The sequence below is a fragment of the Aedes albopictus genome, chromosome 1, assembly GCF_035046485.1.
Source record: "Aedes albopictus strain Foshan chromosome 1, AalbF5, whole genome shotgun sequence".
Lineage (NCBI taxonomy): Eukaryota > Metazoa > Arthropoda > Insecta > Diptera > Culicidae > Aedes > Aedes albopictus.
The window spans coordinates 77,385,873-77,457,452 of NC_085136.1; the positions used below are offsets into that span (position 1 = coordinate 77,385,873).

The window sequence follows — 71,580 nt, forward strand, 5'->3', positions numbered from 1 at the left end:
CTCATGCTCCTACTTGCTTCTGAAGCATGTTAGCCAATGAAGGTATACATCTACCGCTCTGGCTTGAGAAACGTCGGTCAAAGAGGAGTAAATTTTGATTCGTCCGGGGGAAAACGCTTCATTTTGCAAGCACTGATAAGAGGTAAAATACCTAAAATAATAACTGGTCCCTGATAAAAAATATCATAAAAATACGATAAATTGTATTGTTACAACACCATTTTTTCGAAAAATATTCACCATTAAACGTATTGTAATTTACACGGCACACATGGTGACATCACCCCTATTGTTCTATGCCATTCGGCGAATGGTAAACGGCACTTTTACAATAAAAAATGGTGGTCGTTAATATAGATAGTAGAGTAAACATAGATCCGCGGACATCGCTGAGTGTAATGTTTCAAGCGTGTGAATAGTATTTTTCAAGAGTGCGGCTGTTGAATATGACGTCATGCGCTCCATTGCTGTTGTTGGAATCATGACGTCATGCTCGTTTGGATACAGATTTTGACAGTTCGTTTGGATACAACAGATTCATCATCACGGATCTATGTTTACTATATATAGTCGTTAAGTATCTTAACCATAAAATTTTGTGAAAATTTTCATACACTTTTTCGCAAAAACCAATAGAATGTATTGTGTTTTTATGCAAGGGGAATGACATATCCTTTTCTAATCGGAATATCCGCATTTATCCGTTTCTAACCGTCGCTAACCGCGTCTAACTTCTGCTCACTTAGCAGCTTGCTTAGCAACGGTTAGCGACGGTTAGAAACGGATAAATGCGGATATTCCGGTTAGAAAAAGATATGTCATTCCCCTTGTTTTTATGAGACATTTTTAGGGCAATTTTCAAAAGAAAACAATATATCTTAATGTTTTTCATTGTTCTTACAATACAAATACAATAAATTGAATGGCGTTAAATGAATCGTTGTTACAATAAAAATACCTAGGGCAAGACACTGTGCAAACAAGAGTAACTCTGAGAAATTCTTAGTAACTCTTTTCACCAATGATCGACGAAATTTGTTGAAAAACACCCCTAAAACTGCAAGAAAGGCGAGATATCGGGCAATATTGTTTTGATTTTGCGATGAATCAGGCAACACCCAAGCAAAAACGGGAGCAATCCGGAGGAATTCTGAGCAACTCTGTGAAGGAAAATGTACTCTCCAGCACAGTGTCTTGCCCCAAGAAAAATACCGAGCTTTACACTTATGCATTAAAAGTTTTACATAAAAGTCAACGGTTTCGGCAAAAACAGGGGTGTCCATTTCGCCCCGGGTATCCATTGTGCCCCTATTCCCCCTACCCCTAAAGAACCCAATGGTCCATTGCACGAATTTATTCTGGCCTGCTTCCTCTCACACGAAATTTGACGTTTGAGAGGTGCCGACACCGCTCAAACGTCAAATTTCGTGCACGAAATTATTTGCGGACTTTAGTTTTATCATTATTTACCCGTTTTACCCAATTCGATTGGGTAATATTTGCATATGCAATCTGAATAGCCTTTCAATCGGCGTGCACTTTTGTGTGAGGAAAAATTTGCGCTAGTGTTCGTGTGTTGAAATGTCACTTATCTCTATTCAGATTGCATATGCAAATATTACCCAAACGAATTGGGCTAAACGGGTAAATAATGATAAAACCAACGTCCGGGGCAAGAGTGCAAATATTTTCCTCGCAGTTTCACAACTACATCTACAAAAAAGGCACGCATACATTTGAACGTGATTACCTCTATAGGACCATAGTGGTTTCGCAGCGTGGCGTCACGAACACCAACGCAAATCTACTGGTTGAAAATATGCCCATTTGATTTTGCCGGGAACAGCTGATTTTTGTTTACTATTTTCCACCAGTAACTAAAGTAATGTTCGTGTAATGCAACGTACGTACACGCAACACCACCAAAAGCAGAAACCACTATTATAGTCTATTTTATGAGGCTAGTCAAACGACAGAACCCCGCGCTCTGATGTTTACGTTTTCAATCATCATCCGGTTGATGATGGTTAATGACTGCGCGCAAGTCAAGCGTAGTTTTTGAAACTGGCCAAAACAATAATTAGAAATTTTTATTTTTATTCTTTTCGGCAAGTTAACGAGCCAATCGCAACAAAAAAATACCTGATTAATTTATGAGATTTGTATTGCTTCTGCGACTGCTTTTGAGCCTTTTTTGGTACCAATTTCTCATATCTCCAATTTGTCGAACAAGTACCTTTTCAAAAATTACACGAGATCCTAGCAAAACAATCGTGCGTGGACTTCTGTCAGTTGACGCCGCTGCTGCGATCAGCTGTTCTGAAACGTCTCGTGAAATGGCTTATTGCTGCAACAAAAAGCCTTTTCATTTTTTCTAAATTTTTTGAGCACCCCTCGCGTTTGACATTTTTAACCACAACGTGCACCGCATAGTATGTTTACCTTCGTCGTGCGTGTTCCAGGCGTGTTCGAAACATCGACTCGAATCAACATCGCGGAATTTCGATAAAAATCGGTTGAAAACCCATCGTCGTCGTCGGTTCAAGGCACACGATGGCCAACAAGCCTCGAAAAGGACAGCAACACCAGCATGGTGGTAAGAAAGGTCGCGGCGGCAAACCGCCGCTATCCGCGGCCATGAAGAAACAACGTCGCCGAGAGCAGGCCCAAAAGGCACCGGTTTCGCGCTTCCGCAAGAACCTGCGCCACATGGAGCGCAGCAAGGAAGCGATGGAGGCGTTGAAGCGCCAGCAGGACGCCGAACGGAAGTACAAACAGCGGATGAATTCGGCGGTGGAGGCACGGGAACGGGATTTGGACGGGGAAAGTGAGGAGGAAGAGGTGGACGAACGGGAGGATGACTTCGAGACGCTGGTGAAGACGTTGAACAGCGGTCGGAAGGGGGCGGGGAAGCGGGAGGAGGCTATCGAGAGTGAGGAAAGTGAGAGCGAAGAGGAGGAGGAGGAGGGTGAGGATAGTGATGTAGAGGAAGAGGAAGTTGAGGAACCAAGTAAGGAAGGAGACGATGAGATGGAGGTCGGTTCTGAAGATGATTCGGATGGGGATTCGGAGGAAGAAGTCGATGTTGAAGACTCAGAGGAAGGATCGGAAGACGAAGAAGGCATCGAGGGGGATCCGTATATGGCTCACATTAGCCATAACATCAGTCCACAGCTGTTGGAGTCGATATCGGTCAGTCCGGCTGTGGTCCAGAAGAGCACGATTAAGTTCAAGAAGCTGGGACAGCTGATGATCGAAATTCCCAAAGATCGTAATAAGGAAAGTAAGAAATCTGTACTACTGGAGGACGAGGAAACATATGCCCCCGAAGGAACGGTTCCAAAGGCTTTGAACCTGGCCGAGTTAGATCCCAAGAAGCTTTTCCTCAAGGAACGGATCCAACGCCATCTAGAGCAGCCGATCTTCACCGAACTACAAGCCGAATGTTTTTCAATCTTGAACAACTACCAGGACTTGTACTATCCGTCGAGGACCTTGGACAACGGGGAATCCCTGCGATTTGTCTACTGCCTGCACGCGTTGAATCACATCATAAAGTCCACATCGAAGATCCTCCATCACAATTTGAAGTTGGCCGAAGCGGCTAACAACAAAAAGCAGAAGAAAAAGATCAAGAACGCGATCAGTTCCGCTCAAGAATACCGCGATCAAGGCCTGGTTCGACCGAAAGTTCTCATTGTGGCGCCCTTCCGGAGTTCGGCATTGAAGATCGTTGAAACTCTGAAGAAGCAATTCGCCGGAGACGAAGCCAAGGCCGTTACGAACTACAGCCGTTTCCAGGCCGAGTACGGAGGGCAAACGCTCTACTTTCCGAAGCACAACCCAAAGCCGGAGGATTACGAACGGGTGTTCTCCGGTAACACGGATGATAACTTCCGGATCGGCATATCGTTCAGCAAGAGTTCCATGAAGCTGTACACCAAGTACTACAACTCGGACCTGATCCTGGCGTCCCCGCTGGGTCTCCGAATGACCATTGGTGCTGAAGGCGAAGCCGAGCGAGACTACGATTTCCTGTCGTCGATCGAGTTGCTAATCCTGGACCAGGCGGAGATCTGCATGGCTCAGAACTGGGATCACGTGATTCACCTGATGGATCACCTCCATCTCCAACCTCAGAGCACGGAACACACGGACTTTTCACGCGTTCGCTACTGGTGCCTTAACGGGTGGTCTCGCTTCTACCGCCAAACGCTGCTTCTGTCCTCGCACGATCTTCCGGAGTTTCGTTCCATCTTCAACAATAAATGTGCCAACTATCGGGGGAAAATCCGCGCCGCTAATCCAGTCAAAGCCGGTTCTATTCGACACGTTGTCGTCCAGGTTCCGCAGACCTTCCACCGCATCGAGGTGACCTCCCTGGACCAGTCCTTCGATTCCAAGTTTCAGCACTTCACAACGGTGCTTCTTCCCCAGCTGAGATCAATCACCATGGCTCGTTGCCTCATCTACGTTCCGTCCTACTTCGATTATGTCCGCCTACGGAACTACTTCAAAAAGGAGGAACTCAGCTTCGTCCAGATCTGCGAGTACTCCAAGGATGCCAAGATCGCCCGAGCCCGGGACATGTTCTTCCACGGCAGCAGCCACTTCTTGCTTTACTCCGAACGATCGCACTTTTTCCGCCGCCCACGCATCAAGGGAATCCGCCATCTGGTGTTCTACCAGCTTCCGGCCTATCCGCAGTTCTACGCCGAAATGATCAACCTGATGGCCAACGAGTACCAGAACCGGAAGGACGGGATCGATGCCAGCGCCATGACCGTCACCGTGCTCTACACCAAGTACGATTTGTTGCGGTTGTCGGCCGTGGTCGGCTCCGAACAGGCGGTTAAGATCGCCGCCAGTCCGAAGGCGGCGCACACGTTTACCACCCACAAGTAGATAATAAATGATTTCGTTGAAGTTGTAAGTGTACCAAATTTTGTCGAAAGAAGCTCCAGAGCTTATGAAGTGATTCAGGTGTAATCGAAACCCTACAACAGCAAATTTCCTGTCCGTTACCTACAAGCGATACTGTATCCTCCGTCCTTATTGTTCCAGGGACCCATGTGATACCAATAAATCCCACGACTCCAACTGTCCTAAATCAACATCCAACTCTTATTCGCCTTCCAATTCACTCGAACTTCTTCGACACATCCAGATACTCACCGTCGGGCATTTCGTACCCGTCAATCGGAGGCGTGGCCACCGGCCCTACCGCTTTGAACGGCACCAACCCCGCATCAACCTGGACCGCCTTCTGGTACAGCTCCTCCGACTCCAGCCGCAGCTCGTTCAATGCCTTAGTCTGCGCCGCCAGCACCCGATCGATCAGCTGGTAGTCCTGCAGCTTCTGTTCCATCCGATACTTAGCCCACTGCTTCTCCAGCAGCACCCGATCTTCGAGCACCTCCGGACTCACCTTCACCCCGGTTCGTTTGCGTTGCTTCTGCTCGTCGATCAGCTCCATCGGAACCTCCAGCTCTTCGACCGGTTTCAACTGGCGGGCATTCTTCTCCAGCCGGCGGATTTGCTTCTCCAGACGTTTGCGCTTACGCTCCTCGCGTTGCTTCAGGATTTGCGGGTCGATTTTCTTCTTTTTCTTTAGCGGTTCCGCGCACAGAATCGGCGTGAAGTGGAAGCTAGTGACTGGACCGGTGTGGAGGGCGCGCCACGCTAGGAAAGTTTTCGTCGGCTGCGAGTTTGTGGCCGTCCTGAAAAAAAAAGCACCAAATGAATAACGAAATTTGATTTTACTCGGGAAACAGTTGCTACCGTACCTTAAAATTGCCCCGAACATCGACATTCTGTATGTAAATTTCAATTTAAAGCACTATTTTTAAGTTTATTACAAATTCTTTCGTCTTTCATAATCAGCAAACACACGAATCCAGAAGAAACTGCAGCTCGCTCGCGGATCAAAACATTCCCGAACGTCAAAAAATCGAGCAGCCGCTCGAAAAGGCTTCATGAAAGGTGCATGTACTTCAATCTATAAAATGATTGCTGAATCTATAAAATTTATATGGCGATTACCCGCTCAGAAATTTTTACTACACTCAGCCAAATAATCTCAAGATTTCCATAAGACCCAACTTATGAAACGGTCTTAAAATAATTCATAATGATTCGGACGAATTTCATAAGCCTGGAACACATAGCGTCCGTTCCGTCGAGGTTTGCGTTTTTTTGACAGTTTTCCCATGGGAAATGTGTCAAACTACTGTCACGCACACGCAAACGTATACATTGTGTGGGCACTATGGTCCACTGCACGAATTTATTCTGGCATGCTTACTCCCACACGAAATTTGACGTTTGAGAGGTGCCAACACCGCCCAAACGTCAAATTTCGTGTGAGAGTAAGCAGGCCAGAATAAATTCGTGCAGTGGACCATAAGGTCACTCTATGACGTAAAATCGTCTCACAGCTTGGCTTTTATTCATGTTTAGCAACAAGGTAAATATTCTCAAGCGTCGGAAGCCGTGTGGATAAAATACGGGCTCGGTGATCCCGACGTTTATGGATCGAATCCAGTCTGCATCATTTTAAGATTTTTTTGTTCTTTTCATAAGTCTATATTATGAAATTTTTCATAGCAAGCACGATCAATTTCCATAAGGTATTCTTATATCATCCATAAGAATTAGTTATAGCAAATTTTCATAAGGTATTTCGATGAATTTCGCTAGTTTTTTTTTCGCTGAGTGTAGATATCTACACTGAAATGAAAACTCCATTAGTTTTTATGTGCACAAAGCAGATAAAAGCAAATCGGTGGCTCAAATTCTCATTTTATATGCGGCATTTAGATTTTAAAATGTTTGCATAAAATATAATTGTTTTGCACATACTTTCCATATGCAGAGCTATGAATTCTAAAAGTTCCGGTTTTAGATTTTGACGCTTCATGGGGGAAAGTCAAAACAGTTTCATTCTCCTTCTCACCCCTTCACTAGAGTCCCTATAATTAGAGTCTGGCGGACTGTCACTTTCAACCGGAGCCAATCGAGCATGACGTCATAGTGTTCTCACCGATAAATGCTACATCGTGACGTCATGCTCGATTGGCTCCGATCGAAAGTGACAGTCCGCCAGACTCTAACTAGACTGACTCTACCCTTCACCCACCGTTTAGTGACGCCAACCGATTGCGATCCCCAAGAAACGTCAAAATTCGAATCGGTTTATTGTGCCCGCCGCCGGATGCTCGCGGATAAGTGGATTGGGGAATATAGTTCCAATTAGCTCTGTAAACCATGTTCTACATTCGACTAAAGAACCGATTTAATGCCTGTGTTACGGCTTATCCACTTATCCGCGAGCGGTAATGGCGTCGGCGGACATGCCAACCGGTTCGGATTTTGACGTTTCTTGGGGGAAAGTCAAAACAGTTTCACACTCCTCCTCACCCATCCACCCTCCGTTTGATGGCGCCAACCGATTGCGATCCCCACGAAACGTCAAAATTCGAATCGGTTATTTGTGCCCGCCGCCGCCATTATTGCTCGCGGCTAGGGGCAAGACAGATACAGCGAGAGTAACTCTGTTATCGAAGTGTTGCTCAGTATTTCTCTGGATAGCTCTGGATCACTCAGATCTGTTTTTCCCGAAGTGTTGCCTGATACTATCGCAAAACCAAAACAATATTGCCCGATAGCCCGCTGTTCGAGCAGTTTTAGGGGTGTATTTCGACATATTTCTTCGAACTAAGGTAAAAAGAGTAACTCACAATTTCTCAGAGTTGCACTCGTTCGCACAGTGTCTTGCCCCTAGGGCACAACCAACCGATTCGAATTTTGACGTTTCGTGGGGATCGCAATCGGTTGGCGCCACCGATCGGTGGGTGAAGGGGTGAGGAAGAGAATGAAACTGTTTTGACTTTCCCCCAAAAAACGTCAAATTCCAAACCGGTTGGATATGCTCGCCGCCGCCATTACCGATCGCGGATAAGTGGATAGTGTTCATTTGCGTGGGCGGGCTGCTACGAAACATTAAATCACAGACAAATAGACGTATCACTTGGGACAAAATGCGATAAACATAATCGTCACGGAAACATAATCACCTTGATAATCACCCAATGCTAACTACGCTGTGATACGCACTCATTGAATACTAGGATCCTAGATTGAATAGATGGCGGTAGTGAGCAAACGTCAACAGGAGTAAAAACAATGCGAGCACCATGAGCGCGCAATTTGCGAACTATGGAATATTAGAATAATCCGTTAAAAAGGGATACGATGGGAAGTGAGTAGAGTGAGACGTCTGTTTGTCTGTGATTGAATGTTTTTAAATTTTTCGAAAAAGGCACAAGACCTCTTGAGCCGTTTTCAAATAATGATCCAGAAATGGGTGCACAATTTTCCTTTGCCGTGCATAAATTCAGCAATTCAGCATAACTGTCACACAGAGCAAGCCGTCATCGCGTCGCTCCGGCGGCGAACAACCGATTCAGCGCAGAACAGACAGACAGACACCAGACGAAAAAAAGATGGCTAGTGTAAGTGATGAAGACGTTCCCGTTCCGGAAGAAACAGGTAATTTTAGTTGCAAATGGCAGTTTAATCGCGGCAAAAATATCGTTAAATTGTAGATCAGTTACCAGTGAGTGGAAAAAGTATAAAATTGTCCGGCGAAAGATGTTTTTCTCCGCGAAAAACATCTTTTCAAGTTGTGGTTCTGCACGGTGCGGACGACGGCGGCTCTTCCGCCATTAATTTTTGTCGCGTATGCTGTTTTTTTTTTTCTGCTTCGATGTTCGTTTAGCCGCCTGATGCTTGTGTTGCTCTTGTTGCTGCGGTTACACGCTCGTTCAAAACTACTCTAAAATGAGTAGTTTTCGACTCACTTTGGTAGAAAGTGGAACAGCTCAAAAGAGAGTAATTCGGCTTTACTCACTTTAGAGTAAACTTGGATTTTGTCAGAACTGAGTAGAAACTGAGTAACTTTAAAATCGCGATTTTGTAAAGTGAGTAGAAATATTTTTTTTTAATTTTTCTTTTACTAGAATACAATAAGAACAAAATTATGGAAAACAAAAATTAATATTTATTAAAAATGATTGTAAATACAGAGTTGAATACATTGTATTCGCAACGATAATGCGCGGTATTCTCAAGCTTGTTTGCAACTACGGCAATCTGGCGTTGCGATGGGATACGGGGATACTCCGGTACTCTGATGCATTCTGGTCTTGATTCTGCGTAATTTAAGATTTTTTCATTACTTTCGACTTATTCAAATTATTTGACTTACTTACTTGACTGCGTGCTTAATTATTTGCACCGAGATTTGCTCTTAGGAGGAAGGCGCCATACAGGAACTTTGTAATTACTTTTAATGAAAATGCCGTCTACTTGTTTTCGCCTCTTTGCACGAATTCCTGGAATAATTAATTGCTACAAGCAAAACTATAGCTGTGGAGAATAATGGAACAAACAAAGAATAACTTACCAGCTAAGCAACAGGGGATATTTATTTTACAAAATTAATAGAAGTAACTCCGGGATTCTTAATTTCTTTCAGACCCAGGATTTAACTTAGCAAAAACATAAAAGATGACGGTTAGCGGCCCGAAATTTGAATGTTGCTACTCAAAAAACATGTTCTGTCCTGATTTCAAGCCGCTGAGTGAAAAACAACTCACTTTGGAAAAAAATAAGGTCACTCAGAAGAGAGTAAAGTCCCAATTTTAAAAGTGTGAGTGAAAAATAACTCTGTTTAGAAAAATACTGTCACTCACTTTTGGCAATTTTCAATGAAGTTCAAAACTGAGTCGAAAACTACTCACTTTAGAGTAGTTTTCAACGAGCGTGTTACCGCCGACAGCAGAAAGATTAGCGGGTTTCCCCCGTTTCCCCGCGTGTTTATCAACAACACTAGCTGCGGCGTGAAGTGCTGACTTTGGATTTTGTTTTGCGATTGTTTGTAGGTCGTAGAAGTACCCGTTCCAAACGAGGTAAAACTCCTCAACCGGTGGCTCCAACACCGACGCGGTCATCTCGACGGAACAAGAAACAGCCGGAACCGGAGGAAGTGCCGGAAGAGAAACCCGTCGTCGTGGAAGAGGTAAGTGTTTATAATGCGTCCTTGATTTATATCTCAAATTAATGATGATAAACCATGCGATTATAAGGGGAAACGCGGCGTTGTTCCGTTTCCTCCCGAGAGATGCAGATAGCCTTCGGGTGATTTGCGCTTCAAAGAAGACCTCGCAAGGGCCAACTGATCGAAGATTTGCTTTGATAATAATCCTTTGAATTGTACCTTCCAAATTTTGGATCTAATTGTGTTCTTCCTTTCCAGCCCGTTGTGGACTCGGACGAACCGGACACCAAACAGGTCATGGAACAGCTGCAGGATCTGATTGTCCCGGTGCTGGAGGGGCAGAACAAGGCAACCGATGAGAACAGCTCGACCAATCTCTTCGAGGAGTTCCAAGTGGACACGAAATCGTCTTCGGACAAAGAGGACCCCGGTGGCGCGCCGGAAGAAAGTGTCTTCATTGCCAACTTGGCTGCGGAGGAAAATGCTAACAGCCTTCCGTCGGTGGTTGATGAAAACTCAGCCTCCCGGCCGGCTGCTGTCTCGTCCGCTGATGAGGATGTCGTACTGAGCGTGCCGGAAGAGGTCCCAGAGGCACCGGAACCCCCTTCGCTAGACGTAAACGGTGACAACGTCGACGAGGTGACCGGAAGCAGCGATCATGCTCTGGCCGATAACGTTGCCAATGGTCTCTGCGAAGAGGACGATTCCAAGAACACCGATCTGGATGCGGAAATGGTCTCGGAGGATGAACTCCCACAGCCAGTCCAACCTCAGGTTCATGACGCAGAGGAAGTCTCAGACGACGAACTGCCGGGACCCAATCGGGCCGAACTGCCCCCAGACGCGGAAGTTGTGTCCGAAGACGAGCTGCCAAAATCAGAAGTAGAGCTCCCAACCGGCACGGACAACGTTTCCGACGAAGAACTGCCAGCTCCCGAAGAGGCAGCGCTACCTGAAGATGCCGACAACGTTTCCGATGAGGAATTACCAGCACCCGCAAAAGCAGAACTCCCAGAAGACGCCGACAATGTCTCAGACGAAGAGCTCCCAGCACCCAAAAAGGCAGAAATTCCAGCAGACGCCGATAATGTATCAGACGAAGAATTACCCGCGCCCAAGACGGCCGAGCTCCCGGTAGACGCCGACGTCGTTTCGGACGAAGAACTGCCCGCCCCAGAGCCAGCAGAACTCCCCGAAGACACCGAAAACGTTTCTGACTCAGAACTCCCCAACCCGAAGAAAGCCGAACTGCCAGCCGATACGGATAACGTGTCGGACGATGAGCTGCCGGAGGCGAAAAAGGCCGATCTACCGGCCGACACGGATAACGTATCCGACGAGGAGCTGCCCGATTCGGCCAAGGAGAAGCGAAAGGCGTCCGGTGGGGCAGAGAGCGAGGAGGTTCCTAGCAAGAAAAAAGATACTGATAGCAAGGGAGCAAGCGAGAAATCGTCCAAGACGGACGGTAAGGAGAAAAAGGAATCGGCCAAGCGAAAGCTGGAAAAGGACGACGAGAAGGCGGACAAGTCCGCCGAGGCCCCGGAGAAGAAGACCAAAGTGGACGCTCCAGTCGGTAAGTCTAATTTAGACCATTGTTTTTGGTTGTATCCGTACTTTGTTGACGTCTGGATGAAACTAAAAGTGTAAGTTAATCTGAAGGAAGTCCAAATCCTTCCTGGTACCTGGTGACGAGGGTTTCTTTTGTGATTGGTCGCAGAATCCTTAAAAAATTACAAGGTTTGCAAGGATTTCTCTCGAAACCTTGTGAAGATTCCTCCCGGAATGAGCATTTCTTCTTCGAATCCACTCAGGAATCCTTCTGGAATCCGTTCAGCATTCCTTCTGGAATCCGTTCAGGATTCCTTCTGGAATCCGTTCAGGATTCCTTCTGGAATCCGTTCAGGATTCCTTCTGGAATCCGTTCAGGATTCCTTCTGGAATCCGTTCAGGATTCCTTCTGGAATCCGTTCAGGATTCCTTCTGGAATCCGTTCAGGATTCCTTCTGGAATCCGTTCAGGATTCCTTCTGGAATCCGTTCAGGATTCCTTCTGGAATCCGTTCAGGATTCCTTCTGGAATCCGTTCAGGATTCCTTCTGGAATCCGTTCAGGATTCCTTCTGGAATCCGTTCAGGATTCCTTCTGGAATCCGTTCAGGATTCCTTCTGGAATCCGTTCAGGATTCCTTCTGGAATCCGTTCAGGATTCCTTCTGGAATCCGTTCAGGATTCCTTCTGGAATCCGTTCAGGATTCCTTCTGGAATCCGTTCAGGATTCCTTCTGGAATCCGTTCAGGATTCCTTCTGGAATCCGTTCAGGATTCCTTCTGGAATCCGTTCAGGATTCCTTCTGGAATCCGTTCAGGATTCCTTCTGGAATCCGTTCAGGATTCCTTCTGGAATCCGTTCAGGATTCCTTCTGGAATCCGTTCAGGATTCCTTCTGGAATCCGTTCAGGATTCCTTCTGGAATCCGTTCAGGATTCCTTCTGGAATCCGTTCAGGATTCCTTCTGGAATCCGTTCAGGATTCCTTCTGGAATCCGTTCAGGATTCCTTCTGGAATCCGTTCAGGATTCCTTCTGGAATCCGTTCAGGATTCCTTCTGGAATCCGTTCAGGATTCCTTCTGGAATCCGTTCAGGATTCCTTCTGGAATCCGTTCAGGATTCCTTCTGGAATCCGTTCAGGATTCCTTCTGGAATCCGTTCAGGATTCCTTCTGGAATCCGTTCAGGATTCCTTCTGGAATCCGTTCAGGATTCCTTCTGGAATCCGTTCAGGATTCCTTCTGGAATCCGTTCAGGATTCCTTCTGGAATCCGTTCAGGATTCCTTCTGGAATCCGTTCAGGATTCCTTCTGGAATCCGTTCAGGATTCCTTCTGGAATCCGTTCAGGATTCCTTCTGGAATCCGTTCAGGATTCCTTCTGGAATCCGTTCAGGATTCCTTCTGGAATCCGTTCAGGATTCCTTCTGGAATCCGTTCAGGATTCCTTCTGGAATCCGTTCAGGATTCCTTCTGGAATCCGTTCAGGATTCCTTCTGGAATCCGTTCAGGATTCCTTCTGGAATCCGTTCAGGATTCCTTCTGGAATCCGTTCAGGATTCCTTCTGGAATCCGTTCAGGATTCCTTCTGGAATCCGTTCAGGATTCCTTCTGGAATCCGTTCAGGATTCCTTCTGGAATCCGTTAAGGATTCCTTCTGGAATCCGTTAAGGATTCCTTCTGGAATCCGTTCAGGATTCCTTCTGGAATTCGTTCAGGATTCCTTCTGGAATCCGTTCAGGATTCCTTCTGGAATTCGTTCAGGATTCCTTCTGGAATCCGTTCAGGATTCCTTCTGGAATCCGTTCAGGATTCCTTCTGGAATCCGTTCAGGATTCCTTCTGGAATCCGTTCAGGATTCCTTCTGGAATCCGTTCAGGATTCCTTCTGGAATCCGTTCAGCATTCCATCTGGAATCCATCCAGGATTCCTTTTGGAATCCGTCCAGGATTCCTCCTGGTTTCCGTCCGATATTCCTCCTGGAATCCGTCCACAATTTCTCCTCGAATCCGTACAGGATTCCTCCTGGAATCCATCCAGGATACCTTCTGGAATCCATCCAGGATTCCTTCTGGAATCCATCCAGGATTCCTTCTGGAATCCATCCAGGATTCCTTCTGGAATCCATCCAGGATTCCTTCTGGAATCCATCCAGGATTCCTTCTGGAATCCATCCAGGATTCCTTCTGGAATCCATCCAGGATTCCTTCTGGAATCCATCCAGGATTCCTTCTGGAATCCGTCCGCGATTCCTCCTGGAATCCGTGCAGGATTCCTCCTGGAATCCGTGCAGGATTCCTCCTGGAATCCGTGCAGGATTCCTCCTGGAATCCGTGCAGGATTCCTCCTGGAATCCGTGCAGGATTCCTCCTGGAATCCATCCAGGATTCCTTCTGGAATCCGTCCGCGATTCCTCCTGGAATCCGTGCAGGATTCCTCCTGGAATCCATCCAGGATTCCTTCTGGAATCCGTCCGCGATTCCTCCTGGAATCCGTCCGCGATTCCTCCTGGAATTCGTCCGCGATTCTTCCTGGAATCCGTCCGCGATTACTCCTGGAATCCGTCCAGCATTTCTTCTGGAATTTATTCAGCATCCGTTCACGATGCGTCCTGGACTCAGTCAAGGATTCGTACTGGATCCGGCAAGATCTTTTAGTCAACTCCTTTCAACTTCTTTTACAGAGCCCGAGAAGAAGAAACTGCCAGATCTGGACAAATACTGGAAGGCAGTCAATGATGATTCCACCGATTTCACTGCCTGGACCTATCTCCTTCAATATGTTGATCAAGAGGTAAGCTGAACACCATGCTTCTGGCATGTTTCGATATTGAACAAAGCGTTCCTCTACTTCGCAGAATGACATCGAAGCGGCCCGCGAGGCGTACGACGCCTTCCTGGCCCACTACCCGTACTGCTACGGCTACTGGCGCAAGTACGCCGACTACGAGAAGCGCAAGGGCAGCAAGCGCAAGTGCGAGGAGGTAAGTGTCGATCAATTTCTTCCGACTGATTCATTCTCGTGTTTTTTACCCTCTCCCGACCCCGTTTTTTTCTGTGGTATGTGAGACATAAGCGAGCGCGCCAGACGAGAGAGGACACGGTACTTCCGAACATAGAACTTCTTCTTTCCATCCTCAATCTGATCATCCGACAGAAAAGATTCCATTCAATTCATCTTCATCCCACCTCATCATTTCCGTTTTCGGCAATCCTTGGCCTTGTGTTTGGAAATTTTCTCACACACACGTACACACGCTGACACCCAAACTCTACACCTCATTTCCCACGCGTGTCCACTCGTTTGCGCCGCCATGGAGTTCGGCAGCGGACCCGTAAAGGCAGCAGCACTGGCCACTTTGTACATCCGGTGTACACGATGTGATTTGCCGCACGCTGGTTCCGAGTTCAAGTGCTCTCAGTGTTCAATCGCTTCTCTCTGTGATATATTCTTCATTTATCAAATATGTATTGTTAATTACTTCTAGAATGTATTGTAAAAGTTGCCTGAGGTCGTCGGGCGACTTGTTTATCTTTGTAGTACAAGTATTGTGATTTATTTAGAAAATTGAAGTTTTCTTCTGGTAAGAATATACAAACCAAGAGAAGAGTACAGAGCATCATCCTGTGGATTCGAAAGAAACTGAATTTGGACAGTTGACTTCCGGTCGGTCGACAGCCAGTGTCTGTAGGGAACCATATCCATCATCTTCACACCCGAGAGGCACGCCGTTTCTTAGTTGCCTTCAAAAGTTTTAGTGGGCTTCTTTGTTTCTTAAATTTCTCCCATATCATTAAAAAAATTTCAGTAATTCTGCTAAAAATACTTAAAGATGTTTGTTATCATTTATTATCTAAAACGTTACTGCTTACTATTAATTGTAAACTGTCCCTAATTGGCTATTTCAGCAATCAGTTGTTGCCACAAGCCTTGTATCACGTTAAATTTTTTTCGATTTACCAATACAAATTGTATTTATCTGAACAAATATAAACTGAGCAACTTATAAACGGCGTGGTCTTAGCCTGTCTAAAAGACAAATCAAAAAAAAAAAAAAAAACGGTGTGCCGATCATTATCACTCACATAGAGTTGGCTCAGTGATTGTTGATAGGATTAGTTTAGCATAGGACGCGATCAAATAGGAAAAAAAAAACTAAAAGCGCAGATTTTCCTTCAGCCGCTCGAGCAGTTAGAATATAGCTATTATTACGTATTTGTATATATATGTTGGTGATTGTGATTGAATAGTACCGAACACTTCTTTGTTTTGTTCGAAACAGCAAGAGTTCATTAGCAAAGCAATTTATTAGCATCTATTGTTATTCAAGTGTAAAACTGTTATTCGCTCACTGGTCCAATCGAACGTTGCTCTCGCCTCGGTGTGCAGTAAGTATGGCAGAATGAAATGAATATGATACCGTTATGACATGTAAAATATGTATCCTAGGCTTAAGATAATGCTAACCGTAACCAATCATTTTTTTAAATTACTTCCCATTAGGTTCTAGGTGGACATCGCACCGTTGGAGTGCTCAGTTTTGTATCTTATCAGTTTTGTCGGAAAGCCATGTACATAACCGGATGTTTGCGCTCCTGGAAAAGTTTTCCGATTTGATACAACGATGCAAAAATCCGCGTTTTATCCAGAATATGACGGATCTGATGTATCGAGATGGTCTATTACATTCAATCTTGCATGTCATACTTACCCATGTCAGGTAGGTCACTGAAAAAGTTTCATGTTTTGCTTGAGGGTTGCAACATCGTCCGGAAACGCATCCGCCTGTGCTAGTGTCCATAACGTCTTTTCCGCTCTCTGAATTTCCACGTTAGTCAGCCCAATACGGTTGCCTAACTAGGTGACTTCACATATACGCTTCCCGTAGCTCCTAATTGCTTTCATCGGTACCTTCATCCGGAATCTTCAACCAATGCTCTACGCTGTTGTAGAAAAATTCTAGTCCCTGGAACCAGCGGCTGTCTACGTTGTATGAAGGGTCTTCGCCCCACTTCGTGGCCACGTTAATCTTCTTAGAAACCCATCGCTATTCTTTTAGACAAGAAAATTTCCATACCTCGTCGACCCTGAATGCGACAAACGTGTCCGACTTGATCCACGAACAAACTGTCGATGAATCACTCAAGAAGTAAGTTTTTTTATCTTTATTAACGAGATTTTTAACCCTAGGCTAGTTCATATCGGGATCCACGCTTTACTTCCCTTCTGAAGGAAGAACTCACATTTTGTGAGTTTATCGGGAGTGGGATTCGATCCCAGGTCCTCGGTGTGACAGTCACGTGTTCTAATGATCCAACCAGGTCCGGTCCACCAGAAGTAAGTTTTCCGGACCTTCAGCGAACCGGGCTTCTTGCAACGCAGTCATCAATTACAGCCGCTGAATAGAAAATCCTCGAAGTGACGCGACCTTCGTCTTTGAAGCAACAAATGCTCCCATGAACTGACCTCGAAAAAAGACGCCCTCTTCTGGTAACCAGCCATGCCCAACGCTCGCTCGAATCCTTCCTTCTCCGGTAACAAGTCCTTCAACGGTTTCTGATGTACTTCCCCAAGCTTCTCTAGCACGTTCTTGTCACTCGACATCCAATTCCGAAAGTGCGCCTCAATCACTTCTCTCGCCACTTCACACACTTCTTCCGTACACTCAGCGAAGTAAACTATCGAAATTCATCAAAATACCTTATGAAATTTAGCCATAACTGTAAAGTATGGATACCATAAGATAAACTTATGAAAAGAACAGAAAAATCACAAAATGATGCAGACTGGAATCGATCCATGAACGTCGAGATCACTGAGCTCCTGCCCAACCCACGCGGCTATCGACGCTTGAGAATATCGTGTTGCTAAATGTGTATAAAAGCCAAACTGAGAGTCGATTCTGCGTCATAGACCGACCTTATGAAAATCGTTCTAGCCGTTACGAATTGTTTAAAGGCCATTTCATAAGGTAGAACTTAAGATAATCTTAGGTTTATTTGCCTGAGTGTAGTGTCGAAACTGTCTATACACTCCAAAAAATCCAAACGTCAAGGCTACGTGAAAACATACGTAGCTTTTTTCCATCGCACTTTTCACTTAGCAGCTACGTGAATAGAAGGTGACGAGAAATGAATGCATGAACCGATGAATTCTGCCATTCCACTGGAATACCCGTAGCATTTACGTGATTGTTATGTGGGTTTCGCCAACTGTTTCAATAGAACGGAAATGAAGTTTCGGTACTTTTTATATACAATAAAGATGAATACCACCACATTTAACGCTGATTTTAACGTTTGTTTGTTTTTCGAATGCTCCGGATAATTTTAGATCAATTACTAAAGGGTAAACGCATTATTCTTCGCTTCTGCTATACCTAAAACTCACTTCTTAGTTTCTTCCGTTATTTCGTTGTGTATGAAAGGGCTAGCACCAAAGCAGAAGCAAAGAATATTGCGTTTACACTATATAATTGAATAAATGCATTATTTTGTAAATAGCAAATGTTAAGTAGGTATACTACAATTCAATTTTATTTTAGCAATTACAGTTGTACATTAGTCGTGCAAGCTGTTCCTAACTCTAAAATACTATCACATTTTTTTGTAAACATGCTGGGTAGCTTAAAAGCAGGTAAAAAAGCACTTCCACTACGGGCAAGAACGTTTCTCGTAAAGCTGGAAATACCATCAGCAAGGACTAGAGTCCCTATAATTAGAGTCTGGCGGACTGTCACTTTCGACCGGAGCCAATCGAGCATGACGTCATAGTGTCCTCACCGATAAATGCTACACCGTGACGTCATGCTCGATTGGCTCCGATCGAAAGTGACAGTCCGCCAGACTCTAACTAGACTGACTCTAGCAAGGACTGGTGAAATCATCTCGGCTTCGGGAACTGGTTCTCCAGATGCTGATTCAACCACCGCCCAAAAGTGGTTGTTGATGTAGAACGGGTGCGGTGGCAACTGAGTGGGTAAGTGAATGTGTCTTTATCAATGAGCCGTAATCAATAACCCGCCGGCAAAGCCGACACCAAATCGGTAATTTTGGATTACTGCAAAAAATCAAAAAGAATCCAAATTTGCATAGGATATTATTTTTAAATTGAGAAAATAATCGTTTACTTACGTTTCTTGTTCGAAAATAATGTCGAAGTGTTTGAGCCGACGCTCAAATGGTTGCGGATATGGTCCGAAAAAAAGGCCAGTAGGGGTAAAATCAACTCCACATTCTATGCAAATGTTAAAATTCGAGTTAACACACAATATAACAGCACTTTTGATCAGTTTACCTCAAATATTCCCTGCGAATAGGCCAGAATGTTCAAATTAGCTAGCAATTCTCAAAGATTGTTTTCAAAGACGCCATCTTGAAACACGAGTAGAGTACGGAATGAATATAGTATTCATTCAGTTGTCAAAATGAATTTTGGGTTGCATGTGAATTTCACCTAAGGTAAACATGGAAACAGAGTAAACACAACTAGTTGTTCATTTAAGCTTGATCGATATACCGATGACTGCTATATTTGTCAGGTAAATTTTGGAAAAGTTCATTTTAAGTTGGTCTACGTGATTTTTCACGTAGCCTTGACGTTCAGATTTTTTGGAGTGTATAAGTCGTTCACGAAGTGCCTTTCGATGACTGTCGCAGCACCACTGGGTAGCTCCTGTTCCTGCTCTTGCGTGTTCAAGTTCTTTGTGTGTTGCGAATGAACTGGTGAGCAAGCCACATCAAACATTGCCACGTCAGAAACCATGATTTTCATTGGAAGTTCAAGGGAATCCCGATACGGAAACAACAAAGTACAGCGATCTTGCTGACGAATTGTGATTTGCTGAGCATCTCCTTGATATCTGCTGCGGGAACTGCCACTTGTCGCTCCCGGTATGGGAACATTATGGACAACAACGGTGTAAGAAGATTGAGTCACTTCAACTATATCGTTGCTGCCGCATACCAGATGATTCTTACCTTTCTTCGTAATTCGAATCTTTCACCTGCTTCTGCTGTCGCTAAATGGATATACCCCTTGCTTAGAAAATCCGCTATGCATTTGCTTCCTAGCGCTTTCATACAACTCCGGTTTCTTGGTTAAACGTTTTTCCAGGCACCTGATTCGACGTTCTGCCATCGGTCAACTGTCCGGCATCTCCACGTAGTCATGTTTCCACAACAGTCCCGTCTCGAACTTCGCCGATTGTGGATATTAGGATTTCCAGTGCCCGTTCTTCTGCTCCTTTCGCAGCTGGTACAACCGCTACTCCCATGCTCTCGATGTCGAAAAAACGGCGAACGTACTCGTGCTGATCAACGACATCGAATTCGTTTGAGGTTTTCGTAAACTGACGCATACTGCCCATCCAATGATTGTGTTCGTAGCTGTAAGCTCGTTCACTTTTCCCCTTTCGCAGCTACACAGTGGCTAGGAGATGAGAGTTGCTCTGACCGATAAGGATTCCAGGTACCGCGGATCTGAAGCTCTCCACCTTTAGCTTATTGCGTTGGTCCTTTGCACATGGGGTCCATGCTTCGTGCCCATTAGCGTGGGACACGAAATGACATTTTACTCCTGTACACTTTTTGAGTTCCATTTTGACCCCATATCAACTGTGCAAAATTTCAGCTCGATCAGAGAAACTATATTTTAGCGCCAGCCGTTTTAAGTTTTCATACGATTTACTGTGGGCCCATATAGCCGAGGCGGTAAACGCACGGGTATTCAGCATGACCATGCTGAGGGTGACGGGTTCGATTCCCGGTCGGTCCAGGATCTTTTCGTAAAGGAAATTTCCTTGACTTCCTTGGGCATAGAGTATCTTCGTGCCTGCCACACGATATACACATGCAAAAATGGTCATTGGCAGAGGAAGCTCTCAGTTAATAACTGTGGAAGTGCTCATAGAACACTAAGCTGAGAAGCAGGCTTTGTCCCAATGAGGACGTTACGCCAAGAAGAGGAGAGAGGAGGACGATTTACTATGGGGAAAATCACTTTTTCAAAGAAAAATCGCCACAGGTTGCCCCTTAACCCCTAAAAATATATCGATGAATGATTTCTGCTGGAAATTTTGCGAGGAACAAACCCTCTGAAGACCGCAAAGCGATCTAAGGCATGTGGAAAAAGTTATTGACTGAAACCCGAATGGCATGCCAACGTTGTTTAACATGTAAGGAATAACAATAAATAATAAAATCACGTCATTTTATCGATCGGGTAAGGCTTAATAACTTTTTCCACGAATGTCGCATCGCTTCGCGGTCTTCGGAGGTCTGATTCCTCGTGAAGTTATGTACAGAAAGCATACAACGATGTTGTTGTTGTTTGTTTATTACCAGGGATTTTAACCTTTTATGGGTCATTCATCCCGTATACAACGATGTATTTTTAGGGATCAATGGGTGACCTCAAGCGATTTTTCTTTGAAGAAGTAAACTTTCCCCATAGTAAATCGTATGAAAAACTAAGAATGGCGGGTGCTAAAATATAGTTTCTTTGATCGATCTGAAATTTTGCACAGTTGATATGGGACCAAAATGGAACTCAAAAAGTATACAGGAGTTAAAGTTTTCCCATTTTTTATATTTTCCCATATAAACCGTGTACCAGGCTAGTGCCCATAGAGGACTACCGGTCTAATCAGCGTTTTTGTAGATAGTTAACTTCGAGTGACTGCGAACTTTGTTCGATCAACTCTGCCTCAGGAATGGATAGAATAAAGTTCAACTTGCTCAAAAGCCTCCCAGACGTCGCAAAGAGGCGCTTGTTGAATTTGTTCTTGGAGAGCAACACTGTTCCGGATGACTGGAGACGAGTGAGGGTTATAGCCATTCAAAAGCCAGGGAAGCCCGCGTCGGATCACAACTCGTACCGTCCTATTGCGATGTTGTCGTGCTTACGGAAGCTGCTAGAGAAGATGATTCTCCATCGGCTCGATACATGGGTTGAATCGAACGGCCTCCTTTCAGATACTCAATTCGGTTTATGCAGAGGCAAGGGAACGAGCGATTGTCTGGCGCTGCTTACTACAGAAATTCAACTGGCCTACGCTCAAAAATACCAAATGGGTTCAGTATTTTTGGATATTAGTGGGCTTTTGATGCAGTTTGCGTTGATGTCCTTTCAGACAAACTCCACGAGTGTGGGCTTTCTCCGATTTTAAACAACTATTTAAACAACTAGTTGTCTGAGAAGCACATGTTTTTCTCTCATGGAACCTCGGCAACTTCACGAATCAGTTACATGGGTCTCCCCCAGGGATCGTTCTTAAGCCCCCTTCTTTACAATTTTTACGTCAGAGATATCGACGAATGTCTCGTGGAAAATTGCACGCTACGACAGCTTGCGGATGACGCCGTGGTGTCTATCGTCGGACCAGAGGCGGGAGATCTACAAAGGACCATTGCAAGATACTCTGGACAATTTGTCTGCTTTTGCTGTAAAGCTGGGTATCGAATTCTCTCCGGAGGAAACTGAGTTAGTTGTCTTTTCTAGGAAGCGTGATCCAACCGATCTACAGCTTCAATTTTTGGGTAAGGAACTCACTCAAGTTCTTTCACATATGTATCTAGGGGTCTGGTTCGACTCTAAAGGCACCTGGGGAAAGCACATTAATTATCTGTATCAGAAGTGCCAACAACGAATCAACTTCATGCGTACACTCACCGGAACATGGTGTGGAGCCCACCCGGAAGATCTGATAAAGCTTTATCGTACAACGATACTGTCGGTTCTCGAATACGGTAGCTTTTGCTTTCAGTCCGCCGCGCGAAAACACACATCCTGAAGCTAGAGCGTATCCAGTATCGTTGTCTTCGGATCACGTTATTTAGGCTGCATGAACTCGACGCACACAATGAGTTTGGAGGTACTAGCAGCAGTACTTCCTTTATAAGATCGCTTCGTGGAACTGTCGTTAAAATTCCTCATCCGCTGTGCTGTGAGGTGCTGAATCCATTGGTAATTGAAAAGCTGATTTTATGACAGTGTACTCGTACATGACTGGAGGTTCACCCTTCATTGAATGTTCCCAATCGCGATTGCACTATAGGTTTTGATCTGACCATGATCCAAGAAATCCGTGGAATCCCAGATGCGCTCCGATCGGAGCACATTCTAAAATCAGTTGCAACAGAAGGTTTTTCACTGACGGGTCAACAACAAATAAGGTACACCGGGGCAAGTTGAAACGGGTGGGGCAAGATGAAACACGAAGTTTTGAAATAGATTTCAAAACAATTTGGAATTTTTTCTTTCGCCAAAAAATTGTTTGAATCAAAAACTATGTGTTATGGCATTCAAGCAGTTCACCATCATTGGATAACATCATGTTAACCCGCTGTTTCATCTTGCCCCACCCGTTTCAACTTGCCCCGGTGTACCTTAGTTCCACTGGATTTGGTGTATTTAATGGGTGTTGAAGGGACACAATGTGGACAAGTGGAGCAACAATACTGGGATATCAAATAAAGACACGAGGTGGACAAGTGAAACAACAAGACGGGGATATCAAACGAAGACTTCAGCTTGCTTCAAGAAGTCGTACACAAGCTTCATATACTCAAGATCAAGTTTACCCAACACATCTCTAATGTCTTCCTTTTCTGGTTTCCCTCGGGCCCTGAGGAATGCACATAAATCGGATCTGGCAATACCGTATTCGGGACACTCCCACACAACATGGTTGATATCTTGATAGCCTGCACCACAGCTACAACGATTGCTATCTGTGAGCCCTATTCGATAAAAATGCGAGCCCAGAGAGTAGTGATTGGACATAAGTCGACACATTATCTTGATAAAATCTCGACCCATATCCAACCCCTTGAACCACGCCGTCTTCGATACCTGTAGGAGAATTGAATGTAACCACCTGTCCAACTCTCCTGCATCCCATTTTTGTTGCCAACTGACCAAGGCATGCTGACGAGCAATCGAAAAAAAAATCATTGAAGACGATATGACGGTTATCAATATCGCCTTCCATAGCGCCCACCTTGGCGAGTGAGTCCGCTTTCTCACTGCCCGGGATCGACCAATGCGAAGGGACTCAAACCAAGGTGATGTTATATGCTTGATTCGATAGAGCACTCAAAAATGATCGTATTTCGCTTAGGAAATAAGTGGAGTGCTTTACCCCTCATTGAGCGAATAGGCTCAATTGAACCAAAGAATAAAAATAGAAAGAATACCCTCTCTTGTCTTTTTCTATGCAAACGTCAAGCGATAAGACAAGTGGCGCTCTCTAAGCGTTTCAAGGTGGTAGCTCTATGTAACAGTGTTCGTGATTTGTCATAAGAGAAGGTGGTGTGCGTATGTTTTGGTATCTGCATACAATCAGTAACGCATACGCATACTACCGCATGAAGACTGAACTTTCATCCACAGATAGCGCAGCGTTAGTGTCCCCCCGAGCATCAGCGGAGTGGGCATTCTTGATATTCTTATTCTTTGATTGAACTGAGGCTATCCGTGAAAATGAAATATTGATCAGAGGGAAGAGACGCGATTCGCTTTAACCTTCATCCAGCCAACGTACATTTTCCACCTTCGGAAAAGCACAAAAATGGTCATAACTTTTTTGTTTTTCGATGGATTTTGATGAAATTTTCACAACTTCCCGAAAAGCTCTTCTAATTTATGATGCCGGGGACATGGGTGCCTGGTCCACATGGTTCCGGAGTTATTCCGGATTGTCTTGGGGTACCAAAATTTGTCACATACTTTGCGCAACGTATATCTCAAGATCCCGATGAGGTAGAAATATAGTGTCTTCGGCGAATTTGTTCAGCAGGTTAAGAACTAACTGGCAACGGTGACTTTGGTTCGCGATTCGGCCGCTAGGCGGCGCCAGTGTCAAAAATGTTCAAATTCTCATATCTCAGAAACCTAATAAGATAGAATGATGCTTTCTTCGGCAAAATTCTTCAGCAAGCTCGGAACTATCTGATGGTGAAGTCTTTGGTTTGGGATTTATCCGCTAGGTGGCGCATTGTATCTGAAAAATTCAAACACGTATATCTCGATACCCTGATGAGGTACAAGCATGCCGTTTTCAGCAAAGCTGTTCAGCAGGCTAAGAACTATCTGGCAACGGCGAATTTAGTTCGCGATTCGGCCGCTAGGCGGCGCCAGGGTAAAAAATGTTCAAATCCTCATATATCAGAATCCTGATAAGATAGAATGATGCTGTCTCCGGCAAAATTCTTCATCAAACTCAGAACTATCTGATAGTAAAGTCTTTGGTTTAAGAATCTTCCGCTAAGTGGCGCCAGGGTAAAAAATCTTCAAACATCTATATCTCAGAATCCTGATAAGATAGAATGATGCCGTCTTCAACAAAGTTCTTCATCAAGCTAAAAACTGTTTGAGTCTTTGATTCGTGATTTATTCGCAAGGTTATTCGCTACACCGTCTTAAACCATCTTCAGACAAATTTTGTCACACCACAATAGTACTCCGTTATTTCTCCAGGAGTTCTCCTGAAAATCCTCCGGATTTCCTCAGAGAATTTTCCCAAGAATACCTCCATGAGTTCCTCCGGGAATTACTCAATGAATTGCTCCGGGATTTTCCTCAGGAATTCTTTCAAGAATTTCTCCAGGATGGATTTCTCCGAGAATTTCTTCAGGAAATCCGCCAGGAATTCCTTCGGAAATTTCTTCAAGAAATTGTCCGGGAAATCCTCCAGAAATTCTTCCAGGAATTCCTCCGGGAATTTCTTCAGGAAAACTTCCGGTTTTTTTTTAATCCACTCAGATTTTTTCTAGGAAGTCTCCCTTCAGGAAGTCTTCCGTGATTTTTTTTTCACAAAACCCTCTGAGAATTTCTCCAGCATTTCCTCTGGGAATTTCTCCAGGAATTCCTCTGGGCATTTCTCTAGGAATTCCTCCTTTGTTTTCTCCAGGATTTTCGCCGGGAATTCCTGCCTGGAATTTCTACAGAAATTCCACTAGGAATTTCTTCAGGAAATCCTTTTAAAATTTTTCCTGGAATTCCACTAGGAATTTCTTTACGACTCCTTCAAGGGAATTTCTCCGGGAATTCTTCTAAGACTCCCATCAGTAATTCCTCCACTGCTTCCTGCAGAAATTTGTCCAGGATTTTTTCCGGGATAATTTCCAGTAATTCTTTCGGGTATTTCTCCAGAAATTATCCCGGGGATTCCTCCAGGAATTCTTTCAAGGGATTCCTCCAGAGATTCTTCCAGAAATTTCCTTCGGGAAATCCCCCATGAAGGAGGATTCCCTGATAAATTTTCCAGAGGAATTGCTGGAGAAATTACCAGAGGAATACCTGGAGAAATTTCCTGAGGAGTTCCTGGAGGAAATCCTAGAGGGATACTCAGAGGAGTACTTGGTGAAATTCCCAGAAGATTTCCTGAGAAAATCCCGAAGATTTCCTTTTAAAATTTTCGGTGGAATTTCAGAAGAGTCCCCGGAGGAATTCCTGAAAGAATTCCCGGAGGATTTTCTGGAAGATTTCAAGACAAAAAATCCCAAAACCATTCCTGGAGGATTTCCTGGAGAAATTCCCGGAGACATTCTCGGAGGAAGTCCTGGAGCAATTCCCGGAGGAATTACAGGATAAATTCCCGGAGGTATTCGTAAAGGAAGTCCTAGAGAAATTCCGGGAAAAATTCTCGAGGGTTTTGTGAAAAAAAATCACGTAAGACTTCCTGAAGAGATTCCTGGAGCAATTCCCAGAGGATTTTCTAGAAGAAAAAAACGTCAGTTTTCCTTAGAAAACTCCCGGATATATTCCTGGAGAAACTCCAGAAAAATTCCCAGAGAAATTCCTAGAGAAATTCTTGGAAGAATTCCTATAGAACATCCCGGAGGAATTTCTGGAAAAATTCCCAGAGGCGCTCATAGACGAATTCCTGGAGAAATGCTCAGTGAAATTTCCGGAGAAAATCTTAGAAAAAAGTCCGGAGGAATTCCTGGAAAAATTCCCAAAAGAATACCTGCAGAAATTGCCGAAGGAGTTCCTGATAGGAAACTCCTGAAGGAGTTCCTGATAGGAGTCTTAGATGAAATCCTGGGGAAATTTCCGGAGGAATCCCCGGAGGAATTCCTGGAGGATTTCCTAGAGGATTTCCCAGAGGAACTTCTGGAGGATGTCTCCTAGAAGAGTTTCTGGAAGATTTCCTGAAGAAATTACTGGAGGAATTCCCAGTGGAATTCTTGGATAATCTCCCAGTAGAATTCCCGAGAAATTCCTGGAAAAATTCCCGGGAGAGTTCCTGTAGGAATTCCCGGAGACATTCCCGGAAGAAAAAAACGGAGCAAAAGAAGCAATATTGTAGTGCGACAAAACTTGTCTGCAGAGGGCCAAAGACGGTGTTAAAGTATTGCCTCTTGTACTCGACCGTCTACTATCCTGCCAAATGGCTCTTAGCTTGCTGAACAACCAGATACGTCTTACTTCCTCTTAACTTTCGGAACAATTTGCTGCACGTTTTCCGTTTTCTGAGATAAAATTGATTGAATGTTTTGATTGCTGGTGTCACCTAGCGTCGCCATTGCCGGATAGATCTCAACCTGCCGAACAATTTTATAGCTTGCTGAAGAACTTTGTTGAAGACGGCATCATTCTATCTTATCAGGATTCTGAGATATAGAAGTTTGAAGATTTTTGATCCTGGTGCCACCTAGTGGACGATTCTCGAACCAAAGACGCCATTGCCAGATAGTTCTTAGCCTGCTGAACAACTTTGCTGAAAACGGCATGCTTGTACCTCATTAGAGTATCGAGATATACGAGTTTGAGTTTTTCAGACACAAGGCGCCACCTAGCGGATAAATCCCAAACCAAAGACTTTGCTATCAGATAGTTCTGAGCTTGCTGAAGAATTTTGCCGAAGAAAGCATCATTCTATCTTATCAGGTTTCTGAGATATGAGGGTGTGAACATTTTTGACACTGGCGCCGCCTAGCGGCCGAATCGCGAACCAAAGTCACCGTTGCCAGTTAGTTCTTAACCTGCTGAACAAATTCGCCGAAGGCACTATATTTCTACCTCATCGGGATCTTGAGATATACGTTGCGCAAAGTATGTGGCCAATTTTGGTACCCCAAGACAATCCGGAATAACTCCGGAACCATGTGGACCAGGCACCCATGTCCCGGCATCATAAACTAGAAGAGTTTTTCGGTAAGTTGTGAAAATTTCATCAAAATCCATCAAAAAACAAAAAAGTTATGACCATTTTTGTGCTTTTCCGAAGGTGGAAAATGTACGTTGGCTGGATGAAGGTTAATGCGAATCGCGTCTCTTCCCTCTGATCAATATTTCATTTTCACGGATAGCCTCAGTTCAATCAAAGAATAAGAATATCAAGAATGCCCACTCCGCTGATGCTCGGGGGGACACTAACGCTGCGCTATCTGTGGATGAAAGTTCAGTCTTCATGCGGTAGTATGCGTATGCGTTACTGATTGTATGCAGATACCAAAACATACGCACACCACCTTCTCTTATGACAAATCACGAACACTGTTACATAGAGCTACCACCTTGAAACGCTTAGAGAGCGCCACTTGTCTTATCGCTTGACGTTTGCATAGAAAAAGACAAGAGAGGGTATTCTTTCTATTTTTATTCTTTGGTTCAATTGAGGCTATTCGCTCAATGAGGGGTAAAGCACTCCACTTATTTCCTAAGCGAAATACGATCATTTTTGAGTGCTCTATCGAATCAAGCATATAACATCACCTTGGTTTGAGTCCCTTCGCATTGGTCGATCCCGGGCAGTGAGAAAGCGGACTCACTCGCCAAGGTGGGCGCTATGGAAGGCGATATTGATAACCGTCATATCGTCTTCAATGATTTTTTTTTTCGATTGCTCGTCAGCATGCCTTGGTCAGTTGGCAACAAAAATGGGATGCAGGAGAGTTGGGCAGGTGGTTACATTCAATTCTCCTACAGGTATCGAAGACGGCGTGGTTCAAGGGGTTGGATATGGGTCGAGATTTTATCAAGATAATGTGTCGACTTATGTCCAATCACTACTCTCTGGGCTCGCATTTTTATCGAATAGGGCTCACAGATAGCAATCGTTGTAGCTGTGGTGCAGGCTATCAAGATATCAACCATGTTGTGTGGGAGTGTCCCGAATACGGTATTGCCAGATCCGATTTATGTGCATTCCTCAGGGCCCGAGGGAAACCAGAAAAGGAAGACATTAGAGATGTGTTGGGTAAACTTGATCTTGAGTATATGAAGCTTGTGTACGACTTCTTGAAGCAAGCTGAAGTCTTCGTTTGATATCCCCGTCTTGTTGTTTCACTTGTCCACCTCGTGTATTTATTTGATATCCCAGTATTGTTGCTCCACTTGTCCACATTGTGTCCCTTCAACAATCGTCTGTATGTATCGTTACAGGTTGTTTGTCCACTCTACGTTTGACCAGCAGCAATACGCCACGCCAAGCTGCCACGTGTCAACGAAAAGCCCCATCACCCTATCCTTTCCTCAAATATTTTTGTTCCCCCAAACCTCGACCAAACCGCGAGTTTTACGGTTCCCCAAAACTAGCATAGTTTATTTATTTTATTTTATTTTATTTTATTGATGCACAAGGGGGTCATGGGGCCAAGTCTCCAATGCAAGTCCAAGAACTCACATCGTCCATAATACACCGTGGAATGTGGGAGTAGGCATTGCAACCTCTTTAGCCATGCGGCTTTTAAGTTTTGCGTGGCCTTAAAGAATGAGGAAAGGTGGGAGATTGATTTTGCGTATTGAGCTGTGAAAGAATGGGTTGTTAATTAAATGATCAACGTTATTTACCTTTGTGTATTTTCACACAAAATTAACAAATTTGACGATATGGTGCTTGATTTTCAGTGAACCTTTTATGCTAGTTCTTCTTGTGATTCTTGTTCTTGTGTCTTCAATATTGGAAGCTTGATTAATAATAATTTCAAAAAATGTAAAGACAAATTGTGTATCAACTTCCTTTCTGCAAATAGAAATCAAATATATCAAAAACAACAAAAAAGGACCGTGACGCTTTTTTGTTTGATCACGAAAAGTATCGGTTCTTGTTGGCACCACGAGTGTGCATCTTTCTCTGTAGAGTAAAGATACATTTAAGCCCCGAGACCTGACAGCAATCAAGCTGATCACAAGGTTGTGCCTTTGCCCAGGGAAAACTAGCATAGTTTATAAGATAAAAACATGAAATTGTAAATAGTTTTAACTGAATTCGGCTCCGTTATGCCTGTTGGCGCATGAGCCTTAAATAAATGATTAAGTAAAACAACTTTGTTCGATCGTGGAGTTCTGCGGAGTGCAAAGTAAGCACGATTTCCTGCCACAATGCGCCTCTGAATTTCTCTGCTGGTGTCGTTATCGGCGGTCACCAGTGAGCCCAAGTACACGAATTCTTCAACCGCCTCGATTTCATCACCGTCGATATAAATTCGGGGTGGCGGGCGCGGTGATTCCTCCCTGGAGCCCTTTGCCATCATGTACTTTGTCTTCGACACATCAATGACTAATTCGATTCGCATGAATCGGACGTACGTTTCCATCATCGTCTCAAATTTACGAGCTATAATATCAATATCATCATGAGCGAAACCAAGCAGCTGAACGGACTTCGTGAAAATCGTACCACTCGTGTTTATCTCTGCTCTCCTCATTACCGTGCGGTACCCATATTCTGAACGGTTAAGGGAATCTCACAACAAACACTAAAATAAATGGAAGTTCTTGTTGCCAGAGATAATGCTTCACATAACCATCAAGTGTGTTTGTTGTCTAGCTAAATGTATAAAATAAATTAAATCTCATAATAACTTCCAGTCTCTGATCTAGACATATTTTTGTTTGTGGACGACGTGTTCCTAATAATGGACACCATAAGAAGCCGTGGTCCTAATTCTGAACACATAGTGTTACTTACTATGTATAAACACATTCTCTGCGTCCGCAGTTCAGTCAAAAACGATATGTTTTGTAACGATTGGATAATAGAGGGGCTTAATAAAATTAACATCTCAACTCTGGTTCAATATATGCTTCATAAAAGGAAAATCTATTTTGCGTTAGCCGACTGTTCAGAATATGGAGCTGTCTATAATATGGTGCTCGCACGGTACACCTTCTAAGGCGATGTTAAACAGCAAGCACGAAAGACCATCACCTTGCCTCTGCGAGATTCGAAGAGACTCGAGAGTGTCTCTGATACTCGAACTACGTACATCGCTCGATCCAACGTCGCCTTGTTCAATCGTATCAGTTTATCTGGGAATCCGTATTCGTGCATAATATGCCATAGCTATTCTCGATTGATTGTATCATACGCCAATTAAAAATCGATGAACAAGTGATGTGTGGGCACGTTGTATTCGCGGCATTTCTGCAATACCTGGCGGATGGCGAACATCTGGTCCGTTGTAGCGCGTTCACCCATGAATCCAGCCTGATACTGCCCCACGAACTTTTTTGCAATCGGTGATAGACGGCGGCATAAAATTTGAGAGAGTATCTTGTAGGCAGCGCTCAGTAGTGCGATCGCGCGATAGTTTCCGCAATCAGAGCTGTCGCCCTTTTTGTAGATGGAACACACGATACCTTCCATACATTCCTCTGGTAATACTTCCTCCTCCCATTGGTAATGGTAATGACCCAGTGTAGTGCTCCTACCAGTGCTTCTCCACCGTATTTCAGAAGCTAGCTTGGTAGTTGATCTGCTCCAGCGGCTTTGTTGTTTTTCAACCGGCCAATCTCCTCCTCAATCTCTGGAGGTTAGGGGTTGGAAAACTATTGTCCTGCGCACGTACACTCCTAGATCTCGCCAACTTCGGTGCTTGCAACGTCGCCATTGAGGTGCTCATCGTGCTCGTCGCCATTGAGGTGCTCATCGTAATGCTGCTGCCACCTCTCGACCACCTCACGCTCGCTCGTGAGAATATTCCCGTGATTGTCTCGGCACATGTCGGCTTCTCGTAGAACTGCCGTGTGTCCTTAGCGCGGTACAGCTACATTATCCATATATTATGCGACCCCATGAAGATTCTTTTATTTAAGCAGGTATCCACAATGTAACCAAAGAAGATGGAGTACGGTTTGTATAACACATAATGAAGTACATGTCCACTATTGTGGTGAAAACTGTTTTCACTTTTACTAGGACGTTCATCAGTGCTTCAGAGGACACCAACAGGCGTAGAAGATGAGAGAGAGAGAGAGAGACTCAACAAGAGACCAGAGAGCAAATAACCGCAAATTTTACTAGTATAGGGCCCTTAGGTTAGGATACACACATAACGCCATATATCATAGCAATGAAATGTAAATTATTCATATTACTTGTATGTTGTAAATCGAACAGCTGTTAGGGCCAATTGCGACGACCAAGTTCTCTCTCTGTGTCTGTACAAAAAATGAGCCGCCTTCGCCAAAACCAAATTGCGACCTCTTTAAAACTCGTAACGTATTAGCTCACAAAGGGCCGCTTAGGTTCACACTCATCTAATGTAAGTGCAAGTGAAGTACAATGAAGTATTTACCACGGAAACTCGTTTTCCGCCATCCGGATTCTTTTTCTCTCGTTTTTCTTTTCCTGATGCTGCTGCTGCTGCTTACTAACGACGTCAGGTGTTCGAACGAGGTTTGAAGGCGATCCCGCTGTCGGTGGATCTTTGGATCCACTACCTGTCGCACGTCAAGGCCAACCACGCGGATGACGAGACGATGATTCGATCGCAGTTCGAACGGGCACTGACCGCCTGCGGGTTGGAATTCCGTTCGGACAAGCTGTGGGAGGCCAACATCAAGTGGGAGAACGAAGGCAAACGCATCGACCGCGTGGTGGCGCTTTACGATCGGCTACTGGCCACGCCCACCCAGGGTTATGCAAACCACTTTGATCAGTAAGTGTTTTAGGAAATTCACGATTTATCTATTCAAATGCCAAATGCCACTGATCATTTACCTTCCATTTGTATCTCTCCTTACAGTTTCAAAGACGTGGCCAACAACAATCCGGTCCATACGCTGGTCAGCAAAGAGGAGTTCCTGGAGCTGCGTGAGTACGTGCGCGAGTCCGCCAAAAAACGCAAAGAGGAAAAAGACAAGAAACGTGCCGGGTCGCACGACAAAGGCAAAGAGAAAGAAAAAGACAAACACGATGACCACCACAAGTCATCCAAGTCGGACTCCAAGTCCAAGGACAAATCGGACAAACGTGACAAAAGTCAGGAACCGGATGCGAAGGAATCCAAAGAGGAGAAGGACAAGGTCGAACCGATGGAAACGACGGAGGAGGTGAAGGAGAAACCTGCTGGCGAAGAGGTGAAAGAAGACGAAAAAGAGAACAAGGAACCGGCGGAGGAGGAGAAACCCGAAGAGAAAATGGAAGTCGAACCGGAGGAGGAAAAGGAAGCAGATGATCACGTCAACAGTCCGGAGGAAGCCGATGCCATCAAGGATAAGATCATTTCGCGGCGCAAAAAGATCCACAAGGCGACCGTTGCTGCCGTTACGGCTCGATGGACCTACGAGGAAGGCATCAAACGGCCGTATTTCCACGTGAAGCCACTGGAACGCTGCCAGCTGAAGAACTGGAAGGAGTATCTGGACTTTGAGATCGAGCAAGGCGACGAGAAACGTATCTTGGTCCTGTTCGAGCGTTGCTTGATTGCCTGCGCGTTATACGACGACTTCTGGCTCAAATTGATCCGCTATTTGGATTCCCGGTCCGACGAACCGGAAGTGGTCCCTCGCATCAGAGACGCATACGAACGGGCTTGCACTATTCATCATCCGGATAAACCGAATCTGCACTTGATGTGGTCGGCTTTCGAGGAGACCCAGAACAACGTCAACAAGGCGGCCGATATCCTCGCCAATCTGGACAAGGTCAATCCGAATCTGATTCAGGTAGCCTACCGGCGGATAAATTTGGAGCGCCGTCGGGGCGATTTGGAAAAGTGCGCACAGCTGTACCAGACCTACCTGACGACGGCGAAGAACAAGAGCATCGCCGGCAGCATCGTCATCAAGTACGCCCGGTTCCTCAACAAGGTCAAGAAGGATCACGATCAGGCCCATGTGGTGCTGAAGAACTACCTGGAGAAGGATCCCTGCAATACGCGGGTGGCCCTGCAGTTGATCGATCTGTCGCTACAGAGGGAAACCGTCGACGAGAAGGAGGTGGTGGAGATCATGGATCGTTTCATGGCCCGCGATGGGCTGGAACTGGAACAGAAGGTGTTGTTTGCTCAGCGGAAGGTGGAATTCCTGGAAGACTTTGGCAGCACGGCCAAGGGGCTGCAGGAAGCGCAGAAGGAACTGCAGGTGATCATGGCGAAGGCGAGCGAGACCAAGAAGAAGAGGTGAGTACAAGCATGATTTTTGTTTTCTTTCGTGGGATATTGAGTTTTATTTTGGTCCGTTAGTACAATTTGGGCATTCAGAGAATAACTATGCTGCCCCCATTCGCACAAAAGTCCCATGTGAATAGGAAACCCAGCAAACATGGGACTGTTATGCGAATATGGGCAGTATGAATATTTGATATGTCTTCGCCTTGATGCAATATTCGCAACATAGCGCGCTTCTCAGCTTAGTGCCTACAGTAACGGTTATAGATAAAGCAAGGATGACGGGGTCTCCAGTTAGCCTAGTGGATAAGGCTTTTGATCGCCAATCCGGAGACGGCGGGTTCGATTCCCGTTCCGGTCGGGAACTTTTCATTGCCCTTGTCTGCCACACAATATACAAATTCATGCAATGGTAGGCAAAGAAAGCACTTCAATGAATTATTGTGGTTGAAGTTGAAGATAAGGCAGGCCAAGCTCCAGTGGGAATGTAGCGCCACAAAGAAGAAGAAGACGGCAATCTTACGAGCAGATTTCCCATACAAGAAGTTAAAAATAACGATTACGAAGGGTTTGTTATCGTTAAGATCTACGGTGCTCTTCGGGAGTACCTGTTAGAGTTAGACGGTTGACCCAAGGAGCCCAGAAGCAGTACAATTGGATATTATACATACTAACCGACACGCTGATAGGACGAACACCGGTTGTTATCGGACAGGGACTTCAACGCTTGGGCTGTGAAGTGGGAAAGCAGGCTTACCAACCAAAGGGGGCACAGTTTGCTGGAAGCCCTAGTGATGTTGAACGCAACGGTGTACAACGTAGGATCGGTGAGTACATTCCGCAAGGGCAGCTGGGGATTCACCATAGATATGACGTTCTGCAACCCGTTGCTGGTGGACAATATGGACTGGAGAGGGCGAGGAGTACACACAGCAATCATCAGGCGATCCACTACAACATCGGTCGGTGAGCATGCTTCGCATCGCACGATCGACGGACTTGTGAACGGAAGGGGAAAACAAACGAATTCGATAAGGACCTCTTTGTCGAGGCACTTTGAGCAGAGAAAGCGTTAATGCAGAAAAGAAAAGGCAATCAGTACTGGACCTTAGTATCAATAGTTGTTAAGAACGCGTTTAACAGAGCCAGCTGGGAGGCTATTGCCATGCCACAACACTGTATAGCATGAGGGTTCCCGACTATATGTACAAGGTTTTGAAGAGCTACTTTCAAAACCGTGTCCTGGTCTACGAGACAAACCAGGGTTAGAGATCGGTTGGAATCACGGCGGGCTTACCATTGGGCTCTAATCGACCCAACTCAAAAGTATCAAAATCTGAACTACCCAGAGTACATCGCCGGTTTCGAGGATGATGTCGTCCTTACGATAATCGGCAAGACCCTGTAGACAGACGGTGTTATTGAGACATGGATGAGTTCAGCTGCAGTAAGCTCATCACAAGACGGAAGTAGTGGTAGTCAGCAACTGCAAAGCAGTTAAGCAGTTCAAAATAAGCGAGCACATAATTTCATCGAAGTGTGCACATAAACAGCTGGGCGTGATGGTTGACGTCCGGTTGAATGTCATCAGCCACGTTGACCATGTTTGTGAAAAGGCGACAAAGGTAATGAACGCGTCATCTGGGATCATGCCGAACATCGAAGACACCCTTTGCTCTAACCGATCGGACGCGTACACTTTTCGCACGCATTGTTCATTTCGAATAAAATGAGTATTGTTCGGAGAATACTCTCGTGATCGACGTCAGCGTTCTTCCAGCGAGATCAGATGCTGGGCAGGTTCATCAATTCCTGGAAAGCGAGATCAAGCCACAACTCTCGGATGTTAGAAGTATACAGCTTCACAATTCCCGTGAATGTGTCTACATAGAAATGGTGTACCATGATACCGCGGCGCGTTATCAAAAAGCGCACAATATTAGGCGAATTTTTGTGTTTAACAACAAAAAGTTCAAGATCCTCGTGTACGTCGAAAGTTAGGCAGTGACAGTGCGGGTAGATGATCTCCCATCATCCGTGCTTCACGCCACCGTTGCTGCTTTTATGACTCGGTTTGGAGAAGTGATCTCTATCCAAAAACGAGCGTTGAAGACAGTTCTTCCCTGGGATACCCAACGGGGTTAGACTACTTCAGATGCGGCTTAAAGGCTCCATTCCATCGTACGTCACAATCGAAACCGAGATCTGTTTCGTTGAGCATAAAAAATCAGCTCAAAGCCTGAAATGGTGCTCCAGGGCCGTTCATCCCAAGCAGAAATGTCAGGAGACTATGTGCAGCAGAAAAAAGCGAATAAAACGACCGAACACGTACAGCGCAAGCATCCAAATCAACCAATCCATCAGCACAAACCAAAAAAATATTCAGTGACAGTGATTTCCCACCAATAAGCAGCAAACCGTATTCCTCTAATAAACACAAAACGGAGACGCACAACAATGAGGCAGGCGACAAAACACAGGCTGAGTCTAGATCAATAATAAGCGTACCTACAGAAATCCACGAAGAGCAGAGACGATGGGAGCTATGACGATGACGACGACCGACGGCGGCGGTAGCTCTTCCTCGCTATATGAAGCTGACGATACCACCACCAAACGAAGGATGTTAACTCGAAGCATGAAGGAGTACAAAAAAAATGTGTATTAATCAGGGCTCGCAGAACGATTGTGAATTTTAATGGTATTATTAGCCCCGTTAAGCTTTCGGGCGTAGTGGCCTATCAAATAAAAGATTTGAATAAAAAAAATCCTCGATACTTAGGTATGGCAACTGGGTGGCAGATAGATAACGGCAATACAAGTTATAGAAAGATGCCCTATCCAAGAAGTGATCGAATGCTCACATAACGGTTTTGTGGTTGCCAAAATCAATCGATGCCTCTGGAGCCGGTCTTTTGAAGGTAGACGGACTTAGAGTACAGCATGATGTGGGAAGTACTCACCGACACGCTAGTTGGACGAAAGTCGATAGTCATCGGAGGTGATTTCAACGCTTGGGCCGTGAGTAGGGTAGCTTACTGAAAGCCCTGGCGAAGCTGCACGTAGAGTTTTGTACCGAAGGCACGGTCAGCACATTCCGCAGAGACAGTCATGAATCGATAACACTACTCGACAAAATTTGGTGTTATGGGATGAGAAAAAAATAACAGGGGTTTGGGACCCTAGAAGTGTAATAGTGAAAGAATTTTTGAAAAATATTGGACCGGGCCTTCACAGTTCAAAACCGAAGTTTGTATGGAGAACTTGGGGTGTTCAATTGATATGTGCATTAGAACGTGCCTTGCATATTTTAAGGCGTTTTCGGTATTTGGGTTAGTTTCGTTATTGTCTAACGCCTAAATATATGCACAGCGCGTTCTAATGCACATATCAATGAATTAACTACATCGGCTGTTTTCCTACTCTCCGCATCGACCAATGTGGCGCTAGCTTCTATGCGCGAAAAATCGCTAAAAGTAAATCGCAAAAATATTGTATGGCGAATACCATCTAAAGGCAAATTCTTCAAAGTGGAACACATTATTCGAAAAAATATTTGGTAGTGGTTGTGCACAATGGTGACCACTATTAAGCCTACCAAATATTTTTTCGGTAAAAGCTTTGTATTTCAAGTAATTCAAGTTTAGATGCATTTCGCCATACAAAATTGAATTGATTTACTCCTGCTGATCAACTGTGGCTGCGCGCAAAGCGGGTAGTCCATTGAACACCCCATGTTCTCCATATAAACTTCGGTTTTGAACTGTGAAGGCCCGGTCCAATATTTTTCAAAAATTCTTTCACTATTACACTTCTAGGGTCCCAAACCCCTGTTTTTTTTCTCAAAATTTAGTGTTGAACGGTGTAATCGATGTCATGTTCTGCAGCCCTTCGCTTACGGAGTGCATGATTTGGAGAGTTAGCAAGAAGTACTACTACAGCCAGGGCGCAAAATTTTCATAGTCATTGACTGAAAACAGCACGAATTTGAATGATTATGCACTGAATATTCAAAACAATCAAATTCATTTTCGCTCTCCCTCTTCACACAGTCAGTCAATTCGTAGTCATTGAATATGAAGCCGATCGAGAAACATCTTCACAATTACCTACGTTTATGGCTACGATTCCTTCCAAAAACACTCCACAACAATCAAATGGGAAAAGATCTGCGTAAAGCACCGTTAAATGTAATCGATACGTTAATATTTTATCAGCAATTTAACACTTTGTAAGATGTTTACAAATATTCATTGACTTTCATTCAGTTGACAAACGAGTATCGAGCAGCTGAATATGAATATGCAGGCAAGTGAATGAAAATTGCCGCATGGTGAACTTCAACTCGTCTGCTCGAAAATTTTGCGCCCTGACTACAGCAATCATCAAGCGATAACCTACACAGTCGGCCGGCAAGCCAATTTGGTAACGAGACGAACGAGGACCTGAACGGAAGTGGAAGATACAGGACTTCGACAAGGAAGCCGACGAAGCGCTTCGGACATATAGCGGACATGCCGCCGAGCGAGGACTGTTTCGAGAGCAAGAACTAATGTCGAGAGGGAAAAACGGAGACTCAAATGGAAGATTAAGTTAAGCAAGTTGAACTGCTTCCAAGAGCTGCGTCGAGAAGCTGATGCTAACCCATGGGGCAACGCCCATCGAGTCTTGGTGGCGTTAACGGGCCCGGTGACCTCCAGTGCTCGGACAAGTTGAAAACGATCGTGGAAGGTCTTTTTCCGCACCATGATCCAACGTTGTGACCGCCTGTGTCACATGAAGAGGAAGCAGCTGAATCCAGAGGCTCACGCATCTCCGTGACGAAGAGCTAACAATGAGTGGATAACTGATACTGAGGACACTGAGGAAAATTACAAGTGGTAGTCGAAATACGCGTATCTGTCAAAGGATAAGCAACATAGGGCGGAATTAAAAAAATACGAAACTGATTACACTCATTCGAAGCTAACAATAGTTGCGAAGGATCTGAAAGTGAAGAAAAGCGGCGATCAGGCGTACTCTGACATGTTCAGAATGGTGTCACAGAAATACTTTGTTGAAGGCTGTTTTCCAGACAGATGGAAGATCCAGAAATTGGTTTTACTATTGTCAAAACCGGGAAAGCCACCAGGAGTCCCAGTATCGTATAGACCCATATGTTTGTTGGATAACCTCGGGAAGCTACTAGAAAGGATTATCCTTAACAAGCTCACGCAGTGCATGGACAGCGAAAGTGGTCTCTCAAGGAGGCAATTCGGATTTCGAAACGAAGTCTCGGCGGTGGGTGCAATACGAGCAGTTGTGCATAGTGCTGAGAAGAGATCCACGCAGAAGAGGAGAGGCAATGGATCGCCTTAGTAACGATCAATGTTTATAACGCTTTCAACAGTGCTAGTTGGAACGCAGTCGCCGTAGTACTGCATTGGATGCGTGTCCCTAGCTGCTTGTGTGGGATGCTGAAAAGTTACTTTCAGAACAGAGTCCCAGTGTACGAAACGGAGTTGGTCCTACGCTCTGGTATACTATGTACGATGGAGTACTAACAAAGCTGCCTAATGGAGTTAAGATCGTTGGATTCGCTGATGATGTCGTTCGAACAGTAACTGGCGAGACACTCGAAGAGATCGAAATGTTGAAACAAAGTGTAACCCGGGGAAGCTTAACAGAGTGCTCCTATTCATGACCATGCAAGTCGCAAGCGCCTACCAAACAGTTTCATCGGAGGCAGTATACGATATCGCGGGAATGATGCCCATTTGAATTACCCTGGCCGAGGACGTAGAATGCTATCAGCGGAGGAATACAAGGAACGTGAGGAGCATCGTCAGAACAGATTCGTGGCAGCATGAGTGGGACAATGCGTGAGTTAGAAGGTGGACCCATCGGCCTATCCAGATTGTATCTGCATGGGTGAACATACTGGAAAAACTTGAAATTAGAAGGCACGAAATGTTGCTAATTGACAAATATTTGACATTTGATATATCAGGCCAAACATGTCTAAAGGTTCAATCTGCAGAAGAGAGGCTCTCTTTGGTTTCCCTCTCTTTCGTTAATATCTCAGCTATTTATTTGTATTATGATTGTCTCCTTGCATTGAACGATGGTCAAAACAATCGTCTTTTGATTTGTACTGCAAAAGTAGTTGAAAAGTGTACAATTACATTGCAATAATTGGAAGAGAAAGTGAACAAAGAGAGCCTCTCAAATGCTGATAGGACCTATTGAATTGTTTGGCCTGATATGTTGCTAATTGACAAATTGAGAGATGAAATTTGTGAAAAAATCGCGTTCTGATGGGATTCGAACCCACGACTCCGTATTCGCTAGACCGGCGCTTTAACCAACTAAGCCACAGAACAAGTAATGATTCTGCGGAATAGAAAGCCAAACTGACTTCGAAGCCGCACCGTGAACACTCCTATTTCACAAACTCATTTCTCTTTTCGGCTTAGATGCCAATCCACAACACACTCCTGTTTGTGGCCACTAACTACAAGTGCGAGCGAATTATTTATATGAGTTCTGTGACTTAGTTGGCTAAAGCGCCGGTCTAGCGAATACGGAGTCGTGGGTTCGAATCCCACCAGAACGCGATTTTTTTTCACAAATTTCATCTCTCAATTTGTCAATTAGCAACATTTCGTGCCTTCTAATTAGAAGTTCTTCCAGTATGTTTCAGACATACCAGCAAATCTGGTAAAATGCCAGTAAAATGGGCAATATGTATCATTGTATGGGTGAACAAAATGCATGGTGAAAAAAATTTCCGTTTGACGCAGTTCCTGCCGGAAATATCTGCATCGGTCTGGTCATGCACCTGCGCCTCTCTGCCCAGAGTGCGGGAACGTAGAAGAGCACGTCGTCTTTGAATACCCTAGATTCTAAAAAGCGCGCAGGGATATTCGTGGCATGACAGCCGACAATGTCGTACACGAAATGTGCCCCAAACAGAAGTGGAAGTCTGTCGACCGAGTAGTAACGCGAATACTGTCCGAATTGCAGAGGAAATAGCGTGTAGACCAGAGGACGTCGGACCGCGGCCGGAGTAGCCTTGATCCACCGTCGGGGAGAAGACCGAGTAGATCGTGACAAATTACTAGTTTTCTGTCGTCGGGGCACCAGTAAACCGGAAGTTAACCTTCAACTGGAATCGCTTAGTCGATCTCGGCACCTGCCTGGTCGAGAAGGAATCAGAAATTTTTAGCCCGAAGAAAGAACTCACATTTTGCGAGTTTGTCGTGAGTGGGATTCGATCCCAGGTCCTCGGCGTGATAGTCAAGTGCACTAACCATCACACCGGGTCCGCTCCACACCAATAGTCTTAGTTATTTCTCGAATGCCCAAATAACACTTACGAACTGCATTATAAGAGCTATTATTTATTATTATTATTTATTTATTAAAGAGGTTTTAACAAATAGTCATTCGCCTCCGTAAAACTAAGAAAAAAGGAAAAGGAATATACTTAAATACTATTTAGTAATTTACATTTCTTGAGAAATTGAATTAGCTTTTCTTCGTTTGTTTCATTGTTGCTTAGGATATCGCTGATGTCTGTGTCTAGTTTGATTTCAGATCTCTCTGCATCATATTTACGGCAGTCCGTGAGTATATGCGGAACGGTTATTTCGACTCCACATGTGTTGCAAATGTTGCTTTCTCGAGAGAAGATTGCTCGATGTGACATATTGGTATGACCAATCCGAAGGCGCGTTATTGCTCTCCGCTCCTTATTTGACTTCCTATCTTGCCAGGGAATCGTTGTGCTTTTGACCTTTCGAAGAAAACTTTCATTTGAGTACCTCCATGTACTTTCCCAGCTACATCTTAACCCTCTCTTACCCATGGTAGCACAGGTGATCCACTACTTTGCACTGTTCATTTAACTCTGAAACAAAAACGAGCAGAGAATTTTTGACCAAATCTGGCATAATAGTTCATCAAACATATACAAACATCTGACGAAAAAATGGGAATGATTTAACTTATCCTGTATTTGTATGAACAGTGCAAAGTAGTGGATTACCTGTGCTACCATGGGAAAGAGAGGGTTAAGTAGAATTTAGCTTGTTTTTTGGCGTCCATTGCAGGAATGGGCATATTGGGGGCGGCACCTCTTCGCCCAATTGCAGCAAGCTGGTCGGCTTTCTCGTTACCTAAGATGCCCACATGGGCTGGTACCCAACAAATTGAGGCGTTTGTGGCCCTGGCAAGTATTTCAGCTTGTTGTATCCAAGGATGGTTAGAGTTCCCTTTTTCTATTGAAGCTAGACAACTGGCCGAATCGGAGAAAACTACCGGATTTGTATCTCTGGTGTTTTGAAGGGCAGCTACGATTGCGTGGGCTTCAGCTGAGTATATCGAACATCCGTCGGGTAACCGGCCGTGAATTTCTAGGTTCTCAGCAGATATACCAAATCCTACTTGTTCCTCGGACACCGAACCGTCAGTGAAGATTTTTGTTCGTCCCTCGTACTTTTCGGATGCTATTTCCGAGAATAGTTTTTTGGCTTTCTCTGGTTGTTCACCTGCCCTAAGCTGTGTTTTTAGAGTCCAATCTATTTGCACTCCGGGACCATGGTCTGCAACCTGTTCGGTGTTTTTTTGCAATGGATGGGATGTGCAATCCTGTCAGCTCGAAATAGTGTTCATCAGCTCTTGTTGCAAACGGTGCTTCAGTTAATGTTCCATGTTGTGCCATCCACTGTATAGTTTTGAGTACGAGTGTCTGGTACCATGTGTAGTGGAAAGGCAGTTCGCCACATTCGGCCATCATCGATTCGATAGGGCTGGTTCGGAAGGCTCCACTTATGTTTCTGATGACAGCGTTGTACTCTGCTTCCAGAATTTTCGGTATTTTCTTGCCTCCTCTACTAGCCAGTAGTATTCCGTGGGTCAATTTAGGGATTGTTAGGCTTCTGTGAATCCTGAGTAGAGTACTTCTAGGGCCACTGCTCCAGCGTCCACCGATAACTGCAAATAGTCGCTTGATTGATGCCGTCCTTCCGCGAAGCTCGCCTGCATGTTGCTTGAATGACATTCTATGGTCGATTGTGACTCCTAGTACCCTAGCCGATTTAACTATATCTACCGGTTCGCCGCGTATTTTGATGCTAGGGAGTATGCGGTGTTTGCGGCGCTTGCAGATGTGGATAATTTTGGATTTCTCTGCTGACAAATCGAATCCTGTTTTCTTGGACCATTCCTCGACGTTTTGTACTGCTTGCTGAAGTTTCTTCCTAACCGCTGCTGGTATTTTGCCGATGGAAAGCAGAAGGATATCGTCAGCGTAAACGAATATCATAATACCTCTTGGAATCACATTGAAGACCTCGTGAAGGCTGACCAGGAAAAGGGTCACAGACAATACCGAGCCCTGCGGCACTCCATTCTCTTGGCTTCTGGTTGTAGACGTAGCTCCCCCAACAATCACTTTGAATGAACGATTTAGTAGAAAGCTCTTTATGAACTTCATAATGCGTCCACGGAAACCCCAAGATACCAGAGTGGCTGTTATAGGGTACCTCCATGCTGAATCGTAGGCTTTCGATAAATCCAGTAGAGCTGCTTCGCAGTGTTTCCCAGATTCCAGTGGCTCGTGCATGGCGATTTCGAGATCCGCTAGGTAACTGTCTATACCTTTCCCGTTTCTAAATGCATACTGCCGACCGTCGATTCTTTCATCCGCTTCCAGTTGACTAATCAATCTGCGATTCACCATACGTTCCATTAGTTTCCCCACACAACTAAGTAGGGTAATTGGCCTGTAGTTATTTACTTCCTTGTGGTTCTTCCCAGGCTTCGGTATCGGAATCACCAAACCCGTCTTCCATTGATCTGGTATGATTCCGTCTCTCCAAATGCGGTTGACGATGTTGAGCAGGACACATTTGGTCGAAAATGGTAGACGTCTTAACATTGGGTATCCAATAGAGTCTTCCCCAACCGATTTTCCGCTTCCTTTGTCGAGCGCCCACATCAATTCCTGAATTTGGAAGTCCCTGTTCACTGTATCTTCCTCTCCATCTCCGACGTCAATTTCGATTTTCTCCGTGGCTGATTTTATTTTTCTGAACGCAAGGTTGTAGTTCTCCGTAGCTGATGTTTCGTAGAAGTGGTCCGCGAACAATTCCGCAATTTCTTGGGGGTCGTCCACCACTTTATCGTTGATTAATATTGGCGTTTTTCGCAGATTTCGTTGGCCTCGCATGGTGTTCACCTTCCTCCATAACAGTGAAACCGGCTCGTCGGAGTTGAAGCTCGATAAGAAGTCATTCCATGATTGATCTTTTGCAGCACAGATGATTTTTCTTGCCGAGTTTCTTGCGTCCCTAAATTCTTGTAGCGCCAGCGCTTTCCTGGGATCGTTTTCTGGGATACGCTTCAATGCTCGTAGTCGCTTTCTTCGTATTTTGATAGCCGTGGCAACATCGTTGTTCCACCAGGGTACAGATTTGCGACCAGGTTTGTCGCTTGTGCGTGGAATTGATTTTTCTGCTGCTTTCCTGACTATGTCGACAAATTCTTCCAAAGAAATATCGTAGTCTCTTGGAGTAGTTTCTTCGACGATTTTTTCAAAGGCCATCCAGTCTGCTTCTTTGTATCTCCATCGGCGCCTGAGGGTTATGTTGGGAGTTTGGATAGCACTGCTAATGAATATGGGGAAGTGATCACTTCCACAGGTGTCTCCATTAACGCTCCATAGGAAGTTAGATGCAATTTGATTGGAGACTATCGTCAAGTCAATTGCCGACGTTTTCCCAGATACGGGGTCCAATCTTGTATGATCACCATTGTTCAGAAGCGAGAGATTGTGGGTGTTTAGGAAGTCTTCAATTTTGATCCCTTTGCTGTCAGTTACTGAACTACCCCAGATGGCGCTATGAGCATCAAAGTCGCCCATCAAGATGACTGGTCCCGGCAACTCTTGAAGAAGTTGGCTGAGCTGACTTTCAAGCTCACTACTTGTGATTTGAGGCGACAAATACAAAGACACGAAAGTTGCAGCTACGGGGTGTTTCATGGTGATTGCGGCTACGGGTAGTGAGCATAGTGTTGGGTTGTGGGGGTTGCGTGTGTGGGGTGCATATATTGACAAGCATTGCTATGGATCGTTAGGGCTGAGTAGGAACGGGAAATGGTTCTACGATTGCTTAATTGCGATTATACCTACTGGTATGGTCGTGGTTTAACAGTGGTGGCGCCGCTTTTCGCTTGTGTTCGGCCTAGGTGGTTTGTTTAGGCGGTGTGGGTAGGTCTGTATGTACTTCGTACGTGCAGTGCGTACGGCTTCAGCATTGTGGTTACTTGGGTAGTGTAGGATAATTGGGTTTGGGACTGAGGGGGTCGTCATTGATTCTGCCGACACCATTGAGTGCTCATTGTTGACGGTTGTGTTGGTGACGATTTCTTCAGCTTTATAATCTCATTTATACCACGCACAAACTTTGGGAAGAGGGACTGCTTTGTAATGCAAGAGAGGGATTTAAACTCTGCGTTACGGGTTGGGTGAGGTCATGCAGATTGCAGATAGAAGCAACCCAGGTGACCGTGCGGCTCGGGTCGTGATGGATGCATGAGTGCAGTGTGTGTGGGGTGCGCTACCCTGTCGGTGCAGTTGAGTCTGGGTTGGAGTGGAAAGAGCTCCTTCTCTACCCTAGATCGGTTTCGGTTGTACGGGCGGGGTAGTGTTTGTCTTTTTTGTGACGTGTTGTGCGTGATTTGCGGCCCGAGCTGCGTGGTTACTTGGGAAGTATTGTGCTCTGCAATCTAGATTTTGGTTTTAAGGTGAAGCTATGGCTGGGCTGTGCCTCGAATTTGTTGGGCGCAGGTCGGGAGAGCTGGTGGCGGTTTGTGCTGGAGGGTTTGCTCGATTGGCTATTCACTGTTGGTAGCCAGTCGATCGACTGTTCGCGCAGCCTGTCATTTGGTTCTTGGGGTTTGTGCTCTCGAGGTTCGGGGCGGTGCTTCATTGTATCTTCGCTTTAATACTAATATTCCTTGTTTGATTAATTGACTATTATGTACAGGCGTTTAACTCATTCTATTTCATAGATTGCCAGATTTAAGGGTAATGGTTCAATAGGGTGTTAGCAATCAGAGTGGATTAGAACGAGTTGGCGCCTACAATACACCAACACTAACACACATACACCAATACTTACACGCACACATGCACCTACAACTAGCTGTAAAAGACCAGTGGGCGGGACAATGGTGCCTACCCAACAGTTGTAGGTGGGGTGTTTGGCTTAGCTACATGACTTGGTCCGGCAAGCCCATAAACATCAATTGGTAGACGTATTGCCTAGTGAAAAGACAACGCAGATGGGCGAAAGCCAGGGGATGCGTTGATAATAGCAGAATAGCAGAATAGCAGATTGCGGCTACGGGTAGTGAGGTTTGTAGGTCTAGAAATGAAAATGAAGTGTCCCGACGAACAGCGAGGGATACAACGTTTCTCTGTCGCGATAGTTGGTCAGCCCGGAATCGCCATTCGTAGTCTTTCAGAAGTTGCAGTGACCTGTTGTCCGATCCGAGAAAAAGTGTTTCTTGCAGTGCAATGACGAGTGGTTGATGCTTGGTGACTTCTAATTTTAGGTCATTATAGTTCCCCCAGAGACCTCTGATGTTCCACTGAAGAGCTATGATTCTCGCTTGCGTGTTGATCTGATGCTCGTCGGATAATGCGCTGCAACGTAGAGGTTCATCAGGGAGCGAAATTTCACTTAACGTATTATACTTGCCATGGATAGCAAGCTGGAAACCTCCTTCTCCTTCTCTGTGCTCTAGTTCGGGACGATTTTCAGCTCTCCAGTTCTCAGAAGGGTGAACTAGGTCAGAGGGTGCATCGGAGGTTTCCAGAGTGCTTGTTGCTTGATGTCCCATTGTTGTACTCTCCAGCGTGGAATTGCTGTTTTCACTTGTGCTGTTGCGGTTTCTATTTGCCATCGTAGACGTACTGGATCATTAGCTCCGACAGGGCGAAAAACTGATCTTCCTTTGACGTACATCTTCGCAAACGAAAGTAGAGGTCTCGAGCTAGTCCCATAAACTCCGATATCGTAAAGAGGTCTGTGTGCATGGCTGGTTGGTTATGCTGATTTTTAGCACCTACCCCCTCGCGGAGTACTTGGGAGTAGAGGGGTCGAGAGAAGTGTCGATCTCCACGTTCTTCAACCAACGGCGTATTTACCGATGCTTGGGAAATAGTCGGTACTGCGGAGTTGATTCCATCCTGGCGACGTATCACGTTTTGGGAACTGGTAGCTGGTTGTTTGTTTCCGGCTCTTCGCTTATTCGTTTGTTGTCGTAACTGCAGATATGTTTTCCTCGATTTGCACCCCTTGTAGTTGGCCGTATGATTGCCTCCACAATTAGCGCACATGATTTGCTCACGTGTGTTTCGTTCGTTAGGGCCATCCTTTTTTGTCGGTAACTTGCAATTTCCGGTCAAATGGGCTTGGCCGCATTTGACACATACCGGCGTAAGGTTGCAATATTTTGAGCCGTGTCCGTACCGTTGGCATCGATGGCACTGAACAGCCATTCCAGGTTTTTTACGGTATTTTTTCCACCCAACTACCGTATTGCAAACGTACCTGATTTTTCGCAGGTCTTGGAGCCTTACGGTTCCTCTAGCAAAATGCAATAGGTATGGCACCAGATCTACACTTTTTGTTGGTATTGCCTTGATTTCGATTGGTTTTACGTCAACCGACTCAAGCTCAACTTTTAGTTCAGCGGTATCCATAGGGGGGAGCCCTGAGAGAACTATTTTGATTGGAATTTCGCTGTTAATTTGATGCGTGAAGAATTCCAACGAATTTGCACTCATTGTCTCTGCAATTTTCTTGTGGACATCGAGAATGTTCGTTATGACCAGCAGGCCACCTTTGATTCCCTTCGTATGGTAGACATCATCGGGGATGTTATTCTGCCTAAGCAGGTTACAAATCTGCCTTGCATCTTGTCGTATCACCAGTGGCGTCGCGTAACCTCACTTTTTACCTGTGCACCGACCCTAAAACTTGTAATTACAGGGGATTTATGATCAAATCGAAATAGAAATAAATGAAAGCAGCTATTCTCGTCATTTTCTAGTTATTACAAGCAAATTTGTTCAAAAAATTCAAGAATTTATACTTGGTGCACAGGTAAAAAGTGAGGTTACGCGACGCCACTGCGTATCACTGTGATAGGCGGGCAGTGTATCCTCTTGTTTGAGGTTTTGTCGTTACTACTGCTAGCTGATTGTGTGTTATCGTTTTCATTCACCGGAGCGTGTTCGAGCGTAGAATAGCGATTGCTTGTGGGGATATTGGCCCGTATGAATAAAAAGTAGTAATCCACAGTTTACTACAATTTTGTAGTAAATACTACTTTTATTGGTATGAATAAAAGTAAATAAAGCATTTACTACACTACAACTTTCGAACTTACTACTTTTGTGGAACATGTTCCACAATTGGTATGAATAAAAGTAGTATTTACTACAAGAAATTTGTAGTCTGCTCCAGAGGTTGCTACAAAGTCTGCGATGCGTATGCCTGAAATCACAACTTATATTTTAAATTGAAGAACATGAGTTATTGTATTTCTCTTTAGGATATTCCAATTTCTTCCGGAAAATCCTCCAGATATGATTTACACAAAAAATAAGCTAACATTCAAATGCAAGTTCCGACGGACTTGACATAACCTGCCATAACATAACCTGGAGATGGTGCGGCGTGATGGTGTTGCGTTTGCCATGGATTTTGTTGGAAAATAGTGGTTATTTTAAGTTGAGGATACTGGGAAAGTGTTCTGGATCTTATGACCGTGGCGCGGCGTGGGCACGCCAACACGGGAGAATGCGGATGCACATTGTTCGTTTGAGATAAATATATTCTACCGTACTGGCGCGGCCTCAGGCCGATGTCGCGGCGCTGTATGCGTCGGATGTGGAGTACTCTTTTTGTATTTGATAACTTAAATACGTTGCTTATGTGGAAACTACTGCGAAAAGTGCGAAAACCGCTATTTTTCAATAATAATTTATTTGTTCTGGATTGCTTATAGGGCACTGCACTGTTTTGATTTTGTATGGGATTTTGACGTTTCGTGACACTTGTTGGGACTGGTAACGCCAGCGCCTGCCTGTGGAAGATCCCGGTGTGCTAATTCGGTGTAGGACATGTTAACGGGGGAGGCTTAGTAGGTCCACATCTGCCTACAAGCAGATGGGCTGACAGTTGTCGGCCTGGGTGTGGACTGAGCAATTACAATTACAATTTTGACGTTTCGTGGCCTTGTTGTTTACAACATTTCTGTAAGAGTGAAAGAGAAGGAGATAATTTCATGCACTGCCCTATTGGTGGAAGAGCAACCAAGATTTAGCAACCAAAACAAAAACAAAGTACATTTTGACAAATGTTCAATGTAGTAAATACTACATCGAAATTTTCGAAATTAGTATCTACTACAATGTTCGAAAAATGGTTTTATTCATACCAATGCTACTACTTTGGCGTGGATCATATTTCAAAGTAGTAACTACAAAGCACGAGTAGTTACTACTTTTTATTCATACGGGCCATCAACTATCGTCGACTGGTGTGCAACGGGTGTATTGTTATGCAGAGGCATTGTCTCACTCTCACCATCCAATCTTTTTTGTCTGCTTTCTCGTTTGCTACGCTTTGGTTTTTGGCCTCCACAAATGGAAGTTTCGCTATCGGATGATTTATCATTCCGAGTTTTGTTGTAGGTTCGTCGAATTACTATCTGCGAAGACGTACACGAACCCGAGGCATTTTGGTCGGAGTTTTCGACCTCCAGCCTGGGGACCGACGTTGGTATTCGAAACGGTCCGATACGCGGAAAATATTTGGTATCTAAAGTGAGTTATCTGTAGCGATGAAAACGCGGGTGCACGCTGCGAGATACCACACTGTACTGATTATAAGAGCTACATAATGGTTATAAATAAACTACATTCTTCCTTCATTCCCTCCACAGAGAACAATCACCACCGAAGAAACCATCGAAGGAAAGTTCCTCGAGCAGTGCCGCCCTCACGGCGGCCACTTCGGCTAGCTACGCTTCCGCCAGCAGTGGTTACGGCGGTTACAGTGCCAGCGCCAATCCGTCGTACTATGGGGCCGCCTCGAGCCAGTACCCGTACGGGGATAGCGCGTCGTCGTACGGCTACAGCACCTGGAATCAACAATATTCGCAGTCCGGCTACGGTGGGTACAGTCAGTGGAGCGGTTACGGAGGTTACTACTAGAGGAGGCGAAGCAGGAGATTCAGGGAATTCCGCTAGGGTTTTACACACTTATAAACTATATGACTTTTTTGTTTTATAGTGTAGCAGGTTAGGATCGATTAGCACACCTTTCTTTTTGTATACCTGGTAATCTTACTTGGACGACGGTTCATGGCACACTATGGTGATGTGCCAGAGGAGGCTGTACAATGTTCATTTCTCCCCAAACACAGATTATATAATGCATATTAACAGAAAAGACGATAGATTTTGCGCGATTTTTTGGTGACAGCACCGAAATTGAGTGGAGTTCTGCTTTCAAGCACACGCAAATGCGCAGAAATAAAACAACGGTTTTAGTTCTTTTGAAATTTACAATTTTTGTTCCACATATTTCTCAGATACATGCGATATGCATACACAAACTGGATCTTCAAAGATGGAAATAAAGCTAACGGTTATATCGTGAATAGATTCGCACTCTCTTCCATCATTCTGGAAAGAACATTCCCGCTCAACAGTCAACCGAGTCCATCGGAACGATGTTACATCCCAGTAGTCCTCGTCCGCTCCAGCTCTTGGGTGTCAGCATCAAATCCACCAATCGCCCATCGCGACGCACCTTCACCGCCACGCTTTTGTTCTCGCAACTTCGCACCACCGCCGCAATCTGTGACAAGTCTCGGAAGTTGCCCCCATTGACCGTTCCGAACTCGACGATCTCATCCCGCAACGCGATACCCGCTTCTTGCGCTGGTGATCCTTCACTAACCACGTTCACCTTGGCAATCGGCTTCACCGTTTGCACCCGGATCGCACGCACAGACGGTGCCTGTGCCGATGACGACTCCCCATCGTCGTCCCCTAGTTCCATCGCTCTCAGTTTAGTGGACGCCAAGTTCTCCTGCTGTTGGGCACTCGTTTCGGCGTGAACCGTGTACAATCCTTGCTCTATTTGCTTCATCAGCGCCTTCAGATCGTTCTGCAAACAGATGATCTGATGGCGGGCCTGTCGTACCTGGTACACGTCGATGTCATTCCGGGGGAAACCGGCGTCGTCCACCAGCGGGTCGGTCATTCCCACTCGATTCTGTCGATGAACGAGGAACGAACACATCAGGGAATGACGCTGCGCAATTTGAACGCAAAATCGGCGATACTCACCGCTTCGAGAATTTTGCCCTGATCGGCTATCTTCTGTTCGACGGCTTCCTTCTGCTTCACCAGTTCCAGGACTGCGTCCCGGGAGGTCGCCGATGGGACTACCATTGTGAAATTTTGAATTTTATGTGAATAAGAAACTGAAATACCGAAAAATTTAACTGTAGCTGGGTAAAACACTGCATCCACTGCGGGCGAATCAAAACAGTAAAAAAACACAACACAACCTTTTGACAGCTCCGTGTTGCAGCGAAGATTACTTTGTGTGCAACATATGTATGCAACATCCGTGGGGCAACATCAGTTGATGATGATACGTTACGGCGAACGACAGTCGATTCTTCGTATCACGATGCCTCATTCCTCCGCCATAGTGAGAGATATCGAAGACGGCTAATAACACACTGAGGATACTGTTCGTATGTTTCTCATAGTTGACATCTTATGAGTCAGTTAGTTTTATTTTTTCCATCATTTCATAGTTCTCGTATGCTTTTCACACATTGAAAAGCGAAATCCATAAGACTTATCGTATGAAAAATCTCATAAGCAGCATCGTATGAAAATCATAATATGTGTTATGAAACACCATTGCTACAAAACAACAAAACCTATTATTGGCTTTTAACCACTTCAACTTCCGAAGCGTCGATGGGCGAATGAGTAAAGTACGCACTCGCCAACCTTGACGTTCCTGGTTCGATTCCAGGTTGCGATTTTTTTAAATTTGTGCAAAATATTTCATAAAAATATGTACGATAATCATAAGACATAGTTTCAGTTTTTATACGTTATAAGTATGATTTTCATACGTGAGTGTTATGAAATTTATACAGTAACAGTATGACAATGATAGTTGACGCTTTGAATCCAAAATCATAGTTCGTAACTATGATTTTCGCAAGAAAATCTTGTGGCAAAAAATCATAGTTGGTTCGTATGATTCTCGGAGTTGCAGTATCCTCAGTGCAAGACACACATCTACACGGAAAAATATTAAAACCCAAAGAATAAGTTTTAAAAACTCAAATTTGGCTAAACTGCTTTTAGTTTTAACTCAAAGTTGGGTTGTTTTCTCCCTCGCCCCACCGCAATGTTGTCGAAAACAAAGAGAGAAGCACCGACGCATCCGCTGCTCTTCCGTGGAAGAAGCCAAATTTGGGTTTTCTTGAGTTAACCCAAATTTGCGTCATTTGAGCACCGACGAACCGACGTGACAGCTAGAACAAATAAATTCAAATTTATTGTCCCCGACGCCATGATGAAAAATAGCCGAACACTACCGCCTCCTCTATAACGGTTCGCGTTGTTTTGATAGCTTGACTCAAAACCCCCGTGTATTCATATAGGAAGAGGTTCGCGTCTGTGCTGATTTGACAGAAGCGTTCGCTCGCTTTGCTGGTCGACCGTTAAATTTGGGGGGGACAGTTTTGAATCACCACTGTCACGTCGGTTCGTCGGTGATTTGAGGCCTCCGTTGGGTGAAAATAACTTACCAGTGGGTTAATTTTTTTTGCCGCTCTCAAACGAGAACTACCCACTCACCACTTTCGCTGTTTGACGCAAATTTGAGTTATTCCACGGAAGACCGGGATTGCGTCAAAACAACTTAAATTTGGGTTGATTTGTAGTTCCGTGTACCCTCTTGCTCCATATACCTTGGGAGCTACAAGCACACTAGCGCCACGAACGACTTAAGGGAACAACATCACGAATGAGTGTGCATGTGATGTTACCATTTCCGTGTACGTATTTGCATGTACACGCACACACTCATGTTTTAATGTTCCTGTGAATCGTTGAGGGCGTTTCAACCATGTCGCTTGCAACAGGGTGGGAGCTGTCTGTCTTGTTATTATCCACTTATCCGCGAGCGGTATTGGTGTGTGCATTCGAAATGCAAATATCAAATGCGGGAGCACCAAATGCGGTAAGATTTTCTAACAAGTAACCCGATGTCAGAGTGGGAGCTTTTGAATCCTAGGTTGACGTTTTTGACAATCAATGTGATAGACGTCACATTTTTTTCCAAATTACTGGCAACACTTCTGAATTTTTTTATTGTTGTTTTGTTTTGATGTTGATTTGACCAAACATCGCCGGTGGTGGGTAATCTAAACGGTGTTGCGGAATTCCGGTCCCGGTAAGTAGGAGAAGCTGGTAATTTCATAAAGTAATTAATACATCAGATATTTTTCAACAATTTCCATTTCAGGAATCGGAAGTTGTCGACCAAAAGCTTGAATCAAATTCAACTCACTCGAAAGCAAGTGCATCGACTAGTCCAGCAGGATGCGTCGCCAAAACTCAAAACTAAACGGAACACCCAAGGAAACCACGCCGCAAAAGCAATCGAGCGAAGAAGGAACAAAAACATCGATCAGCTCTAGTCACCATTGTCGAGCGTGCCGTGCTGGATGATATTCCTGCGGAAGATCCGAAGGAAGAGAAATCGATGGGTTAGAAGTCATTGAGTCAAGCGGTGACCGCAGGGTGGCCAGCGAACCGGGAAAACCGGGAGAACCGGGAAAAAGTCGGGAATTGAAAATCACCGGGAAAAAACCGGGAAATATACGGGAATTTAATTTGCCACCGGGAAAATTTTGCATTTTATGAAATAATTCCGTTTTGCTCAATTACTTTTTTTAACTTAGCAATGAATTTTATTTAAAAATCGTTCATGAGAAGTATGTAAAGCCCTGCTTGTAATTTGTTCAACAAAATTGACATTGTTTTAATATAAGAGGAAACGACTTGGGAACATTTTATTTTAAAATGAAATTTTGTTGAAAAAAACTTTTAAATTTGAACACAAGTACTGTGCCAATTCTAGTGGAAATTATGTTTTGGCGTTCATACCTGGTAGGAAATAAAGAAGCGCTTGTCTAGCGAATAGGGAGTCGTGAATTTGATTTCTACTAGAGCTCGTGGATTTCTTTTCGTAATATGAATTTCAATTTGTTCATCGGATACGTGTTTCCGATGATTATATTGATGTCAGAACGTGTGTAATTTCCACCAAGGCAACTATTTATATTGCCTTGCCACCCCATACAAATATTTTGTCTGCTCATTCTGAATATCTTTACAATTTTTGTTTCAACTGTTGAACACATTTAGCATCTGTCGAGGGGCGATTCACTGTACTGCGTTACTGAGTTGAAAATACACAAATGAAAATAATGCACAAAAATACATAAATACACGATAAATTCAAAACTGAACAAAAAATACACAACATTCGAAAAAAGTACACAAAAATACATCAATACACGATTAATTCGTAAATGAAATAAAAATACACAAATACACCATATTCGAAAAAATGCACAAATTCAGAATAAAATTCAAAAACGCTCCAGTGCATGAAAAATACAATATTATGTTTCCAGTTCAAAACCGAATTAGCGACATTTTTTCTTTGACTTCCGCTGCTTTTGCCTTGCGTTAAACACACTGTCGGAAGTGGGGCGCTGTATTGTACACCTGATGCTCTATACAGCGCCCCACTTCCGACATTGTGTTTAACGCAAGGCAAAAGCAGCGGAAGTCAAAGAAAAAATGTCGCTAATTTGGTTTTGAACTGGAAACATAATAAAAGTTCAAATTTGACAAAAATTTGCAAATATGACGGAATTGCTTGTGCAATGCCCGAATTCGGGATTACATAAGAGAGACATTGCTTCGGAAAACCCTCCAAGAGGAATATGTGCAAAGATCCGTCCAAGAGGAATTCCTTCGAATATTTCCCCAAATTAACTCCAACAGCGATTATTCCAAATGAAATTCCATCGGAATTGATTTCAGGAAAATTCTACCAAGAGAAATGCCTCCCGAGATTCCTTCGAAGATTCCTCCATTTTATCTTTATATTTATCTTTGTTATCTCTAAGCGGAATGCCTTCGGAAGCTCCTCCAAGAAAACTTCCTTGGGAGATTCCAATAAAATGAACTTCTCCGAAACATTCCTCCAAGAGGATTTCTTGTGGTGATTTATCAGTTTTTTTTAGATTCTCACAAGTATTCATTCCGGAATCCCTTGAAATATTCAAATTCAGATTTCTTCATGTGCATCAAATGGAATTTCTCTACTAGGACTGATTCTGGATTTTTTCCGGCGTTCCTCAAGATATTGTCAAACGGTATTGCTCCAACAATTCGAAACAAAACTCTTCAGACAATCCAATCAAAACTCTGTAAGTTGATTCCTCCAGGAATTCCCTCCTTTAAAATTACTCCAGGAGTTCTTTCTTGGAGATTCTTCTAATATTTTATGATGAGATTCTTCTGGAAGCTTCTTCCAAGAATTTCTTCAATAGTGGCTTCAAAGATGTCTTCATCCAGGAGCTCCTTCAAAAATGTGATCACAAAAGTAAATAATCACTTGTTGCTTCCTCCACACTGGGAAAAAAATCTTCATTCCTTCTATGTGTCCGGGACATGAATTTTTGCAATGGGGGTAAACAAATGTTTTCCATTAGTGCGACTCATACTTTTGATGAGGCACCATACAGCAGCGACTCATACAATTTAGAGCACATACTATTCATGTGCTAATTTGCCTGCGTAATCGGGTATTGGTTGCATATACTTTGGATGTGGTTTGACACATGGATATTTGCCATTAAGTATGAGGCAATTTTCCTGAGTGCAGAACCTACCGCAGCCTTCGCCGAATGATATGTTGGTAACGGGAAAACTAAAAATGTTGTCGCATTCTTCAGTTTTGGATGGATAAGATAAAATTCGAGTTAAATTAGACTTTTCTCGTCTTTGGGAAAGAATATCCAGGTTTTGGTTTAATGCAGCATAAATTTCGGTTTGTTTACAAATCCCAAGTCCCAAATGCAAAAGCAAAATCGATTGAAAAAATACAAATTTATTCGAAAAATACTCAATCACTGCACCAATACATATCAATTATATTTTATTCGCAAAAGTACAAAACAATACACAAATACAAAAAATACATGTCAATGCGCCAAAAATACACAAATTCGATTTTCAATACACCGAGGTGAATCGAAAATACACTAGTGAATCGCCCCCCGGCATCTGTGACTCACTTTTTTTTAGCCAAAACCTGTATAAATGGGCTTTTCAGAGCAAAATTTCTGTGGCAGAACTGTCATTTTTTAATAAATAATGGTGAGAATTATTGTGGGATCCTGATAAGTACTAGATCCTGATAAGGTTGCGGTTCGTAATACGTGGTTGGCAAAATTCTACTGCATCAACATTACTTGCTGGTGGGATTCCTCTGGAAGCTCTTCCTCCACAACTTCCTTTCGGGATTCGCCCAGACATTCTTTTTTGGGAACCCTCCAGGAGTTTTTTCTCGGTTTGTCCAGCAATTTCTTCCAGGATTCCTCATGGAGCTCTTCATGAGATTTTTCAAGGATTTTATTCAGGATTCCTTTAGAAGTTCCCTCTGGGATTCTTCCAGAAGCTTCTCCTGAGACTCCTAAAGAGGTTTTATCTGAGATTCTTGCAGGAACTCATCCAGGGGTTTCTCCAAGGATTCCTTCCGAAAATTCTCAAATAGTTACTTGTGAAATTCTTCAAAAAGGTCCATGATTCCTCCAACAATTTCTTTCAGGATTCCTCCAGGAATTCGACCGAAACTTCTCAAGAATTCGTTTTGAGATTCCTGCAGGAATTCCTTCTGAGATTTCTCCAGGAATTCTTCCTGAGATTGCTCCCAGGAGTTTCGCGATTCCTCCAGGAATACCTTCTGGTGAAGGAACTTTGAAAGAGCTCTTCTAGGAATCTCAGTAGAAGGAATCCTCAAAAGAAGGAAGCACAGAAGGAACTCTTTGAGGAGTCCCAGAATGAACTTCTAGAGGAATGACAGAAGGAACACATTGAGAAATCTCCAACTCATTGAGGAATCCCCTGGTCAATCTAAGAAAAAATGCTGAAGAAATCCCAAAAGGAACTTCTGGAGGAATCCTAGAAGATTCCTTTAACTCCTGGAAGAATCACGGAGAGAACTACTGAAGGAATCCTGAACAAACCCGAGGAAGAATCTCAGGAGCTAAGGAGACCCAGAATCTGGAGGAATCTCGGAACGAACTGCTGAAGGTGTCCTACAAGAAATTTCAGGAAGAATCCCGGCCACCACTTTTGTTGTTGTGAATGAATTGATAATCAATTGATGGAGAATGAAAGGTCTGTGTTCTTTAGCTCGTGGACCAAATTTCAATTTGTTCGTTTTATAAACTATAAAATAAATGAAATACTAAAATCTCAAATCCCATAGACAAATAATCATGCAATCGTGACATAATCCATGCACGTTGCTCATGAATATAAAAGCAGTTAGATGTCAAAAGTTCAGCATCGTTGATGGACGCATTGGGAAATAACAGAATTTTTAATTTTCTTGTAGAAAAAAATTAAATTTAGATCTAGGTATGTATTTCTGTACGATATTCCAGTGTAGTACAAGTTGATTCCGTGCTTGGTTTTCTCGGTCATATAAAGTGTTAAACCTAAGAATTGGCAAAATTTTGCCTTTAAAGAAACGTAAGCATCTGTAGAAACTGTGCATTTGTGTAACTGTAAAAACACTTCCACAGTTTTTAAATCAACACTTTCTTTGCCATTGATTATTTTTGCTTAGTTATATCGTGTGGCAAGCAGGTAGATAATATGTCCAAAAAGTCAATAAAATTTCTATTACAAAAAGCTCCTGTACCAATGTACTGTGAATGAAACACAGATATCTTTGGCATGGTCTTTCTAAAATCTGAATACTAGCGAGTTTTCGGCTTTGGCGATGCCGGTCCCTCTTAAAACCGGGAAAATTTTCAAAATTCCGGAAAAAAAACGGGAGAAAACCGGGAAATCAAAATCTGTAATTTGCTGGCCACCCTGGGTGACGAGATCTGGCCAGGACAAGGCAATGATGTTTCCAGTGAGATGAAGCGAAAGCGTACGTTGATCTAGCCCCTGAAGAAAGCGGTAGAAATGTGGAAGTGGGCGGAATCGAGTGACTCGATGAACAGTGAGATTCTAGCGGAAATTAATTGGTAGAGGAAGCCGAAAAAACAAAAAGAATGAGAAAAGAAGATGAATCTTCCTACAGGACGCTTCTAGTGAGAAACGAAACATAAAATTAGTTTTATTAAATTTTTATTAACACAAAAAATCTTTATTTTGATTTGATACTTATCACCTTGTACTTTTCGAGTTTTGCCACTTCGCGACTGCGACTTCAAACAATTAGGCCAGGGAGCACCAGTGGACAGCAGTGTTTCCGGAATTACTTCCTGCAGTTTGTGATAGTGTGAAAGTGGTTCGACGACGATGATCTGGTGCTCAGGGGGCTCAGGGTGTCTTCCTCTTGTGATTTGATTTATTTATTGATGTAGTGTTTCTTGGTCACAAGCCACATCACGCTCCTCGGTGGGACGAGCACGTCCGGTTATTCGGTAGCCGTGGTTTGACTTCCGTCGTGTTGATGCAGAACGACTCCTGATGGCTGTTGTGTATTGGATCGATTTGGTGTTTCCAGGAGTTTTTGGCTTGATTTAGTCTCAGCTTGATTCAGGGGCGGTCATCGTTACGGTGCTGGTTTCGATGGTTTCTGAATCCTTTCCGAAGGCATCAAGGATAATTAAATCTAACCTAACCAGCTATCAATTTCCGATCGGGTTTATTTGAACCCGATAATGACTGACCAGGGAGCGTTTCTTGGATGGCGAGATTGCTCTTGGTCATTCTTGTCTCTGTTGGTGTCATTGATCGGCAGTTACGAAATCATTCGGCCAGGACACAGGAGAAGGAGGCACCGGACAGCGAACAACCGCCGTTTAGATGCTTCCATAGACCATTCCACTAATGTCACTGTTGACGGGTGGCTTCTGGGACTGGTTTGGCCGATTTATTATTCTGCATTAAATGCAGGATAATAAATCGGCCAAACAGTCCCAGAAAATTTTCATTGCGAGAACGATGCCGTCAGTGCTAAGCATCTGGTAGTCGGCTCCGAGCTGCTGCGGTGGTGGTAGAATAACGCCATGCTGTGACTGATGGTGGAAAGGTTTGTTGGAACCTGAGACGTTGGAACCATCCACCCGGATAAAAACTAACCATAGGGTATTTGGTGAAAACCATTCCTGTACCATACAGTGTACCAGCTACAATATAGTGTATTGTAATGGAATGGTTCGCTAAAAGCTTTGCACATTGGTAGCTACTATACATTTACATCCGATCTTTATGTAACAATATATTATACTGTTTTTCTTACGTTCGAACCATTAACTATTCCGAAACAATCTTTTTCCGTGCATTTTTAATTATTTATTCAGTTTATGATTTTTTCCGTGCTTTGTTTTGTTGATGTTCGTGACATTTTTGTTGCAAAGGAAATGAAAGAGAAAAAAGTGCATAAGTTGAAACATCTATTTAGAGTCAATAAAATGTTTAAATAAAGTGGTAAACCAGGTGTCCTAAGGACTGCATATCCAAGAGATATGGTGGGCTAGGTATGTAGAGTGCGATGAGAGGAATACGAATGTAGGTCAACCCGGAAAGACGCAGTCCAGATTACCGTAAATCAGTGGATGAGTTCAACACTATTCTTTCTCTTCTTCTCTCATGTGAAATTGCCTTGTACAACAACCGAGTTCCGATTTATCTTTGACATTTTTAACATAAGGACTGGACACTGAAACGACTTCTGATATAAGTTCGTCTTCGCTTTTTAACCTAACTTACAGTTGAATCGAACTTGACAGTTTTCTCATGAGTTGTTATGTACACATTTCATGGTTCAGTCAAATTGGAGCCTCAATATTGCAATAATGGTTAAGCACGCTGTAATGATACTTATGTACCTCGTCACCCACTTCATGCAACTACATTAGTGGTCTAATAACACTTAGCGCGCTAGGCATAGTTCCATCATGCCGCTCAAAGTGTTGCCACAAATAATGCTTAGTTTGCAAAACCCGGTTATCTGGCTGGTGGGACATGGGAGCTTAAGCTTCAACTGTTAATGCAATCAGAGGCTACTCAGACTTAGACGAGTTTAGGTTAGTTTGGCTAGAACTGCCATTATCGAAGGAACATGACGAGATAATATAACATTATATGGTTTATCTAATGTAAAACAATACAACATAACAAAAGAGAACCATTCCAAAACCATGATTAAATTTATAACCAGTAGTGAAATTACAATTAAAAACAATATATTTACGGTACATTTTATTGTTTGAAACCATACGTGTACCATACAATGTACGGTATATTAAAGCCCACGTATCAGTATTTCGAACAATTCATTTACAATAAAATGTATGGTTTTGTAAAAAAATATATATGGAGAAAAATATTTTTTTATATTGTTACGATACTTAACAACCCGTATAGTATATTGTAAAAATCTCATTTACAATTCATTGTATGGTGTCTAACATTACATCTTATTGTTTTTGTATTTTTTATTTTTACAATGGTGTTTATTGTAACAATATGGTTCTAAATAGTACTGTTACAATACTACATTCGGTTTTTCTACTGTATTTTTTATTCGGGCAGTGCAAGGTTGCAACCATTCATTTTCAAAAATTTACATTCATTTGCTATTATCTCAATTCAGAAGCATGCTATCGAAAAACAATGTATGGATGAATTGAACTTTGTAGTTTTATCTGAAAGTTCGCCGAATAGCATTAGGGTCGCACACGCATACCAAAGTCGTGAGAGAGCTGTGAAGGCAATTCTCCACGCGGTGAATATAAATTTCATTCACGCTGTGGAAAGTTGCCTTCACAGCTCACTCACGACTTTGGAATGCGTGTGCGATCCCAATGTTATTCGGCAAACTTTCAGATAAAACTACAAGGTTAAATTCATCCATACATTGTTTTTCTATAGCATGCTTCTGAACTGGGATAATAGTAAATGAATGTAAATTTTTGCAAATGAATGGTTGCAACCTTGATCCAGTGAGAATCCCAATGCAGAGGTCTTTGGCTTTCGTCCCGCAAGTTCCTCCTTCTTGCCGGCTTGTCGTCCCATTCGATATATTCGCCGACAGAATTGCCTCCAGCTTTTCGATTTTTGTAATCCAATTCATGGTAGATTTTGTCCATCAGCTGCGTCGACCCGCCATGCTCGGTGGTTTGGTAAACGTACCTAGTCATTCGTACCCGGTAGGGAGCAATCCGAACTTCCGTATTCCGAACTACGAGCAATAATCGGCAATAATTGGAAACCGCGACGGTTATTCATAAACATTGTCTGAAAATGTATAAACATAAACACCGACAGAACAGTGATGGCAGTAAAATTTTAAAAAGCCATGGTGGCACATTTGAAAGGTGTCGGAAAGGTGTCAAAAGGTGGTTTTGGTGTGCGAAATGGGTGTTTCACACAAGGTGTCAGAGTTTCCAACCCCTTGGGTGCATGCCATCTCTGGCCATTTGGCATAAGGACGTTTGTCCAAGATCTCAGTAAATTTTTCGTTGAGTTCTGTATTTTTTCATCTTTTTACTGAGTTCTCAACAGTTAACTCATTTACAGAGTATTCAGTAAAAGGGATAACCGAGTGTACCGAGCTAAATCTGCTGTTGAGAACTTAGTAAAAAGATGGGGAAAATATTATTATCGTGAGAACTTAGTAAAAAGATGGGGAAAATATTATTATCGTCGCACCACCAAATCGAAGTCGTCGCTAGAAGCACATGCGAAGTTGCAGCTGCGAAGTAAATTTGAATTTATTTTTTTCTGTTGCGCATCATTAAGCTACTTAAGAGCAACAATATTTATGCACTAATCCAAATTGAGTTGCGACATTTCTAAGTAGGTTAAAAATCAATTTTCGCAAGTTCGGTCCCTATGTATTTCGACCAAAAGCATAATATAGATACCGAGCTGATCTTAGTGTGTTAGGATATTGTGGCGCTAGCACTAAATTGGTTTCCGAAAAAACTTCATTGACTTCCGCTGCCTTTCCTATGCGTTAAACATTACGTCGGAAGTAGTGCGCTGTATAGAAAATCAGATTTACTGTACAGCGCACTACTTCCGACGTTATGTTTAACGCATAGGAAAGGCAGCGGAAGTCAATGAAGTTTTTTCGGAATTCAATTTAGTGCTAAACGCACAATATTGTCGCCTCCGGAATTAAAACAACTTATCAACAGCAGCTTTCATTTTACGCAGCTTCAATACTGTAAATTTATTTCTAATTATTGTTTGTTTATGTACATAAATTGATATCTTACATTGCAGTTTTCATTCCCATTTTCGAGAAGACAATTCTCCTAACCACCTTGTTCAACTCTATGTCAACCACTGCCGAAGCTCTCCGAAACAATTCACTTCTTCGGTTATATCTTACTTTTAATTCAGGGTTGCCAGTTCCACTAACGGCTAGCGTATTGTAAACGTACGTTCTGGTACAATCACAATGTTCCCGAAGGGAAACCAAAATTTTTAGAGCGGCTCAGGGTTTTTGATGCAACGCTTAAAACTGAAATTTATTATACAAATTATTACAATAACAATATCTAACTTAACTAAATACTTACAAGAAGTGGTTTCCGTTCCCACCGCTTCTTCGATTTTTACCGAGATGGTATTTGGTGCCTTTACCCTAATCTGATCAATGGGACACATAAATAATTCAAGTAACAGGTAAGTATGTTTTTAGATTTTCTCTATGCTTCTACTCACAGTGTACCACAGTGGGCCTTTTTCCCCTATTGGCTTTACCGGCTTCTGTTGTGTGTTGCAGCAAATTCACCGCGGCTGAGGAAGTGTTATTATAAACATCATTTCTCCTACACTAAGCACTTCATTTCATCAGCTTACCTACAGGATAATTTTAACGGCGCACAGCAGAGTTTTGGACCTTTCAGCTCACTATAGTCCCTGATAAAAAGTATCATAAAAATACGATAAATTTTATTGTTACAACACCATTTTTTCGAAAAATATTCACCATTAAACATATTGTAATTTACACAACACACTCACCATCACCCCTATTGTTCTATACCATTCGGCGAATGGTAAATGGCACTTTTACAATAAAAAATGGTGGTCGTTATGTATCTTAACCATAAAATTTTGAGAAAATTTTCATACACTTTTTCGCGAAAAACAATAGAATGTATTGTGTTTTTATGAGACATTTTTAGGGCAATTTTCAAAAGATAACAATATATCTTAATGTTTTTTCATTGTTCTTACAATACAAATACAATTAATTGAATGGCGTCAAATGAATCGTTGTTACAATAAAAATACAATAATATTTGTTGTTATTTGTAAGCAGTTTTCGCTTTTGAAAATCCATAGAATTTGAATTTCCCGCTAACATTTATATCCAGCATTTACGAGCACTAACGTCCGCCAGAATGATATGCACATTTTATTATAAGAATCAAACACTCTGATGTATGTCTGGTATGTATTGCTTGGCAGCTGTTGATAAGATCTATCTTCAATCTTTTCAAATAACTGCCAAATATCACAAGTCAGACCTCAGGTCGTATGATCCATACCATAAATCGTTCACAATTCATGTGGCCATTAGTATCTGTAAATGCTGGAGAGAAATGTTACCGAGAAATATGAATTCTTTGGTTTTTCAAAGGCGAAATCTGTTTACATAACAACAAATATTATTGCATGTTTATTTTAACATCGGTTCAATTGACCCCATTAAACTAATTGTATTTGTATTGTTATCAATGGCAGTTTACTATTTACTAGATTCCTTTAATTTGTTGGAAAACATTAGAAAAATCATTGTTCATCTTTTTCTTGTCTTAACATCCTCACTTGGCTAAACCTGCTTTTCAGCTAGTTTTCTATAAGTACTTCCTCAGTTATTCATTGAGAGCTTCCTCTGCCAACACGGCTTGACGTCTGTCAGTTTTAGCGAATAACATTCGATAACCGAAACATCTACTGTACTCAAATTTAAAACGAAAACTATAAAAAATGTGTCAAGTGATTTTGTATTTGATTATACAAACATGATCCAAGCAACAATAATACTTATTGTTATTCATTTGTTACAAATTGTTTTTAAGTGTAATTGAGAAATAAACTCTTTTTTAATAAAAAGTCCATGAGAACTTTGCAGACACTTTTGCAACTATTTAAAAACAACTTAAGTTAATTTTTACTGATAGTAACTTTAAATTATTATAGAACTATTGAAAAACAATCGAATCAATCAGTCACTAATAAAGCTAATGTTCACTTATTGTACGAACTATATGGGCTTGATTTCTATTGTAAAAAGTAACAATATATCTACTATGTGTTTTATTGTGAACAATAAAACCAGTCATTTGGTAATAATATTTACCATGTAAAGGATGGTAATTTTTTATCCGGGGTCCCCAATATACTCAAAATCAAAACCTAGAAACCAAAAGCACTTCAAAACAAACTTTCTGTTGATTTCACTACGGTCTTTCGCGATGGCGCTATTCGCATAATATCACTCTGAATTCTGTTTTTCTCCCTCTTTCTTTACACTATACCTACTACTACTACTACCATGTTGCGTAATTGACCAATCCAAATTCCTGTGTGGTAGTGGTTTGTGTTCAGATTTCCCGTGTTAATCTATCTGTAAGAACTTTGTAAACATCTTTTGTTCTCACGTATATGGATAGGCTTGCATTAGGTTTCGTGAGACAATTTTTGGACAACTCAATGCTGCAATTAGTGGTGTTTATGACTAGGCCTGTTCAACGTCGTTTTCAAACCTATTACGGCGTCGCAACATAGTGTATCAGAATGCATGACGAATAACGGTACTGTAACCCTTCATGTGACGTATTATAATGATGATGCAACATTTCAGCATCGACGCACGACACGTTACGTTGCATGTATCTGCGAACTGCTGCAACATTCAACGTCGCGGCAGTCAGCGAGTCAGCCGCACGCGCCGCACGCAGCAGAAAAATCAGAAACGTTGAAGCCGCGAAGCTGGAAGCATCGTTACGTGAAATTGGTCGCGTTTTATTTCAAATTCTAAGCAAATTTAATTTGCGTAGTGTGTTAGCGGTTTAATTCAACGCGACCGCGGTTTAGATTCGCGAATAATTCCTATTTCAATCCGGCCAGGAAGAGATTTTGTGAAAAGAAAAGTGTGTGACCGACGGGGAATCGAATGTTGTTGCATGGTTGGGGTTTGAAGCAAGCCGCCGCACACCATCAGCAGACGGTCGTCGTCGTCATCATCAGGAAGAAAAAGTAGCTGTCGCCTGTCAAAAAAGCAGTCGATAAAAATTTTCTTCGCTTCGGATTTGGGAGAAATTGGAACGGGTTTTCTCCGTATTTCCCGGGAAATACCAACGATTCGGTGACATACGTCCGCGAGTGCAGTGAATGCAGGAAGTTTTTCAGTGATTGGTACAGAAGAAAAGCCGATACGTATCGGGGTGCAAAGTGCTGCTACCTAATTTGCACTTTGTGGTTGCTCGCTTGAGTGCACTTCTCAGCTCACCGTCGTCTCCGCACTCCGCAGGAGTCGGGTGTTTGTGTTGTACCGCTACTGCAGTAGGTAGTTGTAAGCATCGGTGGTCCGGAGGACTTTCTCCCCGGTAGTCGCGTTGTGTGGTTTCGCGAGTGCATTCTCGCGTGTGTAAACAGTCAACAACAGTAAGCAGAAATGACACTGCACTCGTGGCTACGGCGACGAGAAAGTGGCTTCCCGGTGCGGTTCGGCGATGCCGATGCGGTGCACCGGGCCATTTACTACTCTCTGGAGCCGAAGAAAAGCTGGAATGATCCACCAAATGCATGTAACAGCTGCGAGTACGGCGGGGCGTACAATCTGGAGTTTTCGCCGGATGGGTAAGTTTCTATGATACAATACGATTTAAAATATGAAATTTAATTTCTAAAGGATTTTTTGAAGTCTCGGGTCAAAATTATCGGACAATTTAATGTGGGGGGCTGAAAAAAAAATCTCTTTTCGATTTTTCGACATATGTAATCACGTGAAAATAAATTTACTGTGGGTTAGAAGCTAGAATTCTTTTTGATAAAACCTACAAATAATATAATAGGTCCAGTTACTGCAGATGTTTAGAACTAATTTGTTGGTGTTTCTGGCACATTTTTCATGAAAAATGTTTGCACAAATCTGTTACGGAATTTACATAAGAATTCTTCAGAAATTCATCGTGAGATTCCTCCAGAAATTTTTGATGGAATTCTTCCTGGAATCTCTGCTGGTGTCCCTCTTGGAATTTCTGCCGGTGGGTATTTCTCCAGGAATTCTTCCTCATATTTTTAAAAGAATCCCTTCAGATGGTTCTGAGTATTTTCCCGGGCTTTCCTTTGGTATCTCCAGAAGTCTTTTCTTGGCATTCCTTCGGGAATTTCTGCTGGAATTCTTCTAGATTTTTTGCAGGTATTCCTGCAGGACTTTTGCCAGGAATTTCTACATGAATGTCTATAGGAGAGACATTTCTGAGGGGGTTCATCCCAGAATTATTCCGTGGATTCATCCAGATATTTATCTAGGAAATTTCCTCTTTCTTGTGATTTCTTCAGGAATTCCTGCAAAAATTTCTCCAGCAAGTCTACCGATTTCTCCGAGATCTCTCTAAGAATTTAAGAAAAAAGGGCTATGGATGTATCCAGTTATTTCTCCAAGATTTCCTCGCTGTATCCCTACAGAAATATCTCTTGCTATTGCTTAAGGAATTTCTCTTGTAATTGCTTCCGGAATTCCTGCAGAAAAATTTCTTCAATTTATCGCTCGTAATTCTCCTGAAATTCATACTAGAATTTCTGCTGGGATTCCTCCTGGAATTGCTCCAAATACTCCCCCACAACTTTTTTTCAGGAGTTCCTCCGTGGATTTCTCCAGGATTTTTTATATGGAATCCTAACAGGGTTTTCTTCAAGATTGAAATTGAAATTTACTGATTGATTCTTCAAGGAATTACTCCAGGATTTTTACTGAAATTTCTCTATGGATACCTCTAGGGGTTTCTTCAGGAACTTCTCAAGGGATTTATCCGAGAACTCCGCTATAGGTTTCTACAGAAATTACTTTTAGGATTCTTTCAGGAATCCGTGTAGGGTTTCGCCCTGTAATTCATCGGGTAATTTCTCCACGAATTCTTCCAGGGATTCCTCCAGAAAATTCAACTGGAATTTCACAAATGGTGTCTCCCGTGATTTCTCTTGTGATTTTCTAGAGGTTTCTTTAGGGATTCTCTCACAGAGATACCTCCAAAGAGTTTTCCTGGCATTCTGCTATGAATATCTTCAGAGATTCCCTTAGAAATTGTTCCCACTATTGTAATAAGCGTGTTTTCTCGTTACTAGCGTGGCGTAACCGCTCCCAGTATTAAGTGTTTGCCATATACACGCGGCAACAGATTTTTTTCGGCCAAGAACACTTTGGGAATTAAAGCGGAAAGGCAGCGGAAACAGAGCCAACTTCGCTAACCGGTTTCGTTTTTGCTGCCGTGTACTGTCTTCTGTATACCACAATCACTACAAGCTGCAAGAAGGCTGTGTTCTAGTATCCCTAGTCATGAAGGGAAGAAGAATAATACTCAACAGTTATGTTGTTAAAGGCATAACAAAAACATTTGTTACACTAGAATATTCACTTAAAAAACCATTTTTTTTCTCTGCCTTCACTTCATTCACTTCAATTTTCAAACAAAAAGCAGCACCACCCTCCATCTCCCCATTTTTTAGCACTTTATTGTATGCTAAATTGCACAAAACGCATTTTACAGTTTTCTAGCTAACGCCGACAAGAGCTTTCCGCCACAGTGTTTTATGATTTCGGGGTGCATCTGAGAACTTGTAGAAACTGAAAATCAAATATCTGTCTATTTTCGTTGAAAGAGTTTCCCTTGTAATTCCTCCAATAATATCTTTCGATTCCGCTTGGTTACCTCTTGGAATTCAATGAGAAGTTTTCGAAGAAAAGTTTCTGGCCCCTGGGAAATTATCAGAAATTGTTTCTGAGATTACTTAAGGAGGTAATGTTTTTGAGATTTGTCAAGATGTTCTTTTGAATTTCATCCGAGGTTTTCTTTAAAATTTCCCGCGAGAATGCTTTCAAGATGATTTTCTTAAATACCTCCCGAAATTTCTTCCAATACTCTTTTAGGAATTACTTCTGGAGTAACCTCCGAAATTCGACCTGGGATTTTTCTGAAAGTTTTTCTAGGATTTCATCAACTCCTATACCTATGCAGGAGTTCTTACTGAAACATTGGTCTTGGAATCTTCCGAGAGCTTTTATTGGATTCCTTCTATGGACATTTTTGAAATTTCTACAGGTGGTTTTCTTAATGCGTCTCCTCCAAGAGTTGCTTCTGGGAATTCTCTTATACTTCTTTCTGGGAATGCTCCAAAGGGTTTTTTTGGGAATACTCCAGAAGTTTCTTTTGCAAATCCTTCAGAAGTTTGTTTTTCTAAATTCTTAAATCTTCCAGGAATTATGCATGGAAATCATTCAATTTTTTTCTATAAATCCTACATTAGTTCCTTCTGGGAATCTTTCAGAAATGCCTTCTAGTAATCTTGAAGAAGTTTTTTTTAGAAATCATCCAGGATTTTCCTTACAGGAATACTCCAAAATTTGTTGTTGGAATTCATCTAGAAGTTTCTGCAGAAATCCCTATCGGATTCCTGGGTCCCAGATAAAACTACAGTTGGAATTCCTACAAAGCTTCTGAAGCATTTTCTGCAGAAATATTCTTGTCCACAATAATTCCATAAAAGAATTCGGAGAAATCTACAGAAAGCATTCAAGGTGGAATCCCCAGAATAAACCTCTTGGATGATTCCCCAGTAGGACCTCCCGAGGGAATCTAAGATGACATTTCCGGATGAACTATTATGATAGTTACAATCCACCTCAATTAGCACCGATCAACTATTTGTTACTGATATATGCTGTAGGAGGTGGGTATTGAAGGTTTTTTCACTTTTTTATTCGCCCAGTTTTTGGTGTTTGAAGCTTACCTGGTGTAGTTTTTTGTTTGCGAAATAAGAACAGCTGGACACCGAACTCGTTCAGCAAAAATTGATTTTTCAGCTATATAGCAACGGCAATATGCATATATGAGTTGATGAGATCGTTTCATGTTGTTATTGTATTGTGAAAGTTTAGTTAAATGATTTAACCTATAACGTGAAAGGTGCGGGCACTAAACAACAGAGCGTCTCAAATTTTCATGTATGAGATAACTATTTCATTATCTCATACATGAAAATTTATGCTCTAACTTAAAATGAGTTTAAATAAAGATTGAAAGCATTGAAGTCTTAGTACGTGCATAAATAAAAAATCAATGTACGAATCTCAAAAGACGTTTTACGAGATAGGTTCCTTCTGATTTTTTTAGAAATAATTCCGAGATCCCTCTAAGATTCGTCCAGGAATTCCTTCCGTGGTCTCTCCATATTTTTTCTCTCTCGAATTTCCTTCTGTGATTCCTCAGGTTGATATATTTGGGTCTGGGATTATTTTTGGGGTTCCGTCTGAAGTTCCCTTTGGGGTCCTTCCAAGAGTTTCTTCTGAGTTTCCTAACAGGTTCCATATCAGGAATCACTTTCAGGATTCCTTCTGAGATTCCTTCTGGAACTTCAAGGGATTTCTTCCGGGATTCCTCATGGAGTTCCGAGATTCCTCCATGAATTCCATCCTAGATTCTCCTAATAGCTTCCGAGGGAAACCAGAAGAAACTTTCTGGAGTATTTCGTCCAGGAAAACCTTTAGGAACTTCATAAGGAGTTCCATAAACAAAAACTGCAGAAGATTTCCAGAAGGATCTGCAGGAATTCTAAAAGGAACCTCATGGAGGAACCAGAAAAGAGTTCCTAGATGAGTCCTGGAACGAGTTTCTGAAGAAATCCTAGAAGCAGTTTCTGAAAGAATTCTAGAAGAACTTCCCGGAATAAGTTCCAAGAGTAATCCCAATAGAGTTCTAAAAGAAATCCCGGAAGAAGTTCCCGAAAAAATCGACGAATGATTTCCTGAAGAAATTCCAGAAGCCCAGAAAGAAATTATGAAGAAATCCCTTATGGAGCTCCCGAAGGTATCACGGAAGAAGTTCCCGGTGGAATCACCGTAGGAATTCCGGAAAGAATTCTTGAAGCAATCCCAGAAAAATTCCTGAAGAAATCCCGGAAACAGCTCCACGATAAATCCCGACGAAGTTTTTTGGGAATATTGATGAAAGAACTTCTTGTAGGAATCCTAGAAGGATCTCAGAAAGAATTCCTGAAAAAATCCCAGAAGGAACTCCGGGAGAAATTTCGCATAGAGGAATCCTGGAAAGAGCTCCTAAAGAAATCACAGACGAAATCTCAGAAAAACCCCAGAGAATCATCAAGAACTAACTGAGAATCCCACATTAAACTCCTGGAGGAGTCCTGGAACAAATTTGTGAAAAACCGTGAAGAATTTCTGTGCCTGTGCCTGAAATGTCTGCAACTCCTGGAGGGATGCCGCCGAGCCGTCATCAAGTCTTCAATCAGAACACTTTCCCACGCTCGCGAATCCCATATTTTAAATTCAATCAAACCACAAACTGACAAAATTCTTCTGGGTCCAAAAGCTGAAGAAATTTGTCTAAGTCCGAATCGTAAACAATAAGGCCACGAAACGTTTAAAGACGTAGCCTACTTGCTACTACTGTAAACTGGATCGGTACAAGGCCTTCTATTTCTTCAAACGTGTTGTACAAAATACAACAGCGCGACCATCGAAGGGTTAATAACTTTTTAACTCAATAGAAGTTATTCAGGTCCGATGGAATTGTTTATGTTGTGTAATTTACTCGTAACGTACAAGACATTTCTGTAGGACACTGAATACTAAATCCAAGCACTATAATCCAGTCCGAAACTAAACTATACACATAGGGGTAGGTGTCAATGAAAAGTCCATACTTATCCACAGGGAGGGAGTCATTTTCTGATCACGTGGTATATGGACGGCCTCTTGTATGCAAAAATAACAAATTTTTATGAGCCCACTTCTATATAATGCCATGAAAATCGACTTCAGGCATGGCATAAGAAAAAATTTGTTACGTACGTAATTTGTTATGAACATGTTATGTTATGTCAGTTCATTTTATAAATTACATACACTGTGGATTGTATATCTGTTCCTGAATTTTATTCACAGACTTCAAACAGACTTCAACAGACAGTCTTGTTTTAAGGCCCGAATTAGGATG

At 43.2% G+C, this 71,580-nt stretch overlaps 4 protein-coding genes and 1 long non-coding RNA gene across 6 annotated transcripts; 2 read left to right on the forward strand and 3 right to left on the reverse strand.

Annotated features, from left to right (window-relative positions):
* Positions 1-2,457: 2,457 nt before the first annotated feature.
* Positions 2,458-4,926, forward strand: LOC115258249 (U3 small nucleolar RNA-associated protein 25 homolog). The gene has a single exon (XM_062845509.1). The coding sequence runs from the start codon at positions 2,554-2,556 to the stop codon at positions 4,903-4,905; it is 2,352 nt and encodes a 783-aa protein (XP_062701493.1). The 5' UTR covers positions 2,458-2,553; the 3' UTR covers positions 4,906-4,926.
* A 175-nt stretch (positions 4,927-5,101) lies between these two features.
* Positions 5,102-5,944, reverse strand: LOC109422032 (large ribosomal subunit protein mL40). The gene is made up of 2 exons (XM_019696671.3): positions 5,787-5,944; positions 5,102-5,720 (listed from the first exon to the last, which is right to left on the reverse strand). Exons 1-2 carry the CDS (start codon positions 5,810-5,812, stop codon positions 5,141-5,143), a joined length of 606 nt encoding a protein of 201 aa, XP_019552216.3. The 5' UTR covers positions 5,813-5,944; the 3' UTR covers positions 5,102-5,140.
* Positions 5,945-8,459: 2,515 nt separating this feature from the next.
* Positions 8,460-50,674, forward strand: LOC109422030 (pre-mRNA-processing factor 39). Its single transcript, XM_019696669.3, has 8 exons — positions 8,460-8,550; positions 9,945-10,081; positions 10,319-11,633; positions 14,286-14,395; positions 14,460-14,585; positions 32,219-32,493; positions 32,581-33,957; positions 49,951-50,674. The coding sequence occupies exons 1-8, from the start codon at positions 8,505-8,507 to the stop codon at positions 50,219-50,221; spliced, it is 3,657 nt and encodes a 1,218-aa protein (XP_019552214.3). The 5' UTR covers positions 8,460-8,504; the 3' UTR covers positions 50,222-50,674.
* LOC109621957 (uncharacterized) lies at positions 17,925-23,792 on the reverse strand. 2 transcript variants are annotated; one of them, XR_003894612.2, is made up of 3 exons: positions 18,899-23,774; positions 18,736-18,838; positions 17,925-18,661 (listed from the first exon to the last, which is right to left on the reverse strand). It is a non-coding gene; the product is annotated as an uncharacterized LOC109621957 (long non-coding RNA). The 2 variants fall into 2 exon arrangements; XR_009996081.1 differs by having other exon boundaries at positions 18,736-23,792.
* LOC109422031 (26S proteasome non-ATPase regulatory subunit 9) lies at positions 50,555-51,580 on the reverse strand. Its single transcript, XM_019696670.3, has 2 exons — positions 51,365-51,580; positions 50,555-51,290 (listed from the first exon to the last, which is right to left on the reverse strand). Exons 1-2 carry the CDS (start codon positions 51,467-51,469, stop codon positions 50,715-50,717), a joined length of 681 nt encoding a protein of 226 aa, XP_019552215.3. The 5' UTR covers positions 51,470-51,580; the 3' UTR covers positions 50,555-50,714.
* Between the last annotated feature and the right edge of the window lie 20,000 nt (positions 51,581-71,580).

Excerpts from the sequence above, each read along its gene's own strand:
- LOC115258249 (XM_062845509.1), top strand. The coding sequence starts at position 2,554 with ATGGCCAACAAGCCTCGAAAAGGACAGCAACACCAGCATGGTGGTAAG.
- LOC109422032 (XM_019696671.3), bottom strand. The coding sequence starts at position 5,812 with ATGTCGATGTTCGGGGCAATTTTAAG. Across the intron at positions 5,721-5,786 it reads ATGTTCGGGGCAATTTTAAG|GACGGCCACAAACTCGCAGC; the intron begins GTACGGTAGCAA and ends TTTTTTTTTCAG.
- LOC109422030 (XM_019696669.3), top strand. The coding sequence starts at position 8,505 with ATGGCTAGTGTAAGTGATGAAGACGTTCCCGTTCCGGAAGAAACAG. Across the intron at positions 32,494-32,580 it reads TATGCAAACCACTTTGATCA|TTTCAAAGACGTGGCCAACA; the intron begins GTAAGTGTTTTA and ends CTCTCCTTACAG. Across the intron at positions 33,958-49,950 it reads AGCGAGACCAAGAAGAAGAG|AGAACAATCACCACCGAAGA; the intron begins GTGAGTACAAGC and ends TTCCCTCCACAG.
- LOC109422031 (XM_019696670.3), bottom strand. The coding sequence starts at position 51,469 with ATGGTAGTCCCATCGGCGACCTCCCGGGACGCAGTCCTGGAACTGGTG. Across the intron at positions 51,291-51,364 it reads AGGGCAAAATTCTCGAAGCG|AATCGAGTGGGAATGACCGA; the intron begins GTGAGTATCGCC and ends GTTCATCGACAG.